General features: G+C 41.3%; 1 protein-coding gene and 1 pseudogene across 1 annotated transcript; both read left to right on the forward strand.

Moving 5' to 3' along the window:
• Positions 1-16,936: 16,936 nt before the first annotated feature.
• LOC139029008 (N-terminal EF-hand calcium-binding protein 1-like) lies at positions 16,937-41,356 on the forward strand (annotated as a pseudogene).
• Positions 41,357-42,420: 1,064 nt separating this feature from the next.
• LOC111977244 (large neutral amino acids transporter small subunit 1) lies at positions 42,421-54,221 on the forward strand. The gene is made up of 12 exons (XM_024006618.2): positions 42,421-42,835; positions 43,643-44,040; positions 44,184-44,355; positions 44,730-44,855; positions 46,842-46,947; positions 48,408-48,452; positions 48,832-48,955; positions 49,139-49,242; positions 49,401-49,497; positions 49,899-50,048; positions 51,433-51,607; positions 52,007-54,221. Exons 1-12 carry the CDS (start codon positions 42,757-42,759, stop codon positions 52,114-52,116), a joined length of 1,686 nt encoding a protein of 561 aa, XP_023862386.1. The 5' UTR covers positions 42,421-42,756; the 3' UTR covers positions 52,117-54,221.
• The last annotated feature ends 6,767 nt before the right edge of the window (positions 54,222-60,988 follow it).

The raw sequence follows: 60,988 nt of genomic DNA on the forward strand, positions 1-60,988 counted from the left end.
CCCTGGTCTAACAAAGCCAGGGTGTGTTTAAGTTCAAGAACTTCAGTTGACTTTGAATGCATTTTCCCTCCCAAGGCTTTCTTTTTTTCCTGAGATACAACCTGGGGGCTTATGGTGTATATCAATGGGTATACACTGAGTGTACAAAACATTAGGAGCACCTTAGACAGATTCACAGTCGGGGAAACATGGGAACAATTTAWTGTTAACTGTTACTGAGAATGCTAACAGTAAAGAAATATGGCTTATTAAGTGCCGAAAAGTAAGTAAATATTCCTTCTTAAAATCAACTACAGCTAAGGTAGGTGGAAAATCATGTTAGTTTTGTATTCTGAGTAAACTATCCCTTTAAAGATGGTATAGTGTGTTTTTGAAACAAGAACACTTACCCTCAGATGGACAAAGAGGTTTGAAGTTGTTTTTGCCAAACATCCAACTTGCTGTTTGCATTTTTTGAAATGGCTTGAATTACTCTTCAGTATTTTCAGGTATCATACATTTATTGCAGCTTTCAACCTTTTCAGTGGCATATAGAAGGAGTCATACAATAGTTGAGCATTAGAATTTATTTATATTTATCTGTACAAAATATCATTGGTTATTTGGTTTGACTTGATAATGRACACCTGGGGCAATGGAAATTCAGGAGAAAGGACATTTAAAGAATGTTCGGATAGAAATGTATTGTGTAGATAAAATATGACTMTCAGATAGATTGGAATAGTATAGAASATTGTATTCTCTATTCATTATATTTCTATCTTCAATATGCAGTTCCAGATACATCCCTGACATTAGTTGAAGGCAGACAAAAGTAGTTGCAGAAGATGTCCTGATATACAGTTGAAGTCGGAAGTTTACATACACCTTAGCCAAATACATTTAAACTCAGTTTGTCACAATTCCTGACATTTAATATGTAAAAATTCCTATTTTAGGTCAGTTAGGATCACCACTTCATTTTAAGAATGTGAAATGTCAGAATAATAGTAGAGAGAATGATTCATTTCAGTTTTATTTATTTCATCACAATCCCAGTGGGTCAGAAGTTTACATACACTCAATTAGTATTTGGTAGCATTGTCTTTAAATTGTTTAACTTGGGTCAAACGTTTCGGGTAGCCTTCCACAAGCTTCCCACAATAAGTTGGGTGAATTTTTGGCGCATACCTCCTGAAAGAGCTGGTGTAACGGAGTCAGGTTTTTAGGCCTCCTTGCAAGCTTTTTCAGTTCTGCCCAACATTTTCTATAGGATTGAGGTCAGGGCTTTGTGATGGCCACTCCAATACCTTGACTTTGTTGTCCTTAAGCCATTTTGCCACAACTTTGGAAGTTTGCTTGGGGTCATTGTCCATTTGGAAGACCCATTTGCGACCAAGCTTTAACTTCCTGACTTATGTCTTGAGGTGTTGCTTCAATATATCCACATCATTTTCCTCCCTCATGATGTCATCTATTTTGTGAGTGCACCAGCCCTCCTGCAGCAAAGCACCCCCACAACATGATGCTGCCACCCCCGTGCTTCACGGTTGGGATGGTATTCTTCGGCCTGCAAGCCTCCCCATTTACCTCCAAACATAACGATTGTCATTATGACCAAACAGTTCTATTTTTGTTTCATCAGACCAGAGGACATTTCTCCAAAAAGTACGATCTTGTCCCCATATGCAGTTGCAAACCGTAGTCTGGATTTTTTATGGCGGTTTTGGAGCAGTGGCTTCTTCCTTGCTGAGCGGCCTTTCAGGTTATGTCGATTATGATAGGGACTCGTTTTACTGTGGATATAGATACGTTTGTACCTGTTTCCTCCAGCATCTTCACAAGTTCCTTTTCTGTTGTTCTGGGATTGATTGGCACTTTTCGCAACAAAGTACGTTCATCTCTAGGAGACAGAACGCGTCTCCTTCCTGAGCGGTATGGCGGCTGCGTGGTCCCATGGTGTTTATACTTGCGTACTATTGTTTGTACAGATGAACGTGGTACCTTCAGGCGTTTGGAAATTGCTCCCAAGGATGAACCAGAATTGTGGAGGTCAACCATTTTTTTCTGAGGTCTTGGCTGATTTATTTAGATTTTCCCATGATGTCAAGCAAAGAGGCACTGAGTTTGAAGGTAGGCCTTGAAATAGGCCTTGAAATACATCCACATGATGTATTTGACATCCAATGATGTCAATTAGCCTATCAAAAGCTTCTAAAGCCATGACATAATTTTCTGGAATTTTCCAAGCTGTTTAAAGGCACAGTCAACTTAGTGTATGTAAACGTCTGACCAACTGGAATTGTGATACAGTGAGTTATAAGTGAAATAATCTGTCTGTAAACAATTGTTGGAAAAATTACTTGTGTCATGCACAAAGTAGATGTCCTAACCGACTTGCCAAAACTATAGTATGTTAACAAGAAATTTGTGGAGTGGTTGAAAAACCAGTTTTAATCACTCCAACCTAAGTGTCTGTAAACTTCCGACTTCAACTGTATATACAAAAGTATGTGGACTAGAGGTCGACCGATTATGATTTTTCAACGATTTTTTATGACAATTACAACAATACTGAATGAACACTTATTTTTAACTTAATATAATACATCAATAAAAACAATTAAGCCTCAAATAAATAATGAAACATGTTCAATTGGGTTTAAATAATGCAAAAACAAAGTGTTGGAGAAGAAAGTAAAAGTGCAATTTGTGCCATGTAAGAAAGCTGACGTTTAAGTTCCTTGCTCAGAACARGAGAACATATGAAAGCTGGTGGTTCCTTTTAACATMAGTCTTCAATATTCCCAGGTAAGAAGTTTTAGGTTGTAYTTATTATAGGAATTATAGGACTATTTCTCTCTATACCACTTGTATTTCATTAACCTTTGACTATTGGATGTTCTTATAGGCACTTTAGTATTGCCAGTGTAACAGTATAGCTTCCGTCCCTCTCCTCGCTCCTACCTGYGCTCGAACCAGGAACACAACGACAACAGCCACCCTCGAAGCAGCGTTACCCATCGCTCCACAAAAGCCGCGGCCCTTGCAGAGCAAGGGGAACAACCACTCCAAGTCTCCGAGCGAGTGACGTTTGAAACGCTATTAGCGCGCACCCCGCTAACTAGCTAGCCATTTCACATCGGTTACACCAGCCTAATCTCGGGAGTTGATAGGCTTGAAGTCATAAACAGCAGAGCTGCTGGCAAAAAGCACGAAAGTGCTGTTTGAATGAATGCTTACGAGCATGCTGGTGCCTACCATCGCTCATTCAGACTGCTCTATCAAATCATAGACTTAATTATAACAAAATAACACACAGAAATACGAGCCTTAGGTCATTAATATGGTAGAATCCGGAAACTATCATCTCGAAAACAAGACGTTTATTCTTTCAGTGAAATACGGAACCGTTCCGTATTTTATCTAACAGGTGGCATCCCTAAGTCTAAATATTCCTGTTACATTGCACAACCTTCAATGTTATGTCATAATTACGTAAAATTCAGGCAAATTAGGCGGCCCTAACTGTTGCATATACACTGACTCTGCGTGCAATGAACGCAAGAGAAGTGACACAATTTCACCTGGTTAATATTGCCRGKTAACCTGGATTTCTTTTAGCTAAATATGCAGGTTTAAAAATATATACTTCTGTGTATTGATTTTAAGAAAGGCATTGATGTTTATGGTTAGGTACACATTGGAGCAACGATACGCACCGCATCGATTATATGCAACGCAGGACACGCTAGATAAACTAGTAATATCATCAACCATGTGTAGTTAACTAGTGATTATGATTGATTGATTGATTGTTTTTTATAAGATAAGTTTAATGCTAGCTAGCAACTTACAGTGGCTTACTGCATTCGCGTAACAGGCAGGCTCCTCGTGGAGTGCAATGTAATCAGGTGGTTAGAGCGTTGGACTAGTTAACTGTAAGGTTACAAGATTAAATCCCCCGAGCTGACAAGGTAAAAATCTGTCGTTCTGCCCCTGAACGAGGCAGTTAACCCACCGTTCCTAGGCCGTCATTGAAAATAAGAATGTGATACTGATTTCCGATTGTTATGAAAACTTMAAATCGGCCCTAATTAATCYGCCATTCCGATTAATCGGTTGACCTCTAATGTGGACATCCCTTCAAATTAGTGGATTCGGCTATTATTGCCACACCCCTGCTGACAGGTGTATAAAATCAAGCACACCGCCATGCAATCTCCATAGACAAACARTGGCAGTAGAAAGGCCTTACTGAAGAGCTCAGTGACTTGCAACGTCATAGGATYCCACCTTTCTAACAAGTCAGTTCGTCAAATATCTGCCCTGCTAGAGCTGCCCCAATCAACTATAAGTGCTGTTAATGTGAAGTGGAAACATCTAGGAGCAACACCGGCTCTGCCGCGAAGTAGTAGGGCACACAAGCTCACAGAATGGGCCCGCCGAGTGCTGAAGTGTGAATGCCGTAAAAATCGTCTATCCTCGGTTGCAACACTCACTACCGAGTTCCAAACTGCATCTGGAAGCAACGTCAGCACAAGAACTGTTCGTCGGGAGCTTCATGAKATGGGTTTCCATGGCCGAGCAGCCGCACACAAGCCTAAGATCACCGTGCACAATGCAAAGCGTCAGCTGGAGAGGTGTAAAGCTTGCCGCCATTGGAAGTTAGAGAAGTAGAAACACATTCTCTGTAGTGATGAATCACGCTTCACCATCTGGCAGTCCGACGGACAAATCTGGGTTTGGCGGATGCCAGGAGAACGCTATCTGCCCGAATGCATAATGCCAGCTGTAAAGTTTGGTGGAGGAGGAATAATGGTCTGTGGCTGTTTTTCATGGTTCGGGCTAGACCCCTTAGTTCCAGTGAAGAGAAATCTTAACGCTACAGCATACAATTACATTCTAGAAGATTCTGTGCTTCTAACTTTGTGGCAACAGTTTGGAGAAGGCCCTTTCCTGTTTCAGCATGACAATGCCTCCGTGCACAAAGTGAGGTCCATACAGAAATGGTTTGTRGAGACCGGTATGGCAGAACTTGACTGGCCTGCACAGAGCCCTGACCTCAACCCCATCAAACATCTTTGGGATGAATTGGAATGCCAACTGCGAGCCAGGTCTAATCGCCCAACATCAGTGCCCGACCTCACAAATTGTCTTGTGGCTGAAAGGAAGCAAGCAATGTTTCAACATCTACTGGAAAACCTTCCCAGAAGAGTGGAGGTTTTAGAAGCAAACTCCATATTAATGCCCTGTAATGCCCGGGGTGTAGTGGAGGAAGAAGTCAGACGCAGGAGACAGAGAGTTCAGAGTAGCGCTACTTCTTTATTCACCACACAGGTGAAAACGACGCCACTCAAAACAAATGCCCCAAAACACAGGGGAACTAAACAGTCCCGAAAATAACTCACGTACACGAACAACCGTGACTTACAGGCGTGTACACGAGTACACATAAAACAATCCCGCACACCCAGCAGGCGGGCCAGCTGGATAATAAAGCCCAACTAATTAACCTAACTAAAAACAGGTGTAACTAATAAACAGACAAGGAGGGGGAGGAAAAGATCAGTGGCAGCTAGTAGGCCGGTGACGACGACRGCCYAGCGCCACCCGAACAGGAAGYGGAGCCACCTTCGGTAGGTGTCGTGACATGCCCATGYCTTTGGAATGAGATTTTCAACGAGCAGATTTTAATGAGCAGCAGGTGAAGCTGGTTGAGAGAATGCCAAGAGTGTAATTTTTTTAAATGACAAACAGTTACATACTAGAATGACCTAAAATGATAAATCCCTTATTGGTCTATCACAGTCAGGCTAACCCAAGCTGTACTGTGCAAGTAGYTTAATAGTAGMCCTACGATTGAAATAGACGAATGAGGCCGTCACAGGTTTCAGATTTTTTTAGGTTTTCGCTCTCAAAGTCATTTATTTTTATAGAAAAATAACCAAATTGGATGTTATAAGTCCACAACAATGCTTCATCCACATCAGGAGACCAGAGGRCTGGGAAAGGTCTGGGAGGTCTGGGAAAAATCTGAGAAATGTAGAATTTTGAGAGTTGTTACCCTTTAAATCAACTGTGCAGGAATCTAGCACACTGTTGCTTGGTTAGCAGCAGTGCTTAATAATTTGTAAATTGGAAGGTGCCGGAACAAAAAGTGAGCCTGAGAGGGGAGTGACCTGGGGACCTCTGAGGTACCTGAACACATGAASGAAAAATCACTTTTGCATACTGGCATAGAACAGTGCATTAGAGAGAGGCGCTTGCAGAGGTGGGCAACATTTTTAGTGGCCTAGGGTCTGGGCAAAAATGTGCCTTTATAAACACATTTCATACAATTCTATATAATTTTAGATGACTGGAGACTTTAGCAGAAACGTTTTTAATACATCACAAATTATCAAAATGGCAAGCTATACTTTGACAGTGACAAACTGAGAATCTGAGATTAATGAAAATGACCTTGTCTTGAATCAATCAAAATTCTAGACCTATATCTGTGGAGACACACATATTGTACAATATGAGGAGGAAATTATAGTCCTAAAAAAGCTTTCCAGTTTCACTGACTCACCCAATGATGCGCTCGTGCCCAAAGCTTATCTCTCTTTTGTTATACGGACCCTAAAAAACAATTATCTTCGCTCAATAGGACTATTTGGAAGTTGATAACTTGGTAGCCTACAGAAAGACTAGTCTTCTCTTTTCAGCAGAATCTGTGTTTTTCCGTGATTGTACTTGAAATATTGCAAAGTGCCTGTTTTGGCTGACAGCAGAAATTATATAACTTTGGCAAATGTATTTCAATGCATCAGGGTGATGTGGCACCTCCAGCAGCTATGATTCTATAAGTAAATAAATGATTAAGTGCAACGCTGGAGAGATGAGAGTTGCATGCTCATGTCTATCAGACCAAGGCGAGAGATCATATAAAGTGAATCTCATTCTAGTTCTGTGAGAGATACAGGCACACTTGTCTCTCTCACCACAGCAATGGCCACGCATTGATCTATACAGGCTACAATGTTGTGCAAACCATAAACCCGGGCCAGCCTCACACAAATCAATTCTAAGAATATCAAGCACTGTTGTCACATTACATTTTTTAGGGTGCCGCCATCAGAATTACATTGAATCCATTTGAATTAACTCTGATTGCTTTATAKAAGAAAAAGGGGGAAATAATGTTTAATGTCATGAGAGGTACCGGATCCTGGCGAACAGGTTCTAGAATGAAACAGTCCAAAACTGAGAGGTGCCGGATCCTGTTCTGGTGGGATACGGCTCAAATTAAACACTGGTTAGCAGTGTTTCTGTAGCGCACAGGAGACGGAGTTTGCAAAACAAATGYCCACTGGATTAATGCAAATAATCATGACATCATTCTGCCAGGTAGAAATAAGCTACTTTGTAGTTAGTTAACATTTAATTGAGAAGGTTTTTGGGAAAGCCTTTRCATCTACCAAAAGACTGTTAGGCCTATCATTAGTAATGCAATATTTTTCCTGTTCATTAATTGTTTGAAACCTGGATGTTTTACTTTATATTATGAGGCATGTCTTACCTTGCGTCAAAGTAGCCAWTAGCCAAAATCCCACCATTGACCATAGACTTCCTCATATGCGCTCTCTTGTTTTATTGGTTTTCTTTCATTGTTTCTTTCAACTTTCTTTCATTCTCTAGCAGCCAAAGGCATTATCCTAGTCATATTAGCAACCCATCACAGTTGCTGCAACTTTAGATCTCCCCCTTTTCCAAATTTCGAATGAAAATTTCTATCTCTGTCCATGAAACCGCTTGCATGTGCAGTGCACATTTTAGAACAGTGTTTTCACGCAGATTGCATTTTGGAACATAGGCCCCTGCCGTGTACACATTMCTGCGCTTAAAATGTGAAGAAACAATAGTTTACCTCAGGCTTATTTATTGATACAGGGTATACCTCCACTACACTACTTTAATAAACATTGTGGGAATTAAAAAGTGAGTGTACATGCATATACCTTCCACTACACCACTGGTTCTGCTGCAGCTGGCGATTCACCTGCTGTACTTCGAAAAAAAAATGTATTTGATTTGATTAGAATCCCCATTATTTATTTTATTTAACCTTTATTTAACTAGGCATTGGCGACAGCTAACAAAAAACAAATTACAGACAAAAGACTTGACACTACAATTGACATACATTTTAAAACATTAACATGTAGTGTGTGTGCATCTATCAGTTATACATACATGTCACTACATACACACAACACGTAGGTCATATGGGGGAGAGGCGTTGTGCCGTGAGTTGTTGCTTTATTCGTTTTTTTAAGGGAGATCCTGTAAAGACCCCTGGTGGCATGTCTGGTGGGGTAAGTGTGTGTCAGTGCTGTGTGTAAGTTGACTATACAAACAATTTGGAATTTCCAACACATTAATGTTTCTTATACAAACAAGAAGTGATGTATTCAGTCTTTCCTSAACTCTTAGCCAAGAGAGACTAGCATGCATAGTATTGATATTAGCCCTATGATTACAATGAAGAGCAAAAAGTGCTGCTCTGTTCTGGGCCAACTGCAGATTAACTAGTTCCTTCTTTGCAGCACTTGACCATATGACCGGACAATAATCAAGATAAGATAAAACTAGAGACTGCAGGACTTGCTCTGCTTTTTTGACACCACAAAGCATATCTTTATAGTGGACAGACCACTCCCCATCTTTACAACCATTGAATCTATATGTTTTGACCATGACAGTTTACAGTCTAAGGTAACACCAAGTAATTTTGTCTCCTAAACTTGTCTCACACCCTACGTCATGCCTCAGCCGGCTCGTCAGGCTCACCTGGACTCCATTACATACCTGAAGGGAACGATGTGACATTTCCCATATGATTGATGAGGACCTCCATATGGCAAATGTATGGTCCCTTACTAGACGTCCGCAAGTGTTAAAATAGGCCAATGGCCTCGGGTCGTTTGCCAGGGCCCGCTCTTCCGGGAAGTCATCAAATGAAGTATCTCGGACATTTGGTTTCCGTTTTATATTTATATATATTTTTTGTCATTTTTCCGCTGTACCGGAAAATTCCACTAGATGGCGACTGGCTGCTTATTGCAAATGGACAAAACATCACCAAAGTGACATGGCCATTTCTACTAAATGGAAAGACTTTGAAGATGAAACTCGGTGAGCATGGGTTTGGCCAAATGGGCTTTTAGCCCAGAAACAAGATTGCGTCGAGGCCTCAATGCTTTATGAGTTAAGGCCCATTTTCTTGGATTCAAGGTCAAAAYCGGTAATAGAGCGCTAATTTGACCGCTTCACGTCAAAGTACATGAACCTACGGTGTAAGGAAAAAAAGAACCAGCCATTTATCTATTGTAATTTACGAAAAATCGTACAATGTGCAATTGGTGATGGCTAAAGACATTTTTTGGGGAAAAATTATAGATCCATTTGCGGCGTGTTCAGACGAATATGTTAAGGCGGGTTTCGGYGCTCTACGTGATTTCTGTGATTTTCTGAACTCACACATACACAGTCAATGGGGTGTGACACAGTGTGAGGCTTACAGACACATAGAGCCTGCAATAGTTACCTGCGTTCAAACTATCAAAGAACCGTCAGACCTAGAGCTRTGAAACGTTATATACATGTTCTAGAGCTTAAGTCYATAGTGCATGGTGAGTTATGTGGCTTTAGAAGGTTCTCAGGCTGAGAAACAGCCTCGTACATTTGCAATGACTTCAATTAATTTTGACCATCGTGAAAATGACGACATTTAGAAATGTCCATAGAGACGGACCCTAAAGTTTCTGTCCGATAGCTCATTCAGGAACCCCGTAGCAACGCCCGGAAAAAGTGGATTTTCAGCACTAATTAAGGTCGCTGCTCGGGCTCAGAATGACCTATCGAGCCGAAACTCGGGATTCGGGGCCGCCTCAGCTAMGCCTACATATACTGTCAGACCTGGACCCACAGCTAGAGCGTAACTATGTGTTTTACGTTTTTATTATGGTTTAAACAGAAGGCGCTGTGAATTTTGGGCCTGCTCTGAAATATGTGATAGTTGGCTTCTAAACGAGTTGGACAAAGTGGGTTTGGTGTCAGTATGTATCATTTTGGTGTCAGAATGATATCTTATTGACTGATGGACGCTGACTTGATGGCTGACTTTTGTCCGTTTGCAATACGTTTAAACAGTGATGAACCATCACCAAAATGACAGACTGAAATCAACACTAAAAGTTTTGGCAAATGGCATCACCGTAGTCTCTAGGCTGTGCCGAGTTCAAGGAGATGCCCCACTTGATTGTAGCTTGCTCTGTCTGACTGCAGCAACCGTGCAAATAGCTGGCCCGGAATGAAGCCTGACTAGTAGTGATTTTTAAATTTTTAAATATTTTTTTTATTTCACCTTTATTTAACCAGGTAAGCTAGTTGAGAACAAGTTCTCATTTACAACTGCGACCTGGCCAAGTTAAAGTAAAGCAGTGCGACACAAACAACAACACAGAGTTACACATGGAATAAACAAGCGTACAGTCAATAACACAATAGAAAAAAAGAAAGTCTATATACAGTGTGTGCAAATGGCATGAGGAGGTAAGGCAATAAATAGGCCATAGTAGCGAAGTAATTACAATTTAGCAGATTAACACTTGAATGATAGATGAGCAGATCCCTGTGTTAGCATTATTGTCTTTTTTGTTATCCCCTGTCCAGACGCTGTCCGTATTCTGTTCCTGTCCATATTTCATTAACTGTTCACTCCCTGTACTTGCTTCTCATCTTCAGCGTCTGTCCTTACAGTATGCATGTTCAACTAGTCTACCTTAATAGTGTTATACTGGCACAGTTCAAATGTCATTAAAACTGTGCAATGGTGTATACTTTATAATCTTTTTTTGCCTACAGACAATACCATGTGGTGCCTGGGCTTCTTTCTGGAGTGGATTCCTTTGCCTGCATGTGTCATTCTAGCAGAACTGTATCCAGTGAACTGTGTCCCTCTCGAGGGAAAGGAGGCAGTCTCGCACACCTGTGGGCACGTAGGTGCGGTTCTCCGGTTCTTTCACTGGCACGATGATGCGGAAAGGAGGGTTATTGGGGGTCTCCTTTCCCTGCCTCTCCTCTGCATCATAGAGGCGACACAGGGCGTCCGCCTCCACAGTCTTCGAGCCTGGCCTATAGGAAATTGTGAATTGGAACCTGGCGAAGAATAGAGCCCATCTAGCCTGTCTCGGGTTTAGCCTCTTCGCTGCCATGATGTACTCCAGGTTGCGGTGGTCCGTCCACACCAGAAAAGGGTGTTTGCATCCCTCCAGTCAGTGCCTCCATGGCTTCAGAGCCTTCTTGACCGGAAAGAGTTCCCGGTCCCCTACGTCGTTGTTCCTTTGGGCGGTGCTCAGCTGCTTAGAGTAGAAAGCGCAGGGCCACAGCTTTGGAGGGGTTCCGGTATACTGGGACAGCACTGCCTCGATTCCTACTTTGGAGGCATCCACCTCGACGATGAAGYGGAGTGTGGAGTTGGGATGTGCCAACGCAGAAGCAGTGGTGAAACGTGCCTTCAGCGTCTCGAACGCACTCTCCGCCTCCGCCGTTCAACGAAGCCGCAGTGGCCCTCTCTCAGCAGGGAGGTAAGAGGCGCGACCACCGTGCTGAAGCCCCGGGTGAACCTCCAGAAATAGCTGGCAAACCCCAGGAATCGCTGGACTGCTTTCACGGAATTGGGGATGGGCCATGACCTGACTGCGCTGATGCGTGGRGTCCTCCATCTCATCTCCCTCCGTGGAGATGAGATAGCCCAAAAAGGGCACGGACGCTGGAAAAATAAACATTTCTCCTGTTTAACATATAGATCATGCTCCAACAGTCTTCTAAGCACAGACCTGACTAACGAGACATTCTGGACGCGGTCAGCAGAATAGACCAAAATGTTGTCTATATAGAGCACTATGCCCCATCCAAGCATGTCCAAAAACACTTCATTGATGAAGGCCTAGAAGACTGAAGGAGCATTAGACAGGCCAAAGGGCATTATGAGATACTCGTAATGATCTGTGGTAATGGAAAAAGCAGTCTTCCATTCATCGCCTGCACAAATGCGCACCAGATTGTAGGCGCTCCTCAAGTCCAGCTCCGTGAAGTACTGCACCCCGTGTATTTGTTCGATGAGGGGTAATGTAATGTGGTCAGTGTGTAGCTTGTGTAGAGGAGTCAGGCAAATATTAAAATGGCATACAAAGAACAGCATACAAAAAACAAACGGATAGCATACAATCATAGATTCGTTTTAGACTACACAAGCTTACAAACAATTACAATGGCAAAGTCACAATAATCACAAGAATGGCTTCAGATCAAAGTCTACGTTGAGACCGAAGGGAGCAAGGGTCTTTAAGTTAAAGATCCAGGCAGCCTCTCGTTTTAACAATAAATMATCAAGGTCACCCCCTCTCCTAGGGAGGGTGACATGTTCGATGCCAATATAACGCAGAGACGAAATCGAGTGGCCTGCCTCCAAAAGTGGGCCGCAACTGGGTAAGTCAAGTTTTTGCACCCAATGGTGCTACGATGCTCTGATATATGTATTTTTAATTCACGCTTTGTTTTACCCACATTTTTTTTACCACAAGGACAAGTTATAAGATAAATAACTGCCTTAGTGGAGCACGTAATAACACATTTGATTGGGATCGATTTCCCTGTTTGTGGGTGTTTGAAGGATCTGCATTTATAAGTGCCATTGCATTGAGCACAGCCATTACACTTGTAATTTCCATCCAGTAGGGGCGCAAATAGACGTTGTTCAGGAATATCTTGGGGTGGTAATTAGACCACTCGCGGAACAGCTCCCCTCCTTTGTAAAGGACACCAGCAMTATGATCTCTATCACTGAATCTCTTGATCCTCTCCCTGAGAATACCTTGTTAGTTACTTTTGATGTTGAGTCGTTATACACAAATATTCCACACGAGGGTGGTACTGAAGCTATGGAACATTTTCTTCTGCAACGTGACCCRAATYAACTACCTTCCAGTGCCTGCATTATAACATTGGCTGAAATAGTACTCACACACAACTATTTCAGGCGCACACTTTATTTAGGCAGGAGAGAGATTACAGATGGACGCAGCTGCGTCAAAAACCTCCAGCCAACAAGGCAAAGTGTAAAGCGCGCAAAAACAGTCACAAAACATAAATGTTTAACAATTCAAACAAGCTTCGTGAAATAACACGGAAAGAACGAACGCCAACCTGGCGCGTTACAAAACACGTAACACACAAACAATATCACACAAAGACATGAGGGGGAACAGAGGAATAAATATATGCAGTGTGATTGGGGAATGTAAACCAGGTGTGCAAAACAAGACAATACAAATGGATAAATGAAAAATGGAGCGGCAATGGCTAGAAAGCCAGTGACGTCGACCGCCGAACGCCGCCCGAACAAGGAGAGGAGCCGACTTCGGCGGAAGTCGTGACAATGACGTAATGATTTATTACTCTATAGATTTCGCCTCAGATTTCTCATTTCCAACAAAGGTTCAAGCTGAACTACACACATTTGTCTGTATACTTAGATAAGAATATATGCATCATTTTAAACGGTTGTGAGGATTTAATCTAACCAACTGCTATCGTTTATACACTGGAAACGGACTGGCCTATAGACTCCTCATGTAAATATGACCAATCTTTATCATGGATTCTTATTGAAGATATTAGTTATTAACCAATGAGATAGTTTTTAGAGTTTCACTGATCAATTGGTCCAGTTGACAGACTGAGTAAACTGGAACACGAGATGCTCTCAGTTTTCTGGCTACGATACTCACAGAAACTAGGCTGGTGATGGGCCTTATGAATTATTGATTGGGCTGCTTCGGTCCAGACTCTCTGAGAGTCCATTTTTGGCTGCCTTACTTCAAGAGACCCTCAACGAAATGTGTTCCTGGTCAGATTGGGTAGAGACAGTGTTGTCGTGGGGGTTTCTTTGATTTAGGCTATGTTTAAATAAAAAACGTTATGTTTTATCCAGTCCAAAGTGACAGAATTGGAGCAAGTAAGTTATTTTGGGAGGTAAAGGCCAATCATCTTATCTAAATCTTTATTTATTTTTTACTATTCCTTTATTCAGCTAATACCAAACTATTATTAATAGCTTTTTATATGAAACTATTACTGTTACAATCATCGGTTTAATATAGACTTGTCAGCAACAAAATGATGGAAGTAAATTAAATGAATATATTCCTTAATCACAATTCACCTTCTTACAGATACAGTTGAAGTCAGAAGTTTACATACACTTATGTTGGAGTCATTAAAACTTGCTTTTCAACCACTCCACAAATTTCTTGTTGACAAACTATAGTTTTGGCAAGTCGGTTAGGACATCTACTTTGTGCATGATACAAGTCATTTTTCCAACAATTGTTTACAGACAGATGATTTCACTTATAATTCACTGTGTCACAATTCCAGTGGGTTAGAAGTTTACATACACTAAGTTGACTGTGCCTTTAAACAGCTTGGAAAATTCCAGAAAATTATGTCATGGCTTTAGAAGCTTCTGATAGGCTAATTGAACTCATTTGAGTCAATTGGAGGTGTACCTGTGGATGTATTTCAAGGCCTACCTTCAAACTAAGTGCCTCTTTGCTTGACATCATGGGAAAATCAAAAGAAGTCAGCCAAGAAGTCAGCCAAGAAGTCAGCCAAGAAGTCAGCCAAGAAGTCAGCCAAGACCTCCACAAGTCTGATTCATCCTTGGGAGCAATTTCGAAACACCTGAAGGTACCACTTTCATCTGTACAAACAATAGTACGCAAGTATAAACACCATTAGACCACGCAGCAGTCATACCGCTGAGGAAGGAGACGCGTTCACGTACTTTGGTGAATGCTGTTCATCGACTACAGCTCAGCATATAATACCATAGTACCCTCCAAACTTGTCATTAAGCTCGGTACCCTGGGTCTCGACCCAGGCCTGTGCAACTGGGTCCTGGACTTCCTGACAGGCTGCCTCCAGGTGGTGAGGGTAGGTAACTTCTCCACCCCGTTGATCCTCAACACTGGGGCCCCACAAGGGTGCGACTCAGGCCTCTCTTGTACTCCCTGTTCACCCATGACTGCATGGCCATGCACACCTCCAACTCAATCATCAAGTTTGCAGACGACACTACAGTGGTAGGCTTGATTACCAACAACCACAAGACGGCCTACAGGCAGGAGGTGAGGGCCCTCAGAGTGTGGRGTCAGGAAAATAACCTCACAATCAATGTCAACAAAACAAAGGAGATAATCGTGGACTTCAGGAAACAGCAGAGGGAGCACCCCCCTATCCACATCGAAGGGACAGTAGTGGAGAAGGTGGAAAGTTTTAAGTTCCTCGGCGTACACATCACGGACAAACTGAAAGTGTCCACAGCGCCTTCAACCTCAGGAGGCTGAAGAAATTCGGCTTGTCACTAAAATAAACTCTCAAACTTTTACAGATGCACAATCGAGAGTATCCTGTCGGGTTGTATCACTGCCTGGTACGGCAACTGCTCCGCCCACAACCGCAAGGCTCTCCAGAGGGTAGTGAGGTCTGCACAATGCATCACCGGGGTCAAACTATCTGCCCTCCAGGACACCTACACCACCCGATGTCACAGGAAGGCCAAAAAAATCACCAAGGACAACAACCACCCGAGCCACTGCCTGTTCACCCCGCTATCATCCAGAAGGCGAGGTCAGTACAGGTGCATCAAAGCAGGGACCGAGAGACTGAAAAACAGCTTCTATCTCAAGGCCATCAGACTGTTAAACAGCCATCACTAACATTGAGTGGCTGCTACCAACATACTTACTCATCTCTAGCCACTTTAATAATAAACAATTGATGTCGTAAATGTATCACTAGCCACTTAAAACAATGCCACTTTATATAATGTTTACATWCCCTATATTACTCATCTCATATGTATATACTYTACTCTATACCATCTACTGCATCTTGCCTATGCCGTTCAGCATTCGCTCATTCATATATTTTTATGTACATATTCTTTTCATTCCTTTACACTTGTGTGGATAAGGTAGTTGTAAAATTGTTAGGTTAGATTACTTGTTAGATATTACTGCATGGTCGGAACTAGAAGCACAAGCATTTCGCTACACTCGCATTAACATCTGCTAACCATGTGTATGTGACAAATAAAATTTGATTTGATTTGACTCAGTTACACCAGCTCTGTGAGGAGGAATAGGCCAACATTCACCCAACTTATTGTGGGAAGCTTGTGGAAGGCTACCTGAAATGTTTGACCKAAGTTAAACAATTTAAAGGCAATGCTACCAAATACTAATTGAGTGTATGTAAACTTCTGACCCACTGGGAATATGATGAAAGAAATAAAAGCTGAAATAAATCCTTCGCTCTACTCTTATTCTGACATTTCACATTCTTAAAATAATGTGGTGATCCTAACTGACCCAAGACAGAACTTTTACTCGGATTAAATGTCAGGAATTGTAAAAAACTGAGTTTAAATGTATTTGGCTAAGGTGTATGTTAACTTCCGACTTCAACTGTAACCAAGTTTTTTTCAGACCGCTTGTTTCATCAGTTAGCAGATATTTTAAATACGGGAGGTGCCTGAATTAGGCCGGTGCACACCGGTATAGAGTACTGACACTTCTAATGTTCTTCTGCTTTTTTAACAGTATCAACGCCTCATTTAGAATATTTGCTCTAAAATATGAACACTGGTAGTGTATATTTAAAATGAGTACTTGCACTTACAATTAGTACAGACACCTTTTACATCCACAGAGGTAAAAGACATGCAGTGTAGTTTGGCCAACTTGCTCTGGGGGAGAAATGGCAGTAATCATTGCTTAATCATAATAGCAATATAGCCCATTTCAATTGGGAACATGTTTCTACATGTGCAATCTGGACTATGTTGTCTGCTTACGTACATTCAGGTAAGTAATTGGGTGTGAAACTAGAACAAGGAGATTGAAGCATATGGTAGTGAAACCTGTGCATGGGAATGAGCTGAAAGCTCAACATTCAGTATTTGCCCTAAGCACTTACTGTACTTATATGATTAAAGTAGAGCAGGCTTTGCATTGGGAATACTTTGGAGAAAACGGTTCTGGTCCTTTATAGTATGTCATCATTTCCATTTGAGGMCAATTTGACCAGACCTACACTCTGGTATGACTTAGGTCAAACCGTTTTCCTCGTCCAGGGCAGCAACAGAATCTCTCTTCTTCATAAGCTCTAAAAGCATAATTTCCAAATGTAGTTTATAATAAATTAATATCAACAATATTAATTCATTAATGAAGCACACTTTCCTGACATTAAAGATACTTACAGTGACTTGCCCTCAAATTAAATTCATGGCATGATGCCAGAATGATTGCACATTTCCTAACAGACGATTTTATGTACTGTAGGCCTAGCTGTCTGGCATCTGTTGACTGGCAGATCTCTATCTCTCGCAGAGCTGTCTCTAAGCTCTGCTTGGCCTTGTGGAGCGGAGCTGTGATAGATATCATTAATCCACAGAAAGCCTGTCAGTGAGCCCAGAATGCTCTAACCACCCCACAGTCCGCCTGCCCGCCCCCCAGGGTCTCCACAGGCTCTCTGCAGAGATTTACCATAGGAATACACTGTACTTTGTCTTACAGACAACTGTTTGTGACAGGGTCACAACCTGCATAGTCATTATCTTAAAGGGATAGCTCACTTTTTTAAAACATTTATTTGACTTGACAGGCAATAAAAGTGAACGACCCCTTTAAGACTAAGAGAAGGTTGAATATATTAGAAGAGAGAGAGAATCAAATGGGATTGTCAAAGGACAATCATAATTAAAATGTTCATCAAAGTTATTGTTTCCATATCATTGGAGAGGATGAGAGACACTGATGTACTGTTAAGTATGAAAGAATAAGACAAAGGAACAATCTGCTTTTTGGCATACTTCAGTTTCAAGAGGAAAAACTCTTRGAAGTAAATATTGCCTTGAGAAAGGGTTGCCATTGACAACAGTGGTTTTGTGTTCTTTATAAATAACTGAGTACATAGTTATGTGAAATAATTGGAATTTGAGATGAAGCCAGGCATGAAGAAAGATATTSCCAATCCATAATTAATTTATAGAGTGCACTCGACATGCTGAGTCTGAATGAGTTATTTGAGTTCCATTAACTTGAGTCTTAAACAAATGCAGTCGTGAATATTCCTTTATTCTCTCTATTTCAGCAGGTAGTTAATGTGTCCCTCTTTTCCCTCTCTCAGACGACAGCAAGCTGTCCCTGGAGGAGTTACAGTCGTACTTTGCCGACGGTATCCTCACCATGGAGCAGATGCAGGAGCTGTTCTATTCCATCGACAGGCAGCAGACTGAGTGAGTGCATCTCATCTGCCTCTGGGAATCCACCTCAGTCACCATCTGCGGGGTGGGGACATCTACACTTCAAATAGGATGTGTCAATATTTCATCAAGGGGGCATAGAATSTAGAGCATGAGCCCTAGTTTTAGTAGTCTAATGAGGGCTCCAGGAGGGATGAAGCTTGAGGCTGAGAGTGTCCTAAAATGTACACCGTACAGCAGCACGTTTAGGGAAAGGGAGATACCTAGTCAGTTGCTCAATTGAATGCATTCAACCGAAATGTTTCTTCTGCATTTAACCCAACACCTTTGAATCAGAGAGTTGCAGGGGGCTGACTTAATCGACGTCATCGGCARCCGGGGAGCAGTTGTTTTTGGGGTTTAACTGCCTTCCTCAAGTGCAGGTCGGCAGATTTTTCCACTTTGCCGGCTCGGGGATTCGAACCCATCGCTTTTAACGCCCTTAACCACMTTACACAGACTAGGGGTGAAGAATGGAATATAGAAAGAGGAAAGAAAGACGATGTGGTCAATCGATTTTGCTTGTAATTACTACCTTAGGTCAGGAAAATTAGCGGTGTAAGCCAGGCTTTCTTTGACGACAACACATGCATTATACAATAACATACACATACTATATAATGGTCTTCTACACAATCCTTTGTTTTCTTTCTTTTTGCTTCTCTACACACACATCCCCATATGGCCCCATATGGCCCAAGGCCCTTACAGTTTCTCCACAGTGTRCTGATACCTAATCAACACCTCCTTGTATCTCCAGGGAATGTATCACAGGATAAAATGGTGGCTTTGCTCATAGAAATGACTTGAACTTTAAAGGATTCTGATTAGATTTTTGGGACGCTCTAATCCTRTCTGATTCTATTAATGTTTTTGTCCTCTTCTTCTGTTGATAATTTCCCTCCCTCTCAGTAACCCAGACATGGACAAACTCTCAGGTAATTATCCCTGGTCTTTGGCCTTTATTATTGACTGTGTGCTGTCAAAATGCTCTCTCAAGAACTTTACTTTTTAATCCCCTGTCTTTTACAGTATTTTAAATGTTACAAAGCCCTACGTGTTTTATGCCACCTAATATACAAGTGTTCAGTATTGTACCTGACACCTCTGTATCTCTATTCCGTAGATTACTTCTCTCCACACCTGTAGAAAASCTGAACGTCGCCATCTTAAAGGCCATGGACAAAACTAATGAGGTTTGTGGCCAATACAGTACAGCATGTTTAAAGGGATAGTTCAGGGAAATTACATATTGAGATATTTGTTTCCTTACCTCGAAAGCAGTCTATGGACAAGGTGTGACTGCTATCCATACTTTGCTTTTGTTAAAATGAACACGGCCAACAAATGCTAATATTGCTGAACTATCTCTTTAAGCTTTTACATTAGAATCAACTTTTAGTGGTATGGGATTCTTAACTGCAGCTCTCATAACTCATTTGGTAAGAGGAACTCACTTGGCCATCTCTTTCCAGTACATTTTGCTGTTGTTATAGCTTTTGCCGCCGCACACATTTCATGTGACAACTTTTGTTGATATCTACTGAGAATTTGAYGTAAACACTATAGCCAGTTCTACCTTTATCCGCTTATGACATTTAGAAAAATTCAAACCACTTTTCCCCAGTAGGATTTTGGGTAGCCTTTTGTTAGTGCTGTAAGTCTATGAGATCTGTCAGCTGTGATGGTGATATGACAGTATGGAAAGTGGATCTGCACGACTTAGTCCTCTTGCTCTTTCTGTTTGAACACACTGATGCTGCATTTTAAAACGGCAGACTGAAATACCCCTGAAGGGACCCTTCACTTATATTTCAACTATGACTCCAGGTCAGGTATTTTCATTGTAAAACTTTGGAATGAAATGTGGTCTGAGGACTGACCTATCTCTAGTTGGACAGGTGCTGTAAATACGGTAGTCCTTTTAGCAAAATTACCTCCAAACCCAGTAAACAATTGAAGGATTTCTGCAGTTTCACCTGTACCGGGCAGATGGCAGACAGCGTATATGGCGTCGTCTGGGGGAGTGGTTTGCCAATGTCAACGTTGTGAACAGAGTGCCCCAATGGTGAAAGTGTGATTTTGGTATGGGCAGGCATAAGCTACGGACAACGAACACAATTGCATTTTATCAATGGCAATTTGAGGCCTAGCCCATACCTTGAAAAKCAACCCCAGACCATTATTCCTCCTCCACCAAACTTTACGTTTGGCACTATGCATTGGGGCAGGTAGCGTTCTTCTGGCATCCACCAAACCCAGATTCGTCCGTCAGACTGCCAGATGGTGAAGCGTGATTCATCACTCCAGAGGACGTGTTTCCACTGCTCCAGTGTCCAATTGCGTCGAGCTTTAAACCACTCCAGTCGACGCTTGGCATTGCACATGGCGATCTTAGGCTTGTGTGCGCATGCTCGGCCATGGAAAACCATTTAATGAAGCTCCCAACGAACAGTTCTTGTGCTGAGTGTTGCAACCGTGGACAGACAATTTTTACGTGCTACATTCTGTGAGTTTGTGTGGCAGTTGACCGGTGCAGCTTTAGCAGGACAGAAATTGGACGACCTGACTTGTTGGAAAGGTGGCATCCTTTGACGGTGCCACGTTGTAAGTCAATGAGCTCTTCACAAGGCCATTCTACTGCCAATGTTTGACTATGGAGATTTCATGGCTGTGTGCTCGATTGTATACACCTGTCAGCATCGGGTGTGGCTGAAATATCTGAAATCACATGTTTCCACATACTTTTGAATATATAGTGTATCTGGCGCTAATAGTGGAATGATAGTGTTTCACAGTATTTCTCACATAAACTTAAATTGAGCAAACAGTGTAGAATTTTAGCAACCAGGAAATGACAGAGTGATTTACACTAGATAACACAGATGCCACCCTGGTGGGAGAAATCAATAGGTGAAAATCACAGCTAATCACAACACTGGTGGATAAGTAATACTGCAAAACATTATCATTCCACTATTACTGAAGATACTGTATATTATGGACATTTTCTGAAATTACAATGCAAAATTTCAACATCAAAAATTCCTGTGTAGCACCTTTAACTTAGATTTTTGGTTGAGTTGGAGACTTAAATCCAACGTATCAAGTCTGGCACAAAAGATACATCTCCTTCAAATGTTGATATTTCGTTGCGTTGAAAACCAAACACAATTCAKWMWSGCMRYTGCAATAAATTAATTAGCCTAAAGTTAAGGCTATCTTCCAAACTAGTATTTATTCAAACTTAAAATACATCCATGGACAGATTTTGAAGATACTGTAACTATTAATGTCTTCTTATGTAATCATAGAAAGCGTGCATGTTCAAAATATCATGGAAAGATCGCAGGTCTTCACAATATTGCTATAATAATCTGCGCAGAATTTCAAACAGCATTGATCACTTTTTTTAACCTTTATTTAACTAGGCCAGTCAGTTAAAACTTCTTATGGCTAAGATCCCAAATTCAAACAACAGAAATCTCATGATTAAAATTCCTCAAAAATACAAYTATTTCACACCATTTTAAAGATAAACTTGTTGTTAATCCCACCACAGTGTCCGATTTCAAAAAGGCTTTACGACYAAAGCACACCAAACGATTGTTAGGTCAGTACCTAGTCACAGAAAAACACAGCCATTTTTCCAGCCAAAGAGAGGAGTCACAAAAAGCAGAAATAGAGATAAAATGAATCACTAACCTTTGTTGATCTTCATCAGATGACACTCATAGGACTTCATGTTACACAATACATTTGTTTTGTTCGATAAAGTTCATATTTATATWAAAAAATCTCAGTTTACATTGGCGCGTTATGTTCAGTAGTTCCAAAACATCCGGTGATTTTGCAGAGAGCCACATCAATTTACAGAAATACTCATAATAAACATTGATAAAAGATACAACTGTTATGCATGGAATTTTAGATCCACTTCTCCTTAATGCAACCGCTGTGTCCGATTTCAAAAAAGCTTTACGGAAAAAGCACACCATGCAATAATGTGAGTACAGCGCTCAGACAACAAAACACTCCATACAGATATCCGCCATGTTGTGGAGTCAACATAAGTCAGAAATAACATTATAAATATTCACTTACCTTTGATGATCTTCATCAGAATGTACTCCCAGGAATCCCATTTCCACAATAAATGTTTGATTTGTTCGATGAAGTCCATAATTTARGTCCAAATACCTCCTTTTTGTTCACGCGTTTAGTACAAAATCCAAACTCACGACGCGCGGGCAAGTCCAGGCYAAAGTTCAGACAAAAAGTKATATTACAGTTCGTAAGAAACATGTCAAACGAAGTATAGAATCAATATTTTGGATGTTTTTTTATCATAAATCTTCAATAATGTTTCAACCGGAGAATTCCTTTGTCTGTAGAAATGCCATGGAACATAGCTAACTCTCACGTGAGCGCTCGTGATCAGCTCATGCCACACTGGCTGAGCGCTGACTCATTCAGCTCTCATTCGCCCCCACRTCACAGTAGAGTCCTCAAACAAGGTTCTAAAGACTGTTGACATCTAGTGGAAGCATTAGGAAGTGCACTATGAGATTTCAAACCTCAGATTTCCCACTTCCTGGTGGATTTTTTCTCAGGTTTTTGCCTGCCATATGAGTTCTGTTATACAGACATCATTCAAACAGTTTTAGAAACTTCAGAGTGTTTTCAATCCAAATCTACTAATAATATGCATATATTAGCAACTGGGCCTGAGTAGCAGGCAGTTTACTCTGTGCACTTTATTCATCCAAGCTATTCAATACTGCCCCCAGCCATAAGAAGTAGTAAGAACAAATTCTTATATGACAGGCTAGTAACAGTGGGTTAACTGCCTTGTTCAGGGGCAGAACGTCAGATTTTTACCTTGTCAGCTCGGTGATTCGATCTAGCAACCTTTCTGTTACTGGCCCAACGCTCTAACCACTAGACTTTGCACTATGTACTTCATGTAATCTCATCTGCAATCCAGGTTATTTGGTTGTTCTATTAGATGAAGCAGTGATAACACATTAAAGTTGTTGTATATATATACAAAATATCTGACATTGTATTCCCATTTGAACTTTGTTGTGCTTTTAAATGGTTGAAAGCAAAGTGATAGCACATTTAGATGACAACTAACCCCAACATCTGACTTTTTTTTTTTACAGAACATAGGCTCTAGGCTAGTCGGTGCACAATATAGTGCATTTTTCGGGCTAGGCCTAATCCAAAATAAAAAATTCGGAAGAAATATTTGACGCTCCTGAACTGCCACCGTAGCCCTACACAGCACACCGAAACGTTTTTTGATCAGTGAGAGCAGAGCAGGCTGAGGTTCAGGGTTAGAATATCCATTGCAGTGTGTAATGCAGCTTAGTTTTGTTTACACCATCCCAGCTATCTTAGAAATATAACTTTGCTCTGTGCTTCTCAGAGCATGCACTTCGAAGCATATAGTCTATAGGCTATGAATCATTTGATTGCGACCAAACTAAATAGCCTATAGGCGCAATTGATATTGGGAGACCAGCAGAGAATCAGAGATGAGAGGCAGCATCAGGCACACATCGATATATAGCCTAATAAGTAATGAATTCTAAAACACTGAGAAATACTGACATTTTATCAATTACAAATTACATGACCCTCRCCTGGACAAGAGTAAAACAATACTACACCCTCCCCTTGACTGAAATTGAAATAAACATGACCCTCCCCCATTTTCCTCCAGGTAATCATTCTGTACATTTCGATCCGTCCCTTAGTCAACTGACAGTCCAGTACAACATTGGTGCCAAAAGACCCATAAAAGAATGCACAACTCTTCATAACTTGACATGAATGGGGTATGGTAGCTGACAACCTCACAGAGTTCCACTTCTTTCAGCAAAAAACAAGAAACTGCGGTTGCCTTGGGCTAAGGAACCAAAACACTGGACACTGGAGAATTGGAAAAACATTGCCTGTTCTGATGAATCCCAGTTTCTGCTGTTTCACACTGATGGGAGAAATATGTATGGAGAAYACCACGAGTACATTCATCCATCATGCCGCGTGTCAACATTGCAGGCTGGTGGTGGTGTGATGGTGTGGGGTGTGTTTTCATGGCACACTATGGGCCCCTTGATAAAAGTGCTGCAACGTTTGAATGCTACAGGATATCTGAACATCAATGCCAATCAGGTGCATCCCTTCATGACAGCAGTGTATTCATTTGCGAATTAAGCAGGATAATGCCCCATGCCACAAGGCTAGGATTGCCCAGGAATGGTTCCACGAACATGACAGTGAATATAGCTCACTGMGTGTGGCCTGCACAGTCACCAGATCACAATCCAATTGAGCGTCTGTGGGATGAGATGGAACAAGCTATTCAGAGTCGAGATCCACTACCAGCCAACTTGACACAACTGTAGAGTCCATGCCCCAGTGAATTGAGGCTGTTCTGAGAGCAAAAGGGGGTGAAACTCAATATTAGGAAGGTGAATATATATAAACTGAGTGTACAAAACATTATGAATACCTGCTCTGTCCATGACAGACTGACAAGGTGAATCCAGGTGAAAGCTATGATCCCTTATTGATGTCACTTGTTAAATCCACTTCAGTGTAGATGAAGGGGAGGAGACAGGTTAAAGAAGGATTTTTAAGCCTTGAGACAACTGAGACATGTATTGTGTATGTGTGGCATTCAGAGATTAAATGGCCAGACAAAAGATTGAAGTGCCTTTGAACGGTGTATGGTATAGTAGATGCCAGGCTCATTGGTTTGCTTCAAGAACTGCAACGCTGCTGGGTTTTTCACGCTCAATGGTTTTCCGTGTGGTCCACTACCCAAAGGACATCCAGCCAACTGTGTGAGCCAACATGGGCCAGCATCCCTGTGGAACGCTTTCGACACTGTTGAACGCTTTCGACAAATTGAGGCTGTTCTGAGGGCAAACGGGGGGATGCAACTCAATAATAGGAAGGTATTCTTAATGTTTTGTCCACTCACTATATTATTAATTGAAATTAACATTGAATAGGAGTAGTTTCATTCAAGTTTTCCTTCCCACTCTTCCCAAACCCCATAACCCCACCCCCGTACAGGAGTACCAGGGTTCGTCTGTGTTAGGCCAGTTTGTGGCACGTTTCCTTCTGCGAGAGACCAACACCCAGTTGCAGTCCCTGCAGTTATCACTAGACTGCGCTATGGAGGCTGTGGACGAGCAGAGCTGCACTGGCAGGTAGAGTAGCACCACAGTTACTATCTATTATCTTCTGCTTTACACTGCTACATCAAGTAGTTGAACATCTTGTTGTACCATGACCATTACCAGTGAGTGATCAGTTACTGCACAGAATTATGCCTATATCAGGATATGTAGGATGATGACGCATTTGATGATAATGACAATTATAATGATGCAGCTGGTACTGTTGATGACAATGATGATGACAATCATTGTATTTGACAACAGCAACAACCACACTGTTGATGTGATTGTGATGATTGTGTCCACTGCAGGAAGATAAGGAAGCCAGAGGATCTTTCCCTCCAGAGAATCACCAAACGCCCCAGCCGTCGAATAAAAAAAAAACTTGTGTCTCTCCCCCAATGACCCTTACTCTGGCTCACTACAGGTACACACCAGTGGAGTACCATCCTCTCAGTGAATTAAATAAAAATAGTAAAACATTTAAAAAGGTATCCTTTTTAGATAAAACTATACTAAATATATTCACGTCACCAAATAATTGATTAAAACACACTGTTTTGCAATGATGGTCTACAGTAGCCTCTACAGCCCTCTGTAGGGTAGCACCATGGTGTAGGCGGAGGACAGCTAGCTTCCATCCTCCTCTGGGTACATTGACTTCAATACAAAACCTAGGAGGCTCATGGTTCTCACTCCGTTCCATAGACTTACGCAGTAATTATGCAACTTTAGGAGGACCTCCTCCAACCTACCAGAGCTCTTGCAGCATGAACTGACATGTTGTCCACCCAATCAAAGGATCAGATAATGAATTTAGTACTGTGAGCATAAGCTACAGCTAGCTAGTACTGCAGTGCATAACATGTGGTGAGTAGCTGACTCAAAGAGAGAAACAATAGTTGAAAAGTTTTGAACAAWTWWTTTTTTTCAAAAATGAAGAAGCAAGACAGAAACGGTCAATTTCACTTTCTCTTAACTAGAAAATGCAGCCAACTAGTTTAGCCTACTCAAACACCTGGCTCAAAAAGAGGTATGATATGTTAGCTAGCCACCTATGACTATCCAACACAACAATGGAACTCAAGTCAACTTTCAAGTCAAGGTAAGCTTTTGGTTTTACAAATGTATTGCCACTGGGGCCCACTGGTGTAAACTGCTTACCGACTGTACACTGTAACGTTACTGCATAATTGTAGAAGGTATACTAACACATTAGTTCTATTAGCTATGATTACTATGATGTTACTTTAGTTGATATGGTGACAACGATGTAGGCTGTGTGTAGCGGTTATGATATGGTTTGGCTCTGAAAGTTTTTTTCGRCTGGTCACAGCCTGATGTGTTGTCCATTGAAGTCCATAAGRGAAGGGAAAAGGTGAGAGGAGGAGAGCGCATAGATGCGAGAAGGAATACAATGTGGCTGCTGTGATTCATTCCGTCGATTCTGTTGAAAAACGTTTCTCAAACAGAAGTAAACTGAACGAAACGGGGATAAACATACCTGAATTTGTCTGTTGGAGGCAAGAGTGTGCAAGGCGGTATTGAACGTGTCACTGTCTGTCCATGTGTCACTGTCTGTCACCTCAATATTTTCTCTCGACCTGTGTGCACCAACGCTGTAAACTTTCATTCATAGGCTAGGTTGTAGCAACCTCATGATGGGCATTCGAGTATCATGTAGTAGCCTAAATCTATCGATGTTACATTGAACTGGGTGAATGGAATATGAATGACAGTCATCCTATATGCTGTAATAGAAATAAGACCGTGCTCATGAAAAAAAAAWAGTTCTCCCTCATCTTAAACGGCGCCGATTGCCGCTGGTACACACTGACACACACCTGTGTTTGGTCTCATTGAAATCTATTTCATTTTAAAAAAGCAATATGTGTTTTTGGCAARGACACACATAAAATCCTATAGCAACTGGAAATCAATTCAGTGCAGTTGAATGTTTTGAAATGTAAATTCTTAAACTGTAATTGTTTGATTTGTATAAATGTTTTACTTCATATGTCACAAAGTCCTGTAATGATCTGACATTCTATTTCCTTGGTTAAGGTGTCAGTGTGGAGCCAGACAACCACCACTGGAGCTCCCAGGCCAACCGCCTGCAGCAGGTCATAGACAAGTTGGAGTATGAGGTACGAGGTTCAGTGATTGTTAGCTAGAGTCTGAGGAACAAGGTTCACTATTTGTTATCTGGAGTATGATCTTATGAGCCTCTATTCAAACACTTCTGTCTTTGATAAGTACCCACTGATTAATTTATGCTTAGTCGACACTAAGCTTAAGTCACAACATTGCACCTCCCGCTGGGAAGCACACATTTTTTATAGACAGCGACAAACACCMAAAGTGCTAACTGTCAAATTCTCATCTTATATTACCCAAGTTCATGCTCTCAAGGCTAGATTCAACCTGCTTAGGGAAATATACACTCACCAGCCAGTTTATTAGGTACACCCATGTAGTCCCGGGTCGGACCCCCCTTTTCCTCCAGAACAGCCTAAATTATTCGGGGCATGGATGTTGTTGGAAACATTCCACAGGGATGTTGGTCCATGCTGACGCGATAGCTTGACACAGTTGCTGCAGATTGGACGGRGGTACATTCATTTCTCAATTGGTATCAAGAGACCTTATGTGTGTTAGGAAAACATTCCCCACACCAGTACACCACCGCCACCAGCCTGTACCYTTGACACCAGGCAGGATGGGTCCATGAGCTCATGCTGCTTACGCCAAATCCTGACTCAGGAATTGGGATTCGTCGGAATCCCAGGCAATGGGGTTTGGGGAAGAATGGGAGGAGAAGTTGAATGAAACTACTCCTATTCAATGGCAATTTCAATTAATAATATACTGAGTGTACAAAACATTAACACCTTTCTAATCCCCTCGTTTMCKCTCAGAACAGCCTCAATTTGTTTGGCATGATCTCTATGAGGTGTCGAAAGCGTGGAACCCGGTGTGGTCGTCTGCTGCAATAGCCCATCCGTGACAAGGATRGACAAGTTATGCGTTCTGAGATGCCGTTCTGCACACCACTGTTGTACTGCACCGTTATTTGTCTGTTTGTGGCCCACCATTTATCTTGCACGATTCTTGCCATTCTCCTTTGACCTCTCTCATCAACGAGCTGTTTTCGCCCACAGGACTGCCTCTGACTGGAAATGTTTTGTTTGTTGCACCATTCTCTGTAAACTCTAGACACTGTCGTGCATGAAAAGCCTAGGAGGGCGGCTGTTTCTGAGATACTGGATCCGGTGCGCCAGACACCGACGATCATACCACGCTCAAAGTTGCTTAGGTCACTCGTTTTGCCCATTCTAACGTTAAATCGAACATTAACTGAATGCCTCGATGCCTGTTTGCCTGCTTTATATAGCAAGCCATGGCCACATGACTCACTGTCTGTAGGAGTGATCTATTTTCGTGAACTGGGTGGTGTAAATAAAAACTGTCCGGTGAATGTATATATTGTTAGATACTAAATAAACAGAGTAAAACTCACGGATGACTAGTAAAGCTCAAACCAAGTTTATTCACCCTCTGGGTCACACAGCTGCATAAGACAAAGACATATTTACACAAGCACTGATATTTATACCTTCCTCCTATGCTGAGTCTCCTCCTTACACATCTGGACAGCCAATACATTTCTGTTGCTAGACAGGACTTTACTGAGACCTGTTCTTTCTCACTTCATCTGACCTCACCTCGGACCAAATTCCTCACTCCTCCCCAACTCACAGCTGTCCTACCTTATCTGTTGACTGAAACCAGACTGTGGCCCTTCTCCTGTCCATAGGATACCTGATGTCTAACAATAACATGGTCTTACAGAATGTACACTTTCTGCATTCCCCTCTCTCTTCACTTGAAAGAGGATATTTCATATTTCAAGTTTAGAAGTCAGTACCCATCAATGTACATATATCAATCCATTTAATATCAAAGGCAATGCTCTGTGACATACAGTTAGGCTGCCATACTTCAGCTACATTCAGTTCTTCTCATGACTGACTGAAATATTTATGCTTCCATTTGCAGAGTCCACATCTGGAACCATTCAAAGAGGACACGTTAGCCGGCACATATAAGTCGGTGAGTGCAACTCAGACAGCCACTATGGCCACTTCCTTTTAGATTTGGAAAAGTTTTCTATGTATATCTTAAAAGGTGTTACCCTAGATTAAAACTACTTGACATAGTGAGATCCATGTATCTCTCAAAATGTATCTCCATATATCTCTGTGTTTCTCTGCTACAGCGTCATTCATTATCAACACAGGTAGCACATCTCGAGATTGAGAGTTTTGACATTAGAATGTCCTAACCAGTAGTTTCCCCCTCAACAGAACATCCTGCTGGTGCAGAGATGGATGTCTGTGAAGTACAAAGACAAAGACAAAGAGGAGTTCCAGCAGGCTCTGAAGATCTACACAGATGCCACAGTCTGCCAGACCAACAATCTGCAGTGGGTCTCTCTTCTAGATTMAATAAATTGCCCATTGTTTTAATTTACTCTTAAAAATGTTGGGCACTTAGCAGACACTCGTATCCAGAGCGACTTACAGTTAGTGCTAACGTCTCACGTACCCAAGAGAGGTTAATTGAAAGTAGACGATGTGAGGTTGACATCACCCAGTACGATGAGCGGTGAGCCATCGTCAAGAAATGAGCTTATCAAGYTGTCGAGCTCATTGAGGAACTCGTAGGCCACCTGGTGGGCAATAGATAACGACAATATTAGCTTGAGTGAAAAAATGGCTTGAGTGAACAAGTGACAGTGACACCATGGAATTCAAATGACATAGACAGGTGAGTGAAAAGAAGTTAAATAAAGGTACAAAATTAAATATTGAGTATGGTCTATGGTCATTCAATACACATACTAAAATAACAGCAGATAACTAACTAGAGGTAGAGTTTACCAGTGTTCTACCTGTTGTAGAATGCAATGRTGAACCCTAGCTCATAGAAAAGGTAAAATAACAAAATACCACAACAGTGATTTCCTATAAGGTGGTTCTTATAGAATGTTGTTGCAGATCGGTTGGTTTACACCAAACCATGACTTGGATAAACTACATTGTATTTATAGTTACTGTATGTCACTCCTGCACTTTAGTTGTGAACAGTCGTTAAAATAAATGAATGGATCTATACGTTTATTTTCCTGATGATATGTTGATGCTTCAGTATGTGAAGGGGCAACATGGCAGGTGTTCAGTAACACCAAAGTGTAATCTCAATCTTGTGAGAMAGCACTGATAAAGTAATATTTATAAAATAACAATACGAATATGGAACCTGTACTGCTATCCCTCAGCTAAAACAAGCTAATCTAAAGCCATCAGTGTTTGGTTATGGTAGATATTTTCCATTGTGAAAGGAAATGCAACCAACATTATATTATGAATGGAGAACAAAACAAAAGCAACATTGCTTACCCTGTAAGCAGTCCATGGACAATGTGAAACAGCAATCATTTTTGTAATTTGGGTGAACTATCCCTTTAAGAATATAACAAATGTGTATAAGAATTTTCATGAAACTATAGGTAACAAAAAAATTGTAAAGGAGCATTAGTAGATATGTTTGATAGCAGAGTGTTGATCATGTCAAATGGAGATTTTTATTTTTTATTTTTATTTAACCTTTATTTAACCAGGTAGGCTAGTTGAGAACAAGTTCTCATTTGCAACTGCGACCTGAACAAGATAAAGCAAAGCAGTTCGACACATACAACAACACAGAGCTACACATGGAATAAACAAACATACAATCAATAATACAGTAGAAAATTKTAWATACAGCATGTGCAAATGAGGTAGGATAAGAGAGGTAAGGCAATWAATAGGCTATGGTGGCAAATTGAATTACAATATAGCAATTAAACACTGGATTGGTAGGATGTGCAGAAGATGAATGTGCAAGTTGAGATACTGGGGTGCAAAGAAGCAAGATAAATAAATARAGTATGGGGATGGGGTAGATTGGATGGGRTATTTACAGATTAGCTATGTACAGCTGCAGTGATCTGTGAGCTGCTCTGACAGCRGGTGCTTAAAGCTGATMAATGAATATGTCCAATCTCTTCTGTACTGAAGTTGTTCTTCAGTGATCCAAATCATTTTTTAATCAATGTTACAATATTTATGTGGATGCTATATTTTATTTTTGGCATGAAATAAAATGTATATCTTAACCATTTTACATCATTATTGATACGTCATTATTGATGCACACTAATACAGCTAAGTGTAATAGTGTAGGCTATAGGTATATGGTGCAATTCACAGACAGCTGTAACTAGAATGTCTAAATTACTATAAATATACAGTATATAATATGTCATATTACATGACATAATATCAAATATGTCATATGAGGTGACATACAGAGTTTGACGTCATTGACCTGTTCAGCATACGGTGATGGTTTACATTATATCCCTGTCTGGAGGACTGAAGTATGTCAACAAGAGACGCATTATACCACACACCATTATTCCACAACAACGCATCAATTCCTTCAGTAACTAATCCGAGAGGTTTAGAAAATGGAGCTTTGCCTCCAGCTGTCTCAGAATACCATTTATACGTTTAAAAAAAATCTTTACAAGAAAGATAAAACATTCAAAGGGCCCTTGGAAATATTACTCTTTTGCCAGCTAAATTGTMTGGGCCTTTGAAATGCATTGGAATACATTAATAATAGATTAAGAATATAAGCAGCTGCAGCCTTTGAAAAGGCTGAGCGAAGAATAAGCTGCTATATAACTTCAAGAGCCCCAAGTTGAATATGGAGCAATTCGTAGACTCGGTTCCATGCTTCTTGATTTCTATAAGAGCCAAAGCTGACCGTGGCAGTATTGACTGGCCTGACACACAAGGTGGTAATATATACCTGCTTTGTAAGAAAACTAGACTGCAATCCCACATTGTCACAGCCAAAGGCAAGGTAAAGCACACACTGGGACAAAACACACAAATTTAATCAAAACAGGACAACCATTATGCGAATTACGGGGGGCCCCGGAGGGTCTCAGACCCTGTGAATGAGGCATGAGCTCCCCTAAATGCAACAAAGTCAAACTTTCAATAATTCCATGTGTGTTATTTCATAGTTTTGATGTCTTCACAATTATTCTACACTGTAGAATTTTTTTAAAGAAAAATACTTGAATGAGTATGTGTTTTAAAACTGTATATCATATTATATCAGGCCTACAAGCAACAGAAGACTATTATTATGGTGGGAGATTATAATATGGTTTTAAATACTTCAATGGACCGTAAGGAAAATCACACTATCACCCTCATGCACTTAAGGAAATCATGAATATTATGGATATATTGGAACTAGTGGATATATGGAGGCTTCCATATCCTGACCTAGTGAGATATACATGGAGGAGGCTCAATCAAGATAGCTGTCTTGATTACTTTCTRATGTCATTCTCGCTGGCACCAAAAGTTTAAAAKGTGTTGATAGGGGACAGAATACGGTCGGACCATCAAATAATTGACATATACATTACTCTTACAGAATTGCCACGTGGGCGAGAATATTGGAAATGTAATCAAAGCCTAATGGATGACAACTTGTTTTAACCAGGAAAGAAACATGTATAAATGACTAGTTCCGACATAACATAGGTAGAGCAGATCCCCGTATTGTATGGGGCACTTTTAAATGTGCTTTTGGAGGCCATGCAATTCATTACTCATCTTTAATAACAAAAGCAATTTAGGTCATAAAAATTCATATTAACAAATTAAATAGAGGGACTAACAGTACAGATAGATAGCAATAAAAACGGTACCATGGAGGCACAGAATACGTTAGAGGAAAAACAAAAAGAAATGGAGGAACCTTATTCAAGAAAGTTCAAGTGTAATATATATTTTTTTTAAGCAAACTGGATGGAATATTCAGTCTCCTCCATCTCCACTAACCAAAGTTAATTGCAATGATTTTTTCCCTATAAATAATGTCAAATTAACAGCTGTACAGAAAGACTAGTTTGTGAAGGCCAAATTACAGATGAGGACCTTCTTGATGCCTTTAAGTCCGGGAAAACTCTAGGGCTGGATGCCATACCAGTTGAGGTATAACCAAACCTTTTTTGATGTACTCAGAGGACTGTTATTGTCATGTTTTAACCACTCCTATAAAAATGCTGGATTTTCAGATACTCAACAAATAAAGAGCCAGTCCATTTAAAAAATTGGAGGCCCCTTACTTCAGTGTTGTGATGCAAAATGCATACTGTATTGTCGGATATTATTCATCTTAATAATGTCGTTTTTTTACATGGACAATACTTAGGAGGATAATAAAACATAAGTACTGGAAACAATTGAACACAATAACAAATCTGGGAAATCAGGCCTGGTATTCATAGCTGACTTTGAAAAGGCTTTTGATAAAGTACGACTGGAATGTGTATATAAATGCCTGGAACACTTCAATTTTGGAGAATCTCTTATAAAATGGGTTAAAGTTATGTATAGTAATCCTAGGTGTAAAATAGTCAATAATGGCTACTTCTAGGAACGTATTAAACTGCCAAGAAGAGTAAAACAAGGTTGTCCACTGTCGGCATATATATTTATTATGGCCATTGAAATGTTAGCTATTAAAATCAGATCCAACAATAATATCAAGGGCCTAGAAATAGATAGCTTAAATTTAAAGGTGGCCTTGTACGATGATGATTCATGTTCTTTTAAATACACAACTTGGATCCCTCCACAGCCTCATAGAGGATCTAGATAATTTTTCTAACCTTTCTGCATTACAACCAATTTATGATAAATGCACTATATTACATAACTGTGTAGTTTACCAATAAAATGGTCTGACGGTGAAGTGGACATACTCGGTATTCATATCCCTAAATAAATAAATAATCTCACTACAATACATGTTAGCGTAAAGTTAGCAAAAATAGATAAGATCTTGCTACCATGGAAAGGAAAATAATACTTGTGGAAGAAAATCCCCCTGATTAACTCTTTAGTCATATCCCAGTTTACCTATTTGCTTATGGCCTTGTCTACACCTAGTGACTTATTGTTTTTAATTATATGATCAAAAAATATTAAATTCTATTTGGAAGCATTAGTCCTCTCACTAAAGGCTTCAGTCAAACAAAAGTTATACTTAAATCTGAACTGGTTCTCCAGCAGATTGGTAAGAATGTCTTACCCCATGTTCAAGAATGGCCTTTTCCCCCTTTATTCAGATTACAACCTCTCACTTTCGGTTATTTGAAAATGAAATAATCTCCAAAATATCGCTATTTTTAAAACAAGCAATAGAAAGTTGATGGCAAACTTAAATATACTAATATACTAAACGATATAATCTTTGTAAATGATATCATAAATAGGACTGGTGGAGTTATGTCACACATGCAGCCCACAAACATGTATGGAATTGTCTGTTTTACTCATAATTACAACCAACTAATTGCAGCATTATRGCAAAAATGGAAGAGGCAAGTGCAAGGGGAKGAAAGTAAGGAACTTGTATGTCGGTCCTGCATTAAAGACCAACAATTCAACTGGCAGCTTCAGTAAATAGTACCCGCAAAACACCAGTCTCAACGTCAACAGTGAAGAGGCGACTCCAGGATGCTGGCCTTCTCGGCAGAGTTCCTCTGTCCAGTGTCTGTGTTCTTTTGCACATCTTAATCTTTTCTTTTTATTGGCCAGTCTGAGATATGCCTTTTGCTTTGCAACTCTGCCTAGAAGGCCAGCATCCCGGAGTCGCCTCTTCACTGTTGACGTTGAGACTAGTGTTTTGCGGGTACTATTTAATGAAGCTGCCAGTTGAGGACTTGAGGCGTCGGTTTCTCAAACTAGACACTCTAATGTACTTGTCCTCTTGCTCAGTTGTGCACCGGGGCCCCCCACTCCTCTTTCTATTCTGTTTAGAGACAGTTTGCGCTGTTCTGTTAGAGCCAGTTTGAGCTGTTGTACGAGAGTTGGCTCAGGTCTGAACCCTGACTCTGCCAATCTCCCCCAAACAATTTTTTGGGGCTGCCTCTRGTTCCTGGCTCACTGCTCCAACTCCTCGTAACGTCGCCGTTCCGCCTTTGCTGCTTCAATCTCCTCCTTCGGACGGCGATACTCCCCGACCTGCGTCCAGGGTCCTTTTCCGTCCAGGATCTCCTCCCATGTCCACTCTTCCCCTTTTCCACGCTGCTTGGTCCTTTGGTAGTGGGTAGTTCTGTCACGGCTCTTGTCGGAATGAGTGGACCAAAACGCAGCGAGGTAAGTGTTCATGATAAATGTATTACTCAAAACACTCAAACAAAATAACAAAGAAGGAAAACCGAAACAGTCCTGTCAGGTGCAGACACTAAACAGAAAACAACTACCCACAAAACCCAAATGAAAAAGGACAACTTACATTTGATCCCCAATCAGAGAAAACGATTACACTTGCTCATTCTTGAATAAGGCTTTGGCTTTGATTACATTTCCAATATCCTCGCCAATTTGGAAATTCTGTAAAAGTAATGTATATGCCAATTATTTGATGGTGCGACCGTATTCTGTCCCCTATCAACACTTTTTAAACTTTTGGTGCCAGCTAGAATGACAAAAGAAAGTAGTCAAGACAGCTAGCTTGACTGAGTCTCACTAAGTCAGGACAATTAAGCCTTCACGTCCACACTAGTTCCAATAGAGTCTTGTATTTCTTGTATGATTGATCAATTATTATATACATTTTCAAAGAAGTGAATCATTATTTTAGACCGTATAGATTCATGAGCCAAATCTGTTTATGGTCCAATAACATATTTAAAATAATCCATCAACATTGACTTCAATGAGTGCTGCTGATTTGTCATCCAACTTTGTCATTGTGTTCCATAACTCTTTGGTTTTCAGCATTTGGACTAGAACATTATTGCTTTGAGTAACGTTCATCAAAACTGCTTGCATGTTATTAAATTGCGCCCTCTTGTTTGTAGATAACTTGACAGATTTATCTAGTTTGGAGTGGACTGCATCGTATTTAGTTTTGGCTAAATCGGGTTGATCCTGTAGAAAACGATTTTGTTGAAGAGTTTTGTTCATCGTCATAAGTATTTGCAATTACTTTTAATTGTTCCGTTTTCAAACGCAGTTCCTCGGCTAGCAGAATAGCTTTTGTCAATAGTTGCTCGGTTCTCTCCACCTGTCCCTTTATATCAGCCATGTCTTGCACGTGCTTCTGCTGAGCACTGTGGTACTGGACCGATYCCAATCTTTGATGGCGATACATAAGGCCTAAAGTGGAGAGAACAGTTACAAAGCCTGCGCCCGATGGTTGATGTTGGAGAGCGTTGTTCGCAATTTCTGCAGTTTTTCCGCCAATGGCATAATTAGGGTTTGTTTCSCTGCTGAGGTCAGTGATCAATCCTTTAACGGGTGATTAGTGAGGGACTGGGAACCACCCCTCTGATAGTTTGCACGTTATAATTGTATAAAAAAAATTCTCCAAAGTTTGGGTTTTGAGTCGGTGGAAGCCACAAAGACAATGTTAATCTATCTAAACACGTTAATGAACCACCAAGACTGGATCAGTAATGTGGGAGCTAGACGTGAATGAATTTGCAAAAGCAAATTTAATTGATTAATCAATGTCAATGATTAATCATACCTGTATGATTACCATTTGGTAATTCAACTTTAATTAACCTGAAAGCAATGCTGTAACTAGGTTTATGTGGAGCAGTTTAAATAGTCTCTTTGGTAGAAAGAAATGTGTTTMGACCTTATCCAAATGATCCACCTGAAAAGGTAAGTCTGAGAAGTTTAGCTTCTTAGTTAAATTGTAAATTGTATAACATAATCTGGGTGCATAATGTAATCTGCTTTTCAATTTTATTTAGGCTGAATTAAAAAATAAATGCCTCATTCTATCTTAGATTCCTCACACGAAAGCATCATATGTCGTAAAGTGACCATTCATTAATGTGAAGACTGTTGTATGATCAAATCAATTCTCTAGGTGTAATTATTACGTAAACAGTAACTAGAAAGTCGGGGCACCACGGGAAAATATTGTTTAAAGAGTTACTATTTCCCAAATTTCCCTAACTCTTCAGATATTTTCATATCTTATCGATTACAGTCACTTACTAATGTATTATTACCTCATCAGTCATATTCTGAATGTCGCAAACCCTTGGATATCAGCACGAACCCTAGCATAAATGATGAATCAGCAATATACAAATTGGCTTAATTAATTATTTATTTACTAACTAACTAAATAATCACACAGAATTACACAAACACACACACAGGATGGGTTATACATTGGTTACTACATAATGCAATGGAAAGTCCCTAGTGGAATAAGCCCGATATGACGGCTTGGTAGACAATGGAAAGGGGTAGGGGCAGATAATGAGCGGGAAATACAGAATGGATCCACTACACACAGTTGATAACTATACTCATGGAAATGCTAATTGTCACGATCGTCAAAGGGAGAGAGAGAGGACCAAGGTGCAGCGCGTGAAAAATACATCTTCTTTAATGAAGGAAAAAACAACCACTTACAAAATGAACAAAACAAACGATCGTGAAGCTAAACTGAACTAAGTGCACACATGCAACATAGAACATACATAGACAACTACCCACACAAGCCTACTGCCTATGGCTGCCTTAAATATGGCTCCCAATCAGAGACAATGAATGACAGCTGTCTCTGATTGAGAACCAATCCAGGCAGCCATAGACATAACTAGACAACTATACTCTACTCTACCCCATACACATACAACATCCCATAGACTAGACAAAACACACAAAAACAACCCACCCCAACTCACGCCCTGACCAACTAAATAAATAAAAGAAAAAGGAACAATAGGTCAGGAACGTGACACTAATACTTTACACATTTGCAGCCGCTCATTCGAAAATAAATTGCAATTTACATATTTACGAGTGTATGCCTTTGTTGTCCCTCTCTGTGATTGCCGTCTGCTGGAGAGTCAGTCGACAGAAAGTCTCTGGTTTGTCCACCAGAGATCAAAAGGTATTTTGTGGTTGTATCTTGTTCAGCGGACTCTGGATAGTGTCCAGAGTAGTTCGATCGGTAGTTCGATCGGTCGCGTTTACCAGACTAAAGTACTTAAACAGCTGCAGACTGAATGTGGAGTCTTTAGTTTTGTAGAGATTTRCTTCTTCTCTGTTGAAAGTAGAATTCTTAACCATTTGTAACGTATTCAGCTGGGGCTGCACTTTACTGGTCTAATTTAAATTTCCAACGATTTCAACATGTAGCTTCTGATCCATGCTCTCTGGTCTAATGTACATTTTGCTGCAGTTTTTTTTATAGTGCAGTAGAAAAAGGGGTGTTTCATCATTCCCACCCAATGTCTGTGTACACTTGGGGCAGGGCCACTGACTGATCATAAGTTACTATGAAAACAATTCTCATTTAGAAGACTAAAATCACATTGTTAGCTTTCCAGAAGTATTCGTATACTTAATCATTTATTTTATACAAAATTCCGATGCAAGCCCCATAATTGAGAAGTGTAAACAATCAAAGATACAGTAATGTGGTTCTACTATCTTTCATGATGTCACAAAATTAAACTAATTCGACATGGTCGTTCTTTAAATACCCACGGACCATTCCAAATGTTTGGAATACAGAAATACTGTTTAATTATTCAACCTTTTGATGTTAACGTTTGGCCAAGTGTTTCTCTGTGTCCCACAGTCACACATTCCAATCTCAATACTACAGACCCAAAAGGAGAGTATTTACGACCGTCATAAAACTGTGGAGGTGGAGASAGGGGGGGGCACCTATGATCCCCCCCCTCAAGGGCACGTCATGACCCCCCCTTTTTGCTCTTGTGCTGTGGGGAGACCAATCTAAGTCTCTCCGAGTGCTCATTGACTCTGGGGCTGATTAATGTCTTATGGATGCCACGATAGCTTTGGAGCTTGGTATTCCCACTSAGCCTCTCTCTGTGCCCATTGAACGGGCACTGGACGGCCGCTCTATAGGGGAAGTCACTCATAGTACCTTGCCCGTTCAATTACGGGTTTCTGGTAACCACAGTGAGACCATACAGTTCCTTCTCATTGCATCTCCCCAAGTTCCAGTTGTGTTGGGATTTTCCTGGCTACAAAAACACAATCCTGTGATTGACTGAACCACAAGCTCCATCCTGGGTTGTTGTCCTTTTTGCCATTCCCACTGCCTTCAAGCAGCACAGCCTTCCCCAAGTCATCCTCCTTAGGATGTAAGCAAGACGGTGGATGTCTCTGCTATTCCTACTGAATACCATGACCTCCTGGAAGTGTTCAGTAAGGCACGTGCTACTTCCCTTCCCCTGTACCGTCCTATGATTGTGCCATTGACCTTCTCCCAAGCACTACACCACCTCGGGGTTGGTTGTATTCTCTGTCCGGACCTGAAACCAAAGCTATGGAGGAGTAAATGGAGGAGTCTCTGGCCACTGGGGCCGTCCGTCATTCTGCATCTCCTGCCGGCGCAGGACCTCCTGGAGAACCAATTGTTTGTGAAAGCCGAGAAGTGTGAGTTCCACCGCTTCCTGAGGGCAATATTCAGATGGATCCTGGAAAGGTGAAAGCAGTGGTGGATTGGCCTCAACCAACGTCCAGGGTGCAGTTGCAAAGGTTTCTTGGGTTTGCAAACTTCTACCGCTGTTTCATTCGGGATTACAGCACCCTGGCGGCCCCCCTCTCGGCACTCACCTCCCCCAAGGTACCGCTCAAATGGTCTCCAGCTGTCGACAAAGCCTTTGTGGACCTGAAGCATRGGTTCACAACAGCACCCATCCTCATCCACCCGGACCCGTCGCGTCAATTTGTGGTGGAAGTGGATGCTTCGGATGTTGGAGGGGGCCATCCTTTCCCAGCGATCTGCCCAGGACCAGAAGCTTCATCCCTGTGCCATCCTGCTGAGAGGAACTACAATGTTGGCAACCAAGAACTCCTGGCAGTGAAGATGGCATTGGAGGAGTGGAGGCACTGGCTAGAAGGAGCAGAACAGCCATTCCTGGTCTGGACCGACCATACTTACTTGGAATATCTCCATTCAGCCAAGCGCCTCAACTCAAGGCAGGCCCGGTGGGCCCTCCTGTTTACCAGATTCAACTTTACCATCTTCTACCATCCTGGGTCTAAAAATGTGAAGCGTGATGCACTCCCCCACCTATACAGTTCCTCTGCCACACCCTCTACTTCCTAACCCATTCTCCCTGCCTCATGCCTTGCTGCCACTGTGGATAGGGGTATTGAGAATCTCGTTCGTGAGGCGCAACGCTCCCAACCTGGACCTGAAGGGGGCCCGGCTAACCYGCTGTTTGTCCCTAACCCTGTCCGGTCCCGTGTCCTGGAATGGGCTCATTCCTACAGGCTGACCTGTCATCCAAGGTCCCGCCGTACACTAGCCTTCCTTCGACAACGTTTCTGGTGCCCCACAATGGTCCCTGACGTCTRTGCCTTTGTCACCGCATGCACTATGTGTGCTCAAAACAAGACTCCATGGCAAGCTCCTTCTGGCCTCCTGCTGCCACTACTGGTTCCTCATCGTCCCTGGTTTCATATCTCTGGACTTTGTCACTGGGCTCCCTCCGTCTGATGGCAACACTGTCATTCTAACGGTAGTCGACCGGTTCTCCAAGACTGCCCATTTCATCCCTCTCCCCAAACTACCTTCTGCCAAGGAGACGGCCTAGCTTATGGTGCAGCATGTCTTCCGGATCCATGGACTCCCGGTAGACATGGTCTCTGATCGGTATTCCCGTCTCAGTTCTGGAAGGCATTTTGCATCCTTATTGGGTCGTCGGCCAGCCTGTCATCRGGATTCCATCCCCAAACTAAAGGTCAGTCGGAGCAAGCAACCCAAGAGCTGGATACCACCTCGTGTCATCTACAGTAATTTCCTTATTTGAAATATATTGGTGTAATAGATTCATCCTTATCACCTTTTATATTATGCAACCTGTCCATGCATTACCATCTGTAGATGAGATGTTTCGTCATGGATCGGAGCTTGGTACTCACAAGTCACCTTTGGCAGTGTGAGAGGTATGCAAGTAATACTAGCGCATTAAAAGAACATGGCTCATTCTCCAATGCACTTTTATGAAAATGCACTACTGGTTTGTAAGAACACTTGTGCAGTCAGCTTAGAACAAATGTTCTGTATGTAGCTAACAGGAATGGGCAGCAAGAAATCACAAGCCATAACCACTTTATCTCTCCCATATGCATATGTAAGACTGCCATCTAGTGGAGTTACGTCAGATACATCAGTTGATGACTTAGAATGACAGCCATGCAGGGTTTCAACTTCATATTCAATCACACATATCCAGATATGAGGGCTAAAAAGTTGTAGTTACTTCCATAGAATCGTTATTGGATAGTYCGACTTGCAGTTGTTAATTAGGCCTACTGGTGGTCAAAGGGTATCCTCCTGGAAGGATTGTATCCCAAGGGAAATGCGGTACTCTCTGTATACATTTGGAGAGTGACATCCAAGATGGCTTTTTGGGGCTTTAGACTTCATCAAATTAGATTTGATGCGTTCTATATGACCCATTCTATTCCCCCAGTCATCTTTCAGCATGGGAGAGAGAACAAAGACAATGGACTTCCCTGTCATGGCCACTAGGTGGAGTGCAGGAGCTTTTTGCATTCTTTGTCCGTGTGTCACGCTCGCATCAAAGCACACAGCCACACACACATCGTTGCCTCACACACGGCACAAAAATATTTGTCACGTGGCTGCAGTCCCTCCAAAAGCTGACAATGACCTAGTTCCCCCCTCTCTTGCTGAGCTCTCCATCTCTCCCATCATTCACCAGAGGTAGGCTAGGTGGCAGCATCACCATCACCACATCAGGCACCACACTAGGTCTGCTGCTACCTCTCCTGCACTCACTATCACACTGGAGAGAGGGAGACAAGCGGGACGAGAGATAGAGAGAGTGTGCAGGAGAAAAAGAGGGAGGAGGAGAGAAACAGAGGGAGGGTGTGTGTGAGAAAGAGAGACAGTAAGGGAATCCTAGCTAGGAGGAAGAGAGCAAAAAAGGAAGGGTAAAAGAGATAAGGGGGCTAAACGAACAACAGGATGGCAGAGCCGGAGCTGAAACCATGGAGCAGCCAGGAGAGCTTGAAGACGGGAACCGAGGGCCAGGAGAAGATGGAGGGTAGGTACACCGCTCCAGCACAACACACACATAAACACACACACACATAATGTAGCCTAGCCTAGATACCACATGGTGCAGAGTTGCATCAGATGCTCAGGCTACTGCATAATCTGGTGCAGCAATGCATGCATTTATGCATGGATGTTCATGTACTATATATGTATTTGGTCATGCACAGCTTTCAGGCACAGCTATCTTTAGGTGGTATGGGGGTTAGCTAGGGTTTTCTAATGATGTGATTTGCTGCAGAGCTACTGAGAGGTTAAGAGTGGGGATATGTTTTGACTTGTGAAATTGATCTGTCTGAAAGGCCTATGACAGCGCTTATACACACACACACACACACACACATATATATATATACATACATACATACACAGACACAGACACACACCCACACACATATACACACACAGACAAACACTCAACATTTCTGCGTTAATGCGTTAATGAGATCTATTCTGTCTTGGTAAACAGGTTCGAAGATGCACTGTAGTGGTATTAGTCAACTTGGCATTCATCTGATGGCATCTGTGTTATAAACCACAGATTTTCATTAGCATCCAATAGAAGTCATGGTGCTTGCATCACCCTACTTTCCCTTCATGGCGTAGCTTATCAATTCCTTCCCTGTCTGTTCAGTCTATTTACAATACAGGGCAATGTAAAGTCAATGTGCTGCTCAACTCCTGAACTATCATCGAGAGGAGAGTGCCAGCAATCCCTTTTCATGAACTCTACCCTGTCCCCCTCTTTCCCACCCTGTCACCCCCTCCTCCCTCAACCTTTCCCCTCCTCCTGCAGCTGAGGCGGCTCCGGACAACCCTGACCAGCCTCCGTCGCTAGACAAGCCTCCATTCAAGCCTGCCTCCCCATCCACCCCTACCCCTACGGCTGCCGACGCCATGGAAGCCACCACCCCTACTGCAGAGGCCTCCTCCCCAGCCAAGGCGGCAGGCAGCAAGATTGAACTGAAGCGCAGCATCACGCTCTTTAACGGTGTGGGCATGATCATTGGCACCATCATCGGCTCGGGCATCTTCATCACACCCACCGGGGTGGTTAAGGAGGCGGGCTCGGCCGGTCTTTCGCTAGTGGTGTGGGCCGTGTGTGGCGTGGTGTCCACCATGGGCGCCCTATGCTATGCCGAGCTGGGTACAACCATTACCAAGTCGGGCGGAGACTACACCTACATCCTGGAGGTGTGTGTGGGGGTGGGGTGGTTGTGTTGGGAGTTGTGTTTGTGTGTGTCTGTGTGTGTCTGTGTTCTATCTGCGGGGCTTGAGAAACAAGCAGAAGACAAAACTCTGTTGTTTGCAGCTGGACAAATAAAGTTGTATTGTAGGTGTACGGTGAGCTTGCCGCCTTCCTCAAGCTGTGGGTGGAGATGCTGATCATCAGGCCATCCTCCCAGTACGTGGTGTCGCTGGTGTTCGCCACCTACCTGCTCAAACCCCTCTACCCAAACTGCAGTGTGCCCGATAGCGCCGCCAAGCTCATCGCTTGTCTCTGCCTCAGTGAGTATAACCGTCTCTACCTCCAGAATCGGGGTGGCCTGTACATTGCAGAAATAATACTTTAAAAAATATTATTAMTGAACTATACAAATACTGACACGTACTGCAACACACATCAACCAAACAGGTGTTTCTTAGCCAGCTGCATGATTTAATATTTGTTTACCGCTACTGCTTTTGTATTCACTCAATTACTATTTTGCTGGCCTCCCTTATGCCTTTTTTTAAAGGACTGTTTTCCCCCACTGATGTTCTCTCACTTCTGCTGTATATGTATTTTTAAATAACAAATTACCTTCATAAAATAATCAAAAACATAAACATATGCAATTTACATTCGAGGGTCAATCAAACCCTGTGTTTCCCTCGGTCAGCATCGTTGACCTTTGTGAACTGCATCAGCGTGCGAGCTGCCACCAAGGTCCAGGACTTGTTCACTGTGTCCAAGCTCCTGGCCCTGATCATCATCATCGTCTTCGGCTTCATTCAGATCGGAACCGGTAAGTTCACACACCCAGTGCACACATGTACCGGTGTCCGTGGGTATGTCAGACACACGTCTGACATGTCCTCTCATCCTGTCTATAGGTTCGTGCTTGTTATACATAATTCACCARGGCTTAGCTAGTCGTGTGTATTATCCAGTGTTTTTGCAACCATCTCTTTATAAAATACTAAAGTGAAGCTGAAAATTATTTTGAAATTTCATAGCCTACTGTCTGCGAAATAGCTAAACCATCTGCACTCTCATGAATTCCTAGCAAAATAGCTTTGTATTTAAAGACAACCCACCCATCGATGATACATTGTGCAGCCACCCTTTTCTCCCTACTACATCTGGTCCCGCTGCCACAAGACCACACCGGCTAKCTTGGTGCTGCGCATAGGGTTGCCATGGAAACTAAAACAAATCAATCAAATCAAATCTTATTTGTCACATGCTTTGTAAACAACAGGTGTAGACTAACAGTGAAATGCTGTTCCCAAATCCATTCCCAACAATGCAGAGAAGAAGAAAAAATTATATTAAAAAAAATAACTAGCCAATGAGCTTGTTCCTTGTGCTGTGCTCTTAAGATTCTTAAGACTAGAGTGGAGGATGGGGAAATATGAACCCTCTGCCATCTGAAAAGAAGGGGTGTCTGTTTCAGTTTTCTCTCTCTAGCATCTTCTACCTCTCATGTAGATTCTAGAGTAGGAGAGACTGGACAAGGTGAAGGCCAGACTCATAGCTTTACATTGTACAGATATATTGTGCACACAAGAGAGCAGTGATAGAGAGATCAGCAATCACCACTGCATACTACTCTAAGATGGAGTCCAGCTCCCCTCTTCACTTTTAATATGTCAATGTGTCATTGTACCCACATTTATCCTTTTAGGAGTCAAGGACATGTSGTTTCTGTTACAAAGCAAGTTAGTATATTTTACCCCACTTTTCTCCCAATATATGCTTGAAAATAAGCAAAGTAAATATTTGCCAAAGATAAATTATCTTACCGCATGGGCGGATAATTTGGTATGTAGATTATCTTGTTGAGTTCTATTCAAAAAAAATCTTGATGAAATTGCCGTTTTGCAGTGTTGTAAAACCCTCTTTTCATCTTATCGCCACTGCACCTTTGATGTAGGCCTGGATGAGCACAAATAGCCACAACTCATAGGAGTCTCATTGTTTTCCTCTAGAGATTGCGTTCATTTATTCCAACATGGTCAATAAGGACTAAACTCTTCCAAGGTATGCACCCTTCTGCTTGTTCAGGGATGAGAGAGAGCGAGAAAGACAGAGGGGCAGAGAGAGAGAGAGAGGTACAGTATACTAAGCAGTGCTTCTATGGCAATCGTAGCAATGGAAGCGCTGTCATTTACAACTGAAATGGAAGCGCTGTCATTTACAACTAAAATGAACAGGTAGACAAGACAATGGATTAGAAAACAAACATTTTCCATTMTCCAATCCTGACAGCATGTTCCCTTTCTGATGTAGGCCTCTATGGTAGGCTTCTCACTGGCCTGGATATTATGTGAATAATTGAGTGGATAGACGTTTGTTATCATCAAAAAGGTCTCCCTCCTCATTTTCAAATGTCAACTCCCAGACATTATTATATTCTCAGCGCATCAATGGCAGATGGACTAACCCAGGGTTAGGTGTTTGGAGGGTGCAGCCTATGTCGAAAAAAGCTATTTCCTTTCATTTCTTTTTCAAAATGTCATTTCTATCAGTCAAATGTAGTCATACATAACAAGTGTGCAAAGGCAAAACATATTGGGCCAAYTCATCACAACAATTGTGACTTTATATGGCTTCATATTAAAACGCTCACTTGTGTGTGTGTGTGTGTACACGTGTGTCTACCATATTCCATGCAGCAAACATCCATGCATTTAATATACTGTTTATATTCTCAGTTCGTTGTTCGTTGGAGTCAGTTCCTTTTGCCAAGTAGTGACGTCTAATGCTGCTTTCTTGTCTGTCTAAACAGGTGATGTGCCATACCTGACACCAGAATTAGCATTTGAAGGCAGCAAATGGGGAGTCGACAACATTGTGTTGGCTCTATACAGTGGACTCTTTGCTTTTGGTGGCTGGTAAGGCCTTTGCAACACCACATAGGYCACATTTACACCTGAGTCGTATTAGGTTCCAYCATAACAAAATGTTTCAAAGCCATATGCAATGGAAAGTGTAAACAAGCACTTCTTATTGGACAATTTCAAATAGTTTGCTTCCYTTTGCTTCTATTTTGTGCGTAGTGAATACGACCCTGGTATTATCKTATGACTTTCGTTAATCAAGATGATCTGATCACAATTGATCCATGGTTCAATGCATCTACATATGGTATTAAAAACATGTCTATTACATTGTGACAACAGTGACAGCATGTGRTTTGACTGTCTACCTACACAATCAGAATGTGGACACAAACTGATCACAGGATGCTTGTTATATACTCTGGATTTAATTCCAGTGTGTAGGCTATAGAAGGTTGATTCTACTAATCTAAACGGATCTAATATTAGATGCTGTAATGTACAGTTGACGTCGGAAGTTCCACAGTTAAACAAGTCCTATATCGACATAACCTGAAAGGCTGCTCAGCAAGGAAGAAGCCACTGCTCCAAAACCACCATAAAAAAGCCAGACTACGGTTTGCAACTGCACATGTGGACAAAGATCGTACTTTTTGGAGAAATGTCCTCTGGTCTGATGAAACAAAAATATAATTGTTTGGCCATAATGACCATCGTTATGTTTTGAGGAAAAAGGGGGAGGATTGCAAGCTGAAGAACACCATCCCAACAGTGAAGCACAGGGGTGGCAGCCTCATGTTTTGGGGGTGCTTTGCCTGCAGGAGGGACTGGTGCACTTCACAAAATAGATGGCATCATGAGGTAGGACAATTGTGGATATATTGAAGCAACGTCTCAAGACCTCAGTCAGGAAGTTAAAGCTTGGTCGCAAATGGGTCTTCCAAATGGACAATGACCCCAAGCATACTTCCAAGGTCGTGGCAAAATGGCTTAAGTACAACGAAGTCAAGGTACTGGAGTGGCCATCACAAAGCCTTGACCTCAATCCTATAGAAAATGTGTGGGCAGAACTGAAGAAGCGTGTGCGAGCAAGGAGGCCTACAAACCTGCCTCAGTTTCACCAGCTCTGTCAGGAGGAATGGGCCAAAATTCACCCAACTTATTGTGGGAAGCTTTTGGAAGACTACCCAAAACGTTTGACCCAAGTTAAACAATTTAAAGGCAATGCTACCAAATACTAACTGAGTGTATGTAAACTTCTGACACACTGGGAATGTGATGAAAGAAATAAAAGCTGAAATAAATCATTCTCTCTACTATTATTCTGACATTTCATATTCTTAATATAAATTGGTGATCCTAACTGACTTAAGACAGGACATTTTTACTTTGATTAAATGTCAGGAATTGTGAAAAACTGAGTTTAAATGTATTTGGCTGAGGTGTATGTAAACTTCTGACTTCAACTGTATATGTTGGAATATAATGCATCATGTTCTGTTCCTCTCCTTTAGGAATTACCTGAATTACGTGACAGAGGAAATGATCAATCCAGAGAGGTGACTTATGTGTGATTAAGGTTTTGTTGAGGATTGTACAGAGTTAATAACTACCCTGTCAATATGTGTATGATTATCCTATTACATTTTGATTGGGTTTAATTGCACTTGATTGACTGTATGGAGGTGATGAATCATGGGATGAACCATGGGACATTTTAGATAGTAAGACACATCACAGTACTACTTATCTAATATACAGTATTTATCAAATATCACACTCATAATGTAATCACATTGAATACAGTCATAAAATTGCATGAATTTAAACACAAATATTAGATCACATCACACTGTTGACTCTGAACCTCAAATGTGATTGGCTGACACATTGAGTGCCCCCAATGACATGATCTTTAATTGATGACCTTGTTTCCAGAAACCTGCCCCTGTCCATCATTATCTCCATGCCCATTGTGACCGTGGTGTACGTACTGACCAACCTGGCCTACTTCACCACTATCCCCCCGAGTGTGATGGTTGAGTCCGAGGCAGTAGCTGTGGTAAGGATGGCTTTATTAAAGATCACGTTTTGGAGCAGGAAAACAGTGAGCTCATAGTACCTTAGTTCCTGCRATTTATTTTGCTAACAAAAAGGTAACAGACAGCATAATAATGGTAAAGATAATACATTGAGATGTTGAATTGGAATGAGAGTATTCAATGGTAGTGCTTTCCCATTGCAGATCTTTGGGGAATACCATCTTGGTGTGATGTCCTGGCTCATCCCTGTCTTCGTGGGSCTGTCCTGCTTCGGAGCTGTCAACGGAAGCCTGTTCACCTCGGCACGGTCTGTATCTGATCAACACACAGATATCTTGACAAAGGGTGTTTGTATCTGTGTGTTTTTAATTCAGTCCTTTGATACTTTAATTAAAGAGATTTYATCAAAATGCTGCACAACTGCAGAACACTCAATCATCAGGGTTCGTCTGCCTCTTCTWATAGGCTGTTTTATGCTGGCGCTCGAGAGGGTCAGCTCCCTGCTGCACTGGGATTGGTCCACACTGACCTCTTCACCCCAGTGCCCTCCCTAATTTTCACAGTGAGTACTGCCATTGGTCCCTGAATTGATCTCAAATGTAATGCCATCCTTGGTTAGACAGAATTTTATTTCAGAACCCAGAATTGGGCAACTACTCAAGTCAATCTGGCACAGATTATTAGTTTGTAGATACAGTACATCTAAACATCTTACATAGTAACTGAATAGTAGTTATTCCCATTGCAATAAAAAAATATKAATAAAGTGGTACATTTACTGCATTTTAATGGTAACCTTTCACTGAAAAAAAGTTGGGTGTGGAGTAAACGTGTAAAGTAAAGGCAAATGTATAGTCTACGTACTTATGCAGCTGGAGGACGCAATTAGCTATGACAAAATGAAATGAGGAATTCGGGTTAATACATGAGCCCAATGTCTATATATGATTCCTCTCCCTGCAGTGTTTRCTGTCCATGCTTTACGCCCTGTCCAAGGACATCTTCTCYGTCATCAACCTGTTCAGCTTCTTTACCTGGCTGTGTGTGGGCATGGCGATCGCCGGCTTYCTGTGGCTCCGCTGGACCAAGCCAGAGCTCAGGAGGCCCATCAAGGTACTGTTACTGTACACAGCTCTATGYCCACAAGAAGTTGAAAATACATTTKAAAAARMTWGAAAATWCATAATTCAACCAATTTTGCTCATTGGGAGGCTCAGGTTATGGTTTGAATACTCTTCAAATGCATCCTTCCTTCATCCCTACCTTGAAGTAATCACTGATCTGACATGGCTGGATTGGTGTACACCAGATTTTCTATACATTTCTTTCACCAGTTATGTCATGTCAGATAAGTGCATTTCAAAAGTATTGAACAGAGCATATGTCTTATGGCCCTACTCATGGCCGGCCCCGTCATTAGGCAGGATTAGGCMGATCYACAGCWAAACTGAAGAAGARGCACCTCCAACKACAACACATAAAACCTCACATAATTCTGSCCKAAAACAATTACAATTTCTCTCAACCAGTGGCATATGGGCTTTTTGGGTAAACGCTGATGCCGCCCTTTGATAAGCAGTACCCACTTTGTCAAAGGAAGGGGCACAATATATTTTGCTTGTCCATTCCCAGCGTGCCTCTCCAGCGTGCTGTTGGAGAGACACATCTCTGCAGTGCTCCACCAACGTTTCATCCAAAAAATGGATCTAACATAWATCATGTAGCAGATACAGGACATGGTAGAAAGAGTATGTGGCCTTTTCTGCAGCAGGAGATCAAATGTATGACAATGTAATGAGATGGACACTTTTTACATCATGCAGGTTTCTCCGATCAAATAGCCTAACCTAAATTGCGCTCTATCAAATAAAAAATGTGCTGTCATGTTATCAAACAAAATATCATAAAAACAGGACKGGTCAAAGAGAAATTGACAATATATAATGGACAATCACAACTGTTGTCCAGGAGTTTCAACCCATTGTCAGTGGTTTCAAGTTTGAATCTGTCCGTTTTTGACAAGCTGATCATAGTGAAAAAMAAAATACTTCTGCATTTCACGCTGTGTAACCACATTGCAAATAGGCTCGCGATAACTCTTGATATAGTTGGGTAGCTGATATTTAGAGCRTAAATAGCCAAATTGATTAGTCACAGGCATCAGGAATGCCAATACCTTTTGGACTTCTTTTTMTTGGTGTAGTTCTGGACTGGCCTTGGCCCACATCCACGGACATTGGTTTTTGTTCCGGTCCGGACCAAGTCTGAACCAATTATAAACGTCTTGATGTGGTCCAAACAMAGACGTCTACAAATTCATGATTTTCAACTTTCATTCAGAACCAACAATTATCTTGATTTCAACGTCCAGYAAATACATATTTTCAATATTTTCAAACGATAGAACGTTTGAAGTGATATGAAGCTGACTKATTTTTGTTTCATCCAGTAACCATTGGGTTTCTGTACATGAATCTTATCTTATTTTCCCTGGCAGATTTGGTTGGTGGTCCCTGTGGTGTTTGTGCTGGGCTGTGTCTTCATGATCGTGGTGTCCTTCTGGGCAGCTCCCTTCGAYTGCCTGATAGGCAGTGGGATCATCCTCACTGGTATCCCCGCCTATCTTCTGGGGTACAAGTGGAAGAAGCCCCACATTGTAAAGAAGATCTTAGGTGAGCTGGATATACATTTAACTCTTCTGTCTGTATGTACAGTACTGCAAAGTCAAGGCCGGAGACTTTGTTCCTGTTTTTTTTGTTTGTTTTGCAAATGGCGTTTTTGCACGTATAGTAACAAGCTGTTTTGTGTCTAAGGTTAATATCCAGTCAAATATATTTGTATGAAGTTTTTACTCAAATGCAAAGTTTACATGTTTAAACCCAAATGAAATTGAACATACAAAGTAAATAAGGGTTTGAAWGAAAAACAATCATACACATTAAGGTAATTTAAAATAGTCACATTTACACGTTTCTACATGCAATCTTTCCATTCCTGCAAATTAAATGTGGCCTTCAGTTTWAGACTACCAGAAAATAACTCATGTGAAATGTGTGTTTTTCTATTTTCAGAGATCTTTACTCTGTTCTGCCAGAAGATTTTTATGTCCGTTCCAGAAGAACGTGAAGAGAAGGAGTCAGCTGAAGTAGCTGAAGAAGTCGAAACAACAAAGGATGACTGAGTCAATCTTTTAGTTGGAACATTACATGTTTACACTCATTGTTGCTTTTGTTACAGAGTTCCATGACTCTTGGTAAAGTAGGGGTTTATGCGAATTGCTTCAGTGTACATATTTTGTATTTTACATGKATTTTCTTACTGTATTGTCTCTTTGTACTCTCTCCAGCAATTCAATTCCACTTTTCAGTCATATAGTTTACTTTCAAACTTTTWCAAATTTTTCCTAAACTAACCTTTTTTACGTTTCATATGTTTTAACCTATTTTGCACAGTATTCAATAGGCCTGAATTAAGCTAAAAAGGAAAATGTATTTCTATTAACAAGAGTCATATGTGTTGGTATGTTCACTAGACAATCATCCAGGCATCTTCAATGCGTACAKTACCCTGCTTTGTCTTAAAACGGTCTTCATCTAACTAAAGATAATTACATATTTGACTTTTGAATTATTTAACTATTAACCCCCACTTTAACTGACGGTATGTCTGTAACTCAGTGTAGTTGAAGGAACTAGCTACTGGTTACCTAAGTTGATTGAGCAATGGCCATCAATCTATGATAAACCCATGAATTTATTCAGGTAACTCATACCACACATTCTGTAAACTACCTTKATTTCCCTTTGACATGATTGCACTCATGATAAAAATGTACAATTAAAATTTTAACATCTATTTGTGCGCTGTATTGCTACATTTTCAAATCATTAACTCATTTATTCGACAGATTACTATTTGAAGCACCTTTGTGCAAAGTGGATTTCTGATTTGATATCTGTTCTGATATGTTGCCTTAAGATTGTAGTCACACAAGTCAGTTGCTTGTATTGATACCCAATGCCCTGTACACATAAAGGCATGTCGAACCATGGCTTTATGAAATCTTCGTAAACATTGTTTTATGTCATGGTTTTAAGCCAGCAGTTATGAATATGGCATTAAGCCTGTCAATTTTCTTTGTCTCAACTTGCTACCGGTTTCCATACATTTAAACCATTATATTCGGCGATTACATTTGATAAATGTTTTTTTTTATTGTTTGTACAGATACCATGCCAGAAATGTGATTATCAACATTCAGCCAACATGACAATTTTGCTACTGATGTATACTTTTGTCATGTTGTGAGCATCATTAGTGGATATTGAAGGGTCTTTTCTCTTTCGAATGAGCGATTACTGCACGTACAGATCTAAGATCAGCTTTCCCTACCCCAGTCCAAACCTTTTCTGACCCCAAGCCAGACCAGTTCAAGCCAAAAAACAAACAAAAAACAAAACACCTAAGGGCACTATACAATCCGTATCGCCGAAGCATTACAGATTTAGCATTAGAAATGTGAAGGTKATTTCTGATTGAGCCGACATATCCAGAGTTTACCATGAATGCCATCTCTGCCAACACGGGAACATTGCCTACACATTTCTGTTGGACTTTAGCACTACATTTTCGCGATATGGGTGGAATAGAGCCTTAATGAAATTCTCGAGGCACAAAATATTAGCACAAACATGTYCATGTTACTGAATTAGGAACACAATGCAGTATAGAATGTTAACTGCTCCTATTATAATTTTTTTTTTTAAATCCTCATTGAATTCTGGAATCGCTAGGAAAGTAGGGGCAATAGCACAATAGGTCACTGCACTTACAGAAAGCACAAACTGTGAAGTAACTTGACAGACACAGAGTTTACAGATAGAGTAAACAAGGAAGTATAGGGAATAGGGAGACGTTTAAAAAGATTACTGATATCTTTGTCTTGTAAGAGTATATTCATATTCATGACACGCCAGCGTGAAGGAGAAACCGTTGGGGTACCTTCATATTTTCGTGGCCCAAAATGCACCGCACAACATAGTTCAGGTGTGTACAAAGTCTTGCGTATCATGTACAGTAAAGTCTTTGAATGTATTGAATGTTATGGTAAAACACTTTTRATTATTTGAATCGGAAGAAACAATTGTACCTCTGTCAGCTATTGTGACTTAAATGTCAGTGACCATGGRGGGTATGTACATGTACCATTKAACTATTTTTGTTCAAAAGGTCTGTGTCTTTGTTGTGAAATTAATAAACACATTTTTCTTTCACATATTTCACACATTTTATTGTATTATCGTTCTAATTTTAAAACCCATCTTGGGAGTGATMCTGGAAATAATTGCAAGCTAACGCATGATGATGCAATGCTTTGAATGTGTCAACATCTTTATTGCATRTGTCTGTTTAAAATAACTAAGGATTTGTATTATTATGCACTTTCATGGGAAACAAATTGCAAAGCTCAGCAGACACTGGCTGAATACAGACAYCAACCTATTCCCTGAGCGTAAGGGACCACACTAAAATCATTTTAAAAAGCATGGCACAACAAGATAACACATCTCCAAAGAACAAAATTGGCTATATGAGGGTCTCGGAATACAACCARTATACCCAGTACTCCATGATCATCATCTGATATGAAGTGTTTGGATAATATTAGTCTTGACTCTATGTAATACGCTCTCTTTTGCGATTGTTTCTGTGTTGATTTCCAAAGCTAGTATCTAAGGCATGGATTAATGAACTCTGTGTTCATTMATTCGCAAACTGTAATAAGATTGAGGCATGCTCTGGGAAAGGAGTTCATATCCGCTAGGAAAGGAAATGAGGATGCTGCCTCTGTGATTTGAAGCCAGTCGCGGATCCACTGGGGATCATATTAAAGATGGTAGATTGTCTTGGTTCATAGATTTAGATAGTGGGCCCACTTGTTATGAAGCCTGTTTTAGCATGGCCTGAGCCATTGAGGACTTTTACAATTTTGAATTAGTCAAATGGGTGGGACTTCCTATGGGCTAAGGAAGGATACCATAATTCCAACACTCCTGAGCAAACATTTGATAACTGCAGGTYGCAGTAAATCACCATAGCTTGGCTTCATGCCTGTTCAGACAACACACTCCAGGTGGTGGTATGCACCCTTGATTACTGACTGTCGATAAACATGTAGAAGTAGAAGAYGAAGAAATATACTGCTTTAAAATGGAGATTGCCCTCAGTGGCACTGCTCATGATGTCATGGATGCCATTATGGCAAAGATGCAAAGGTGTGGCCTCTATCCAACTCTATGGCCTAGAAATACAGCTATGCATGGCGTGATGCCTTTTGACTAAAAGTCTTCATCAGGCACCATTGAGATTGAAGGTTAATGTGTCACTAAAATCGAGGTGGAGCTCAGGTGGAATGTCAACATTAGATGATAGCAATAACAATATCTACACAAAATAATGACAGGGTTGTTGAAATTGAGAGTGAATTTGTTCCATCAGTCATCATTACAGAGGGACTGTTTGTAACTTTCACTCTTAAAACCTCTCTAGGCTACGTGGGACGCTAACGTCCCACCTGACCAACATCCAGTGAAAGTGCAGGGCGCCAAATTCAAACAACAGAAATCTCATAATTAAAATTCCTCAAACATACATGTGTTATACACCATTTTAAAGATAAACTTGTTGTTAATCCCACCACAGTTTCCGATTTCAAAAAGGCTTTACGACAAAAGCATACCATGCGATTATGTTAGGTCAGTACCTAGTCACAAAAAAACACKGCCATTTTTCCAGCCAAAGAGAGGAGTCACAAAAAGCAGAAATAGAGATATAATTAATCACTAACCTTTGATGATCTTCATCAGATGGCACTCWTWGGAGTTCATGTTACACAATACATGTATGTTTTGTTCGATAAAGTTCATATTTATATCCAAAAATATCAGTTTACATTGGCGCGTTGTTATGTTTTGCCTCCAAAACATCCAGTGAAAGTGCAGAGAGCCACGTCAATTTACAGAAATACTCATCATAAATGTTGATGAAAATACAACTGTTATGAACTGTTATGCATGAAATTAAAGATATACTTCTCCTTAATGCAACCGCTGTGTCAGATTTCAAAAAAGCTTTACAGCGAAAGCACACCATGGAATAATCTGAGTACAGCGCTCAGAGACCAAAACAAGCCATACAGATACCCGCCATGTTGTGGAGTCAACAGAAGTCAGAAATAGCATTATAAATATTCACTTACCTTTGATGATCTTCATCAGAATGCACTCCCAGGATTCCCAGTTACACAATAAATGTTAATTTTGTTCGATAAAGTCCATCATTTATGTCCAAATACCTCCTTTTTGTTTGCTCTTTTAGTACAGTAATCCAAATGCGCAGGCACTAGGTCCAGACAAAGTCAAAAAAGTCATATTACAGTTCGTAGAAACATGTCAAACGATGTATTTAATCAATCTTTAGGATGTTTTAATCATAAATCTTCAATAATGTTTCAACCGGAGAATTCCTTTGTCTTTAGAAATTAAAGGGAACGCAGCTAACTCTCACGGGCGRGCGCCTGACTGAGCACATGGCCTATCTGGCAGACCCCTTACTCAATCAGCTCTCATTCTCTCCCCCTTCACAGTACAAGCCTCAAACAAGGTTCTAAAGACTGTTGACATCTAGTGGAAGCCTTAGGAAGTGCAATCGGACCAAATTTCCACTGTATCTTGGATAGGCAAAGAGTTGAAAAACTACAAACCTCAGATTTCCTACTTCCTGGTTGGATTTTTTCTCAGGTTCTTGCCWGCCATATGAGTTATGTTATACTCACAGACATCATTCAACCAGTTTTAGAAATTTKAGAGTGTTTTCTTTCCAAATATACTAATAATATGCATATCCTAGCATCTGGGCCTGAGTAGCAGGCAGTTTACTCTGGGCATGCTTTTCATCCGYACGTGAAAATACTGCCCCCTACCCCAAAGAAGTTTTAACATGATACACAACTGGAATTTGTCTCCTGACAAATATCAATAGACCAAACAATTACCAAGACATACTGTACCATCCAAACAGTAAATTCTAAGGGCAGCTGTTAAAAGTGAAAGTTCAAAGTTTACTGCCTGTAGTCTAGTTTCTGAGTGGTCTACGATGGCGACACCTGCTTCTGTCCCTGWGCTGTTGCTGGCCACTCTGGAAGGCTTGGTCTCAGATTACCTGAAGAGATTTCAGTGGCACCTGACTATGAACGTGTTAGATGGCTTGTCTCCCATTCCTAAGGGCTGTCTGGAGAATGCTGGCAGGCAAGATACTGTGGAGAAGATGATGAAGGAGCTGTGAAGATCTCACTGGAAATCCTGAGGAAGATCAACCAGAATGATCTCGCTATAAAGTTAGAGAGAGACACTCTAGGAGAGGTTCTGGCAATAAAAAAGACTGCATTTGATCAAAAAGAAGAACTGAAATCCAACAGAGAGTCTTTGAAAGAATCAAGAAAACGACTAAAGCATGGAGGTCCACATTAAGAAGCAATGTGCAGACATAGCGAGGCAGATGAGGGAGTAGTTTGAGAAGTTTCACCAGTTCCTTAGAGAGAAAGAGGAGGCCAGACTGGCTGGGCTGAAGCACAAAGAACAGCAGAGGAGCAGAATATTGCCAGAGAGATGGAGAGAATTCAGGAGCAGATTTCTCTGAAACAAGACCTGTAGAAAGATGACCGTACATTCCTCATGAGCTACACAACACACCCAGAACAACGCACACCCGGGTCCACAGTTGGTCTCAGGAGCGCTTCTCAACGTGGCCAAACCCCTGGGAAACCTGCAGTTCAGAGTCTGGGGAAGAAGAAGGAGTTGGTCCAATACGCTCCTGTGATTCTGAACCCTGACCCCTGTCTCTCTGTGTCTGTGATCTGACCAGTGTGAGATCCGAGCGCAGCTGACTTCACCAGCGGGGTGTTCCTTTAACGACCCCAAAGATATGACACACATCTACGCTCACAAAGACACCTTCACTGAGAGACTGTACCCATACTTCCTTGTTGGTCTGGCTGATGACGCAAAAAACCTTGAGATACACATCTGTCAACAGAGATGTCTCTGACTGTGATGTCATCTCACCATTGAAATTGTAGTTAAAAAACGGGCTTCAATTTATTTTCTGTGTAAGACATATTTCAAATCATCATCCCAAACGGTCATTTTTTCTGTGTAAGATTCTAGACCTTGAATTTATTTTTTATAATGTAAAATGTATAAATGTAAAATTATGTTTAGCAATCCCTCTGTATGAGACATGTGATGTGTGACATTCTGATGTGAAAATGGCCCTAAAGTTGGCACTTATGTAAAAAAAAATGGCAAGGTGCAATGAAATCAACTGGAAGGTCAAATCAGTGAACCTTGGGAAATAGTACAGTAAGCACCATTGTGCCTTTTGGTTGTCTTCTATCACCTTTATATTAGCCAAAGAGTCAGAAATTCACAGATTCATTTGCATAATTTTTTGCCAATGCCTTACTTTATTATTTATTGGCATTATGGCATAATGTTATTGATTATAATGTGCTTGTGCACAACAAACAATGGTATTTTGAATTTCGGATCATTATTGTCTTCTTCATCTTGTTCCTTCTTGTTCTTCTTCTTCATCTTGTTCTTCAAATGTCAATCAAATGTATTKATAAAGCCCTTTTTACATCAGCAGTTGTCACAAAGTGCTTATACAGAAACCCAACTTAAAACCCCAAAGACCCCAAAGAGCAAGCAATGCAGATCTAGAAGCACGGTGGCTAGGAAAAACTCCCTAGAAAGGCAGGAACCTAGGAAGAAACCTAGAGAGGAACCAGGCTCTGAGGGGTGGACAGTCCTCTTCTGGCTGTGCCGCGTGGAGATTGTGTACATGTCTATTAAGGTCAGATCATAGATGACCAGCAGGGTCAAATAATAATCACAGTGGTTATAGAGGGTGCAACAGGTCAGAACCTCAGGAGTAAATAGCCGAGCATTCAGAGGTCGAGACGGCAGGTGCGGTAGAGAGACAGAGGATGACACAGGACACCWCATAAGACAGGATAATTATACCAGATATAACAGACTGACCCTAGCCCCCTGGCACATAGACTATTGAAGCATAGACACTGGGGACTGAGAAAGTGGGAGTTAGGGGACACTTCTTCTTCTTCTTTACCACCATGATCATCATCATTATGAACATCATGTGAAGAAACACATAAGTTCATCAGAGGTGGTTCCCTGCTGATCATGGCACGTGTAACGTTTTCAAATGTGTTTTTCTTCCTGTAATGTAATAAATCAACCAATCACCTGAACTAGTTCCTCGACTCACCGCTTCTGTCAGACCCAACAACAACCTTGTAATGACTCGGTTTATCAGCCAGGTAACTAACTGATTGAGTATAAAAAGAAGAAATGTGTGTGTGTTTGCGCGCGCGTGTGTGCGTGTGTGTGTGTGTGTGTGTGTTACGGGAATAGCTACCCAATAAACAAATCAGCATTAGTTAACTATTGTCAGAAGATTATTGTTGCTTCCTTGTGGCCAGGTGTATAAAAGATATCCTCTTTCTCCAGCTTAACAGAACATATAGCTGATTACCTGAAGATAACCTAGAAACTACCTGTGATTCACTCTGAAAGGTATATTATTCAACTACACCTACACGTCTGAACTACTCACTGAATTTGTCTTTGCCCCCTGTCTCTGTTTCACTCGCTTTCTCTCTCTCTCTCTCTCTCTCTCTCTCTCTCTCTCTCTCTCTCTCTCTCTCTCTCAGGTGACTATTACCATGGCGATGCTGTTGACCATCCTTCTGCTTCACTTTACATGATTGATTCATTGTGTGTGCGTCAACATTTGTATTTGGGAAATGCTATCATTATTCTGATAAGACCTGTTGCTATTTCAGATCCCTTACTGGAGGCCAATGATGGGGAACAACTCCTTCATTTTGATACGTGGTATATCACCCCCTGCTGTAACAAGTCTGAATTGACCACTTCACTGAATTCGCTAACACTCCATCATCATCATAATTGATCACATATGATATATCCCTGTTACAGAGCCCTTACTGCAGAGTAACCTTAAACAGATTCCTCCTATGGGTGAGTGTTTCATCTAACAGTAAGGCTGGGATTCAATCCAAGGCGTGTTATGYAGATTCGCACTGGACAACCGTCAACACGCCTTTTCAAAGTAATTTACGCTTGAACTGACATTCGCAGCATTTACAATGAATGCGATCTCTGTGAAGGTCGGCAGTCAGTGCGCTTCTCTGTAGTGGGCCTTGGATTGAATCCGAGCCGAAGAAGAAGTCTGTCCCAGCCAGGCTATGTAACCTATGATGAGGTGTGGTGTTTATAGACTGAGGAGGTGAAGACACAGAGCAGGTTATGTCCTTCCAGCTGGGCCAGATATGGATCCCGCTGCTTTATGTTTGTCAGTACGCAGAGGACAGGGCTTGAGGCAGAGGTACACCGARATTTTAAAACACGTCTTCCACTCGGAAAGATTCCATTGTCTACTCTATATTGACTCTAAAYAATATACAGTTTTGTAACAAACTCACTTGTCGGTGCTGCCTCTCTCTCTCAGCCCTCCTATAGCGATACTGCGTGCACTTTGGGGCAAACCTTGCYTCTGTACACAGTTCAGCAGAGCATCACTTTGTGCAAGAGTTGGTGAGACGACATACGAATGGTTTAACCTATGCTTGGATCGTAGGATTTGACCATGTTCAGGTACAGTGCCCATGAATTACGCCACACATAACTATACAGTAGGTTTGGGAATACTTAGCACAGAGACACACACACGCAGGTTGTACAAATGATGTACAACACATTTGACACATTGGTTGTGATACAACATAGAGTTTGTATGTACAGAAATTATTACACAACCATTATAAAGCTTGTGTAGTTTCCAAAAACTATTAATTGTATCACAGCCATTGCCAAATGCATTGTACATCAGTTGTACAACTTGAGTGTGTAGCGAGCCTAATTTTGTGGCTTTAAAGAGATTTCCAG

Source organism: Salvelinus sp. IW2-2015, linkage group LG17 (assembly GCF_002910315.2).
Source record: "Salvelinus sp. IW2-2015 linkage group LG17, ASM291031v2, whole genome shotgun sequence".
In the NCBI taxonomy this organism is placed as follows: domain Eukaryota; kingdom Metazoa; phylum Chordata; class Actinopteri; order Salmoniformes; family Salmonidae; genus Salvelinus; species Salvelinus sp. IW2-2015.